The 60,948-nt window shown below is 39.2% G+C and overlaps 1 protein-coding gene across 3 annotated transcripts; it reads left to right on the top strand.

Moving 5' to 3' along the window:
• The first annotated feature begins 2,352 nt into the window (after nucleotides 1–2,352).
• znf644b (zinc finger protein 644b) lies at nucleotides 2,353–34,591 on the top strand. Of its 3 annotated transcripts, none has more exons than XM_069150926.1 (8): nucleotides 2,353–2,602; nucleotides 7,932–7,981; nucleotides 20,483–20,518; nucleotides 23,587–26,298; nucleotides 26,894–27,472; nucleotides 29,673–29,795; nucleotides 29,948–30,044; nucleotides 31,890–34,591. In XM_069150926.1, the coding sequence occupies exons 4-8, from the start codon at nucleotides 23,601–23,603 to the stop codon at nucleotides 32,065–32,067; spliced, it is 3,675 nt and encodes a 1,224-aa protein (XP_069007027.1). In that variant the 5' UTR covers nucleotides 2,353–2,602; nucleotides 7,932–7,981; nucleotides 20,483–20,518; nucleotides 23,587–23,600; the 3' UTR covers nucleotides 32,068–34,591. The 3 variants fall into 3 exon arrangements, with proteins under 3 accessions (XP_069007027.1, XP_069007028.1, XP_069007026.1); XM_069150927.1 differs by having other exon boundaries at nucleotides 20,483–20,554; XM_069150925.1 differs by lacking the exon at nucleotides 20,483–20,518.
• The last annotated feature ends 26,357 nt before the right edge of the window (nucleotides 34,592–60,948 follow it).

The following is a 60,948-nucleotide window of genomic DNA, read 5'->3' as shown; positions in this document are numbered from 1 at the left end:
AATTAACATTGTGGTAGTATACTTCTTCCAGAGTGCTATACTGAGGACATTGAATTTGCTTTATAGGATTGTCTGTCTTTGAAATTAAAATTCTTGTCATCACTTTAAACCCGTTTTTACAGAAAATAATAGACCTTTTTTCTGGAAAGACATCAGGACATGTAACAGTAAGAAGGGCAGATGTAAATAATGTATGAATAAATGTCTTGAAAAAAGGTCATCACTTGTACTCGGCTGAGGCAGACGGACTCACTTCAACTAAAGCTTAATTTATAATAGAAAAAAATAGAATTGTAAATACGGTGGAATGGTCAGGTGCTGACCTTGAATTCAGACTGAGGTCTGGAAGAGCCTTCATTAGTGAGCCAGTTCACCTGTGCCACTGCAGAGAGAGTATAGGACTTGCTGCGTCTGAGTTAGTGAACTCGATAATTCACACACTGTCTTGTGGCCTGTGATTTAAACTGGTTCTCTGCCTCTCTTTGTTAACCAGCTTCAGCATAATGATGTAGTTTTCTGTGATGTTCCAACACCATGGCTGGAGGCAGGAGTTTAGTCAGCAGCGTGCAGGATTGAGAAAAAAAAGTGAGCCACTGAAAATGGGAGAAAAATGGCTTGCAGTACCCCAAGGTAGGAAATAAATTGCAGACGATAACTAGTGAAGCAAGGCACAAACAGCATAATAAATTGTTCAAGATTTTGCTCTCATTTTGCAGAGCAAAATCAAACTTTGGAGTGCGCAGTTGGCAGGCCATTAAAAGAATTACTTCATGCTCTGAAAACAGAGGGATTGTGTCAATCCCTATATCTCACACAAAAAGACAAGGCACTCTTTGGGATTGCTTTGTGTTTTCTGCCATCTAGGTGGGTACAATGATGAGCTCAGATCACAGCGAGGCAAGCACAAATACAGTAAGTGACTTGGAACTAGCTTTGAAAGAAACATATCTCTGTTGAATAAGGAGCTAAACCAAGAGTTAATACACAATGGCATGGAGTAAATAAATATTTATGCACAAATATTTATGTCTTACATTTTCTCAATGTATCAATATCAATGATTAATGATCTGCATTCCACACTTTTAATAATTTAGCAAAAATAAATAAGTCATATTTTGCCCACTCTATAAATATTCAAGAGTTTTGGAGACATTTTTGTTGTCTGCAGACTATTTATTGTAGATAATAGCAATCACTGGAGCGATGTGCACTGAGAGATTTGTTAGTTGTTTGCTTAATCTAATAAATATTTCATATGTTTTTGAATATGAGAATTAGCACTCCAATGCAGACCCCACATGCAGAATAACTCTTCCTCAATGCACCGGTCAAACGCAAATTATTTCACACAATAAAAGCAGAGGAAGGTTTGAAATTCTGCTTTTAATTCTTTCTGTTTACTGTAGAGTCAGAAATAATAATATTCTGACAGAAAGTCTAATTGTTATGCTGTACTTTTCTAGGCTCTAAGTCACATTTAAATGAAGTTGAAGTGTGGAGCTGTTGCAATATAATCCAATGCACTAGTCTTCTGTCTAAGTAGCCTCTGATAATAATCATCTAAACATGATCCAGACAGTTTCATGGATAAGGCTTAAACATTAGTTCCTTGTAGCTGTAATGAGATATGGCTAAAACCACGCTACCAGCCTGTGATCTTGCATTGTTTGATGGGAATCATGTTAAATGAGGCAACGTGGAAAGAAATTATAATTAATAACACCAAAACACATCGATGATGACATGACTTTTCTCTGAGAGTAATGAAGTTTGATGATTTTCCAGTAGAAACAGAAATAACACTTGGGCAAGAGAAACCACGAGACAGTATTAATAATGCATTTTCAGCACACATTCAGCAACATTATTCTGCAATTTAAATGAGGGTTAAAGCTCGCTGCTTTACTTGAACAAGAGCAATTGGACATTAAATATAGAAAAGTAGCATATTTTCACCAGTGAAATTTCATTCATTCATTCATCTGAGCCATTTTAAAATTCAGTTCGAGGCCAGGAGAAATGTAACCCTTTCTGTCCTGCTTGAAGGACATGTTCTTCTACATGGTGAGTGACACAGTTGTGGTTTGTTAAACCCAAAAGGGAGCAACAAAGGAAATGTACACTCAGACCAATAGTGGGCAGGCTACCATACCCTGCCTCACAGTAATATTGGGCACCCTAGAATAAGTTAGAATACTGAATTGAAATATGATCTTGTAAGATGAGACTCTTATTAGTGCACGTGTCCCTGTGCCAGAACAAGTATGCAAGGTCACGTCAGGTGAAGGTCACGTGCCTCATTAACAAACTTAAAACTCTTACGTTGTAACGTTCAGTTATTTCCTTTATCGGAGGGACATTGTACCATTTTGGTATGTTGCTCTAAAATGCGTCGTTTCTTCAGACTGGCAGCGCAGTAAAATGGACATAAGGGGTCGGCGTGCAGTCTGGGTGACGCTCATTTTTCTACCTCCTGCCGTGAACATCCCTCTCCTCCAGACCAGAGTGTAACCTGCGGGATTTTACAGCAAAATGGCGACAGTGGGAAAGACGGAGTGAGATGGAATGACAAACTGGAGGACAGGATCGGTCGTCCTGAGGTAGGTGTCGCAGCCTGCTGTTCACTGTGATGTGCGCAGGGATGCGTCGGAGCCAGGTGCGGTCAGTCGAAGGTAAAACACCGCAGCGACGGAGGGCTGTTCAAGCTGCAGCTTTGTCGTCTCACATTTAACTTAAATGGGTTCACGGTTGCGACATTGAGCATTTGTCGCTGACACCGTTTTCTCTGTGCGTCTCAGCCTCGTCGGCAGAGCAGCTGGCGCACTGTCGCATAGCCTGTCAGAATAAAGTCACCGCTTACACACAGCTCTTTGCTATCTGAGTTCATCTCAACTTGCACTGAGCTCAGAAGACATGTTCACTCTGAGTTATTAAGTGATATGACGTTTATTGTTACATTGATCATATTTGCAGGACATGGAAACCATTTTATGCTGAAAAACATGATCGTATAAACTTGGTTGCTCAAGTTTTATATCTCTGACTTCCTTATCTGTCCTTAAATTGGCTATTAGCAACACAGTGATTAAGGTGGTACTGTTAACATTGAATGGAAGTTCAAAAAGCAGAGGTGCATTGTAATTCCAAGTGCAATCAAAGCTGTAAAGTCCTGCAGGAGCCAGCCTGCGTCCCTGCCCTTCATCCTCTCATTTGGGTCACAGAGCTAAATATTAATTTTTATTTTTTTTTTCTCCCTCAAACTGAATTAACCAGTGACTAGTTTGAAAGAATCTGTTCAAAGGGTATTTCTAGAATCCTTAAGGAAATAATATTCTGTCCACTAATTGATGAAAACATATTTTTAAACAGTCACCCAAGTTATGTCTGTTTCCAAATCAAAACAAAGATGGCAGCCTCTCCAGCTGCCTGATCGAAAACAAAGTTGCAACTATGTTGTGTTGTTTTAAAATATCTAAACTGTAAAACGATTTTCAAAATATTTGTTAGCATGACAACAACGGAAGTGTTTTAATAAGTTACTGGTAATTAAATGTATTTACTGGAATTACATTTATTATCAAGTTTATCCTTAAATTCTTAAAACTGAAATTGAATGGGTTTTTTTTTGAATAACTATGACAATACGGTAACACAGACTGATGAGCAAGTTGAAGAGTAGCTGAGTTTTGGTATAGGCTACTGGAAGAAGTGATGCGTTCAGATGTTAATGGCTGAGCTGGCAATACACATCTTGGAATAAAAATGGCTAAAGAAGCATTTATGGATTGATTTATGCATTTATGGATAGAAAGTCACAAACACATTGATTTATAAGGAGGTTGTTTTCATTGGGGTTGATTGGACTGGATCTGACTCGTAGCAGTGATCCTGAACCGAATGCATGTGTTGTATTGTGTAATATACTGTGGAGGGTCATATTCAATGAAATGTTATACATAGTTTGATTTGACTGTTTTTCCTGTGGAAGTATTCTCGACATTGATCAAAAAAATAAGATTTGATCAAAAAGTTTCAAGACTGTTCCTGTTGCGCTTGAATGGTGCACAGAACAGTAATGCATGTGAAGCAGGAAGGAGCAATAACTTTCATCAGTAAGTATTCCAAGTAGCGTTGGCTGATCAACATCAGCACCTGGTTGGCATATGTTTTTGTGACCAGTGGTACGGGGTGGGATGTTTGTGATTTCACCGTGGGACTTTAGCGAAAAGCACTCATTGAATATTTTTTTTTAACTCGAGACATCAGCAAGGGAGACTGTTTGGAAAACTTTTGAAAGTCTAAGGCAGTGCAGCAATGAGCCTGGTGAGGTGTTTTGAGTGGCATTTAAATTTCAAAAAGGGGAAAACATCACTGTACGCATCCAGGTGGCCTATTGTTGATATTCTTGGGGGTTGTGCAACGCAATTTTATCCCCCCGGGGTCAGACTGTCAACACCGAGTTCTTCTGTCAAGTTCTGAGGCATCAGAGGGAAAACATTTGGCGCAAATGATCTGAACTATGCTGTGATAGCAATTGGGTTCTGACACGCAACAACATAATCATCGTTCCCAACACCTCGGACTCACCAGATTTAGATCCCGATGTCCTCTCCCTGTTTGTTGCCCATAAATTTGACATAGAATTTTAAGTGCGCTCTCTGTTCAAGTTTCAGGTCCAAGGCGAAATTTGTGTTATGCATGTACAACTCTTAACGAAAACGTGTAACACAGATGCTCATGTTGATTAAGTGGCGTAACTTGGAAAACGTGCCCAACGAAGTTGTTGCTTCTCCCTGCTCCATGAGCGTCGCTAGGCTGCGCTCCGTTGTCAGCAAGAACAGTCTCTGAACTTTTTGATCACACCTCGTATGAGGTGTTTTAGACATTATTTTTCTGTAGTTGTGTTGTGAAAGAACTTCCAAAAGATTAGATCTTCTTACTTTGCAGTTTGATTGTCTTAGACTTTCAAATTAATAATATACATATTTGTTATAAGTGTGGAGAAAAATCAATAGCACACACAAAATAAATTCTCCAACCTACTCAATCAAAAGCATTAATACAATAAAAAGACTACTGTAATAACTCTAATCTATTAATAAGTGTGGGCTAGCCTTGTATGGAAATAATGAATACAATTCAATTTTGTTACATCATTTTATTAAATCACAACATAAGTCATTTCATTTAGTAAGGTCCTTACAACAGAAACATACAATGTTATATCCAGGAACTTAATAATTCAAGAATTCCCACATGAACGACATTTGGAAGAAAAAAAATGGTCTTTTAAGAGGAAGAAAGCTCTGACAGAACAAGACAGAGGTGGGCGGCCTTCTGCATCGACCGGTTGGTTGTGAGGAGAGAGCGGAGACAGAAAAGAGCTGCATAGAGACACTGAACAATAAACCCTGGGCAGGTTGGTAGGGCCAGTAACTGCAGATCAGAGACATGATGCTCTGCAGCCAGGGACACCTGCAGAGAGCAACAGAGAGAGAGACAACAGAGAGGAATAAGCACAAACTACAGGAGAGAGAAGACAATGAAGCGATCGAAAGGGAGCCTTTTACCGTGGAGCTGGTAGTAAATGACAGCGAACTGGTGGTAAACAATCACAATTCACTGAGATGAATCATGGGTTATCATGATTTTGGTCAGTGGTGAACACTTACATTTAATTACGATAATAATAGTCAGTGACAAACAAGGTTGTCTGTTCTGTGATGTTCTGAGACACTTGATTGATAGGACAGGCGGGCAAAATCTGGCCACTGCACTGCACTTCACACAGTGAGTGTGCATCACACCCCTGTTATCAGCTCTATCAAAACAAAGTAGACCTACATAAGTGAGTCCATCACTCCCTGCAGGTGTCTAAGGATGAGCTTACACAGCTATGGAAAAAAGTCAGCGGCAGCTTAACAGCCTTGTGTAGGTTTTACTGCATTAGTATACCGCAGAGAGTAAAGGAGTCAATTGCTCGACTAAATAAATCAGATGGTTGAGGCATGTTATCCACAAATTGATTATATGTCACTTGACAAGGTCAAATATTTTAACCAAGATGCCTGAAGTCCCCGAATGCTCAGCATAGCAAACAGTTATGTGTTCTCCGTTGGCCTGGCTGGCTGCTTACGCAGCTATAAATGAAGACACCTGGGACTACTTATATTGAGCACACTGGACTGAATTAGCAACTCAGCTGAGGAACAGCTGCAGACATGAGATATTTTAGTAATCAGATGCACCTACCAAGCACATTGCAGATGTGAAGAAATGAGACCGGCAAGTTTTCATAGCATTATATTGACTGAATCACTGTTCACACCATTAAACCATCACCATGATATTAAAACCAATCACAGTTGTTTCTCTTCGCAGCAAACATATTAAACTCAGTTCTGCCGGTTTCCGCTGCGGCTGCAACCTCAGAGTATTTTCATTCTTGTTTTGCCCATAAAATGTTGGAAATCGGTAAAAATGTCCATCACAGTTGTTGTGAGCCCGAGATACTGTCATTAAATGCTCTTTGCCCAACCAGCAATCCAAAGGCACTTGTATAAAACAGAAAAGCAGCTAATTATCACATTTGAGTATCTGAAATCAGGGAGTTTTTAGCAATTTAACAGAAAATAGTGAACTAGTAACTCTTAAATTGAAAACAATGTTCAGCTTTGGTTTAAAGGCACCACTTACACTTTCAGGTTTTCATGTCCAGTTCATAAATATTAAGGACATTAATGATTATTGGCTGTCCCTATGTTATGCTGTTTACTTGCCATTTAGGCTAACTAATTATGGCATTGCTGTAACAAGCAATATACCAGAACTGCAATTCATGATTTCCCTTATTGATAAGTATATTCATTTTGTTAAAATTTTGTCTATAGATTGTCAGAAACTAGTTCAAAATTAACGGCCATATTCTTATATTTTGTCTTGATATAGGAAATAAGAACTGACTATCAAATTATTAATATGTTTTGCTTTCAGAAAGTGTTTCAGAAGTCACAGGAAAGGACACACTTCTTCTTCAGGGTCTCGGAGACATCATCTGTCTGTGGTTAAATATGAGGAATTTTCATTTGCCCTGAATGATTCGTGTTTAGAGTGCTTTTTATGCTGTACTAACCTCACAAATCTCACTTTTAGCCTGTTAACTTGTTTGTTAATGCTGAGTATATAGCATAAAACACAGACTATTTGGTTGTTTGACATAATAGCAATGTTCAAGGTAATTTCTCCCTCTTCAAATGTATTCGCTCAGATTTTGAGGGTTTAGAACGCTTCACTACTCTGACACATTTGCCTCATTTACACCTGCTATTAACATGTGATCTGTATCTGGATACACAGATCTGAGCCAGGGGTCTACTCATTACTGTGCCTGCTATTGGATCCCATTGCAATATGCAAATTGGTTTGGTTGTTGTGGCTGGTGCATCCCAGGTCAAGGAAACTGCTGCTTACTCTGTTTTTTTTGTCCATTGCTAAGCTAATATTATACTACCTATAGCTTTTGTCCAGCTTGCTTGAGTTAGCAGGAAGAGGTGGAGTGAGGCGACCTTTCAACTAGCTGCTCGGACTTTTATTTTTTTAAGAATGTGTTCGAACGGTATGCATCACATTTACACCTGGTTTGAGTCCATTTTTTTGAAATTATTATTGGATGAATATTGTTTTTACACTAACAAATAATACGGTTTGTTAATTAACTTATCATTTCAGGATGTAATCCCACCCTACTAAAGTTTCTTTGTGTCTATAGATGTATTTTTCATGAAAAAAAATCTCCTTGCAGCTGCGTGTGTCAGATGGATTCACTAAATGTGACCGAAATCCTCCCCATTTGATCAAAGTTTGTGTGGTTTGTAAGGCTTATTAACAAAGTTTCAAAACATTTACTTGTTATTTTCCCCTCTGTTGCAGATGTGTTTCCTAAGAACAATGAGGCGGAATCAGCATCTCAACACAGACTTGTAAGTAAGCACACGTTAACAGTTTTTTTTTTTTTCATTTTTTTTTTTTTTCATTGTTTTATCTTGTTAAACATGATGCATAACTATTCAGTTCAAGTTTCTCAAGTATGACAGAAGCAGGTGGCATTAATGGAATATTGTCTCTTGTTAGAAGTGATATTTTCCACTCATAGTTTATGATGCAGAATCACAACAAGCTGACATGCAGTGAAGCATACGCGTTTATAATTCGATTCGTATAACCACTGGACTGAAATGAATACATTTGAGCAGAGTAAGATGAGCTTTAACTTTCTTCTGCTATCATTATTATAATCGTAATAGTGGAGCATAAACCTAAAATGTGACCGTGTCTGAAGAGGTATTATCATTCAGAGGCACAGATGCATGTCTCCCTACCAGCTTAACACCTGAAACTGTAGCTCAGATGTGTGAAATGCTCTGAAACTATAGCTAGGTGTGATTACCAGTCAAATTAAATCTGAGATGTCAGTTACATGTGTCACTGCTTCCACTTCTACACTTGGCAGGTTGTAAGGAGTGACAAGCTGGCTGTTGATTATTTTCCAGTGTGAAACAGAATCACTGATGCACAGATTGTGTTTACAATACCCCACTTTTTGTTGAGTTATCTTAAAACCGAAGTGACTTTTGTGAATTCTGATGTTCAAATTGCCACCATATTGACATTGCACTATCAGCAAATACTCAGTCATAGTTGATCAGCGGTCATGTGTGTCTTCTTTATTTATTTAAGCAAAAAAGCTAGTAAGTTGTCTGATAAAATGAGATAAAGCTTAGACATTACATACAAGAAGCTTTGTTTGTCAAGTAATTTCCCATTAGAATACTGGTGAAAATAAATATGATGTTGTCCCTTTAGATGACAATCTTTGATACATATTTTTGTCGGCACTACTAACATCACTTTAATTGTGAACAATTTTGACATTTTATTAATAGTTGTGTCATTTTTAAGCAGCAGTGTCTTTAGATTTTGGACTTCTGATTAAATCAAACAAGCAATTTAAAGGTGTGGACCGGTCTCATTCAAGTAATTTTTGGACCAAACAATTATTAGAAATAATGTAAACAATATTAATAGTTTTCTGATGACTCATTAATGAAGACAGCAGTTATATTTATTTCAGCCACTCAGTGTACATTAAAATATCGGAATAATTTGAGTCTCATCCACTTTTCAGGTATTTCAATGAACATTTATATTCAAAGACAGATTTAGGCACAAAGCAATGCAGAATAAATCTATTACAAATAGTTTTTTTCATTTTTGCATTGGTTTTGCATTTATTTGGTAATTTCAGTTCCCAGTTTTGTTTGTCTTTCTCTAGCTTTCGTTTCAATGAACATCCACTGTTGCCACTGTAGCAAACAGAATAAAGATACAAGAAGGCTTTGGTTAATTTGCAACAGCAACTGTACTGTGAAGGATTTACAGGAAACTTACTTTCGTTGAATTCCTACCGTTAAAGGTTAAAGGTTCATTCTTGTATTCTGATTCTTTAACATGATGCAGCCTGATTATAAAAAAGGCCTCAAACAAGGAGCTTTTGAGGACAATTTGCATTTTATTGACAACACCTAAACTACAGAATTCTATTTCTTTTTAAGATTGAAGTTTAGGATTTGTTTTATGTTCACAAATCGGAATTTATGTTTAAATTGAGTGTCACTCCCCTTTTAAAGAGACATCTGAGTGACTTTTTCTCGGAGAGGAATTTCTTTTAAAGAAGAGACAAACTTCAGCTACTTGAATCTTAATTCACAGGCAAGGGAGATTTCTGTGGTCCATCAGAGGCTGAATGGAGAACTGAGCTGCACACAACTGCTGCTCAGCCTCTGCAGATCAAGCCCTCGGCTTCACTTGGGCTGTGGACCATTTCCTCCACTAAGGGGCAGAATATGATCACTGATACTCTCAGCCCTCACTTTAAGGGATGATACTATCAAAAGCAGCATCAGTTAATGTGGACTGTAGTCACTGAATAATCTGACTGTGCAATCTAAATTAGATGATAAAAGATGGGATGATTTATGTATCTGGGGATATTTATTATATGAAACCTAAAAGTAAATAATGAACAAAGGCCAAAAAAAAAAATCCTTATGAAATCATAATTACCTGCAGTTGCAATTAAATAATATTTTTATGGATATTAATGAAATGACAGTAGAGATCATTTAGTGTGTGTTTTTGAGGAATAATTTAGTGTGCCTCCATTGTATTTGAGTTAATCATGGTTTTAGTATATTGGCATAGCTACAGTCAAATCCTAAGGCTACCGAATACATTCCTGCAGTTTATGTTATATTTTAAGTTTGATCCAATGCACACAAGTCTGCAAGAATGTCAAATCAGTATGGTCTTGTATTTATCCCTCTGAACATTTCACAAGTCCAAACAACCTCTATTTTTGAGGGTTGGGATTAGCAAGCTTCCATTGTACATGAGCTGGGAGGCGGCTAACCCTTTCTGTGATACCTATCTGAGGTTGAGCTCAGCACTTTCCTCATTAATTTCCCATTTATTCTTAGAGTTGGATGTGATATTTTAGAGATTTGAGCATGCGGGGCACAGGTTAGGTGCAATTATGCTGACGGAGGGCTTTTACAGACATGCTCAATGAAATCTGGAGTACAGGATTATACATGTAGAAAGTTATATAATGATTAACCTTCATTTCAGTCTCCTCCGTAATCTCTAGCAGGAAAATCCTCTTCCAATCAGCTGCAGTCAGGTATATTTCTCCATCCTGATAAATGACCTTCAAAATCATAGACAGAGGCAGTCCTTTTTCTTGTGCTTTTGAAGCATTTCTTTGCCCTTTCAGGTAGTTCAAATGCTTGCTTAAACTACATTCCACTTCAAATTCTTCAGCTGTGAGGCTATACATATTTTTTCTTCCAGACACCCTGCAGAGTAGTTGACCACTAGTAGCGCTGTGGAGGAGTGTTTTGGTTAGTGGGCCCTCGATTTGTTTGTCATACACACTGAACGTTAGTAGAACTTTGTTTACAAGACAACTCCACAGGGCACCTGTAAGGTATCATGGTGGTTTGTTTTATTACCTTTAAATGAAGATATTAGCTTTCTAGCATCACGTAATACGGTTAATGTGACTGAAGTTAAGGTATGAACTTGTGCCACAGGTGTCTTTTGGCACTTCAAAGACTCAAAAAATGAATAAGCAATTTCTAAAAGTAATCTTTAAAAATATTTTTTTAAGTTTCAACAACAAATCAACTTATTTCATAAATTAGCCTGAGTTTGAAATGAGACACCAAAAATTATTTCTGATTTCTGAGTACTGCACCAGATTTTTTTTTTTTTACATTTTTTGTAACTGGATATTTTTAGTGTGACTTTGAACTTGTGGACATATGAGATAGTTTTATGTGTTCAGCTTTTTAACTTGCTGTTAGCAAATGCAGTGAAAGACTGCTTTTTTAACTAGATGGAAAAGAAAAATCTTGTTAATCCGCTAATTAAATAGAAAAAATTGTGAAAGCCTAAATGTCACAGTTGTTAAGCACCATTTAATTGATTACATGTATTGATGTCATAATTTTTGAGTTATTATAGAAAAATGTGTAACACTATTAAGGCTGTAATTTATATTATTTAATGTCACGGGATCATAAACTTCTGAAATCCTTTTTTTTTTTCCACAAATGCAGTATGATTGATAAAGCGACACCTAGCTGCTGCTATATTTTCTCTTTTTTTTACATCGATGCTGCAGAAAGCAGGCTTTCAGAACAATGGCGCTTCCCTCCCTCACCCCTCAAAGAAAGGACATTTTCTAGCCCCTTTGATTTGGTCCGATTTGTTTTGATGTGAGGAGTGAGTGGTTTTTAAAATCTCCTTAACTCCCCAGGCCTAGCACAGCCTCCCACAGGGCTAATGACCGTAGCCTGGCCCATGTTGAATAATACAGACGTTCATGAGGAGCAAGTGGGGAGGTGGGCAAGGGGTTAGACACGGGCCCTCCGACTACAGTACACCTCCATTGATAAGATTGTATTAATTGGTATGAATAGAGAGAGTTTTCTCTCTCCTTGTATACATTTACCATTATACTCATTAGCTTCCCGTTGCCTCCCAGCGAGTTTCTCCTTCACATCCCCCGGGGTCTCCTGGGAGGCAATTTGCATCTCTCCATGGCGTCTCTCTGGGGTTATTGAGGAAATATTAGCCCCTTTTCTTCTGTGGCCGACCCTTTGATTTATTTAGAGCTGGGTCTGATAGAGTGGCACTCACATGTTAATGACTGGCGCTGATACAGGCCCCTGGTGCAAGACGACTCATTGATCTGGGTTGAAAAGGTACAATTGACAAGCAGTACTGAATAATTGTCTTACACGCGTCTGTGAGTGTGTGTGTGTGTGTGTGTGTGTGTGTGTGTGTGTGTGTGTGTGTGTGTGTGTGTGTGTGTGAACCTTGAGAAATGACAAGGGAATCCCACTGCTGTCAAGGCTGCTGTGCTCCAGCTGTCCACTCTTCCTGATAGAGTTAGATAAATAGGCTTTTGTTGGCCTCTGAATTCCTTGTGACTTTTTGACAGCCACAGTTTTGGCTTCTTCTCTTCAGAGTCTCTCTTCTTTTTTATTTGCTGCTCCTGTCATCTCTTTGACCCCATGTGATCACAGTGTTGCTTATTTTATCCTCTTCCAGGGCTCTACACCCAATCAGAGGCCAGGGACAACACACTTGATCCAGTTTCTTTTTAGAGTTGTTCGTCCTGGTCTAATAATAGAATTCAAGGTGACTACTGAGGGATCACTTTGGTTGCCATTAGTGAGAACTGAACCCGTGCTACCTGGTCCCCCACCGTCCCATCCCTGCCATGGTGCACTCATATTATGTTTTAAAGAAATATAATGAGAGATTTCATCCTAATACCTGCGATGCTTGACATGCCTCCAAATTTAAGCTCACTGATGTCTGCTCGGCAATGTAGAGCCTGTCCTCAATTTGGAGAGCAGTTTGACACACTCCCTTTCATCTGAATGGTCACATGTCTACGGCAAAGCGGCAGCAACAAAGTTTGATATATATTCCTTTTTTTCCCCCCATCTTTCCCAACTAGAGAGAGAAGCATCTGAGCATGCCTAATCATAGCAACAGCTTCTGTCTTGCTTAGTATTTATATATTTTCAGTTATATGGTAATAATAACATTTAATAAAAGTCAACATCCTAACTGCCACTAAACAAAAATACCCACCACCGCAATCGCAGCATCTTCTCTGCATACTTATAACAGATTAGAGGTTATGTATATCAATTGCGCAGCTCATGCATATTGTTATGAAGGAGAAATGCAGGAAATGGAAATGTGCCATTTCAACGAGCCGGCACAGCTTGCCAAAAGCAGGCAAGTGGGTAGTGCTTGCGGTGATGGTCGGGTTTGTTTTCCTCTCAGTGTTGGGAGATGAGAAGTCATGTATCTAAACAGAGCAGATATGATGTTTATGAGGGCCATCTGCTTTGGCAGCCCTCCTGTGCCCACTGCCCTCCTCAACGTGAGAGCAGCCTCATTAAAACGGTCACATGCCTGAGAAATTTCTGACTGCTGTGTTTTTTTTCCCCTTCTTCCCCCCTTTAAAAGGAGTAGAGTTTAAAACTAACAAAGCCTTGGGAAATCCCCATCAGACATCCCTCCCTTAATCCATTTAATTTTGAAAGGTATTGTTTAAAGCTTTAAAGTTTATATCGTTTAATCCCCCTCCAACACTACGGGCAGCAAATGAGGCCGTGTCAGCAGCTTGAACAGATATAATCTACTCCACACAACAGAAAATCCTCCTTCAAGACAAGGTTGCATGAGTTTCCTGTGAACTCACTGTTTGATGTTTCTACCTGCTATTGAACATGACTTCTGTCTTAACCCAACTGTCACTCGCTCCCTGTCCCCTTTTATCACTCCGAATGTTCTCGCTTCACCTTTTTTCATCAGTAAATCTACCATCACAGCCATTTCACTCATTCCCTTTTTTCGGAGGGGGGAGCGGGGAGAAGTTTGTTGTGGACAGGTTCCATTTTTTTTATTTAGGATTTTTTTTTTTCCGCCAGTGTCAAACCTTGGCCAATGGGATTTTGTTTTGAGAGATTCAGACAATCTCACCTGTGGTTCACGGCTCTTGCCAGTTTGGCTCTTGTCTTAGTGTGTCTTTTTGTAGTTTTCTTTTCCACTGAATGTGCAAGTCGTGAATTATTTCTTATGTGTCAGCCCTCCACAGATTTCTTGCCATATTGTTTTCTATACTATTACTTAGCTTTAGAGTCGTTCAACATTTTGTAAAATATTTGTATCTGCTTTCTTGACATGAGATTAAGTTTGATAGACTACTATTCAATCTGTGCTCAATATAGAGCTCCAGTTTAGCTCAGCACAAATACAAGAAACAATAGGGGAAACCGCTAGCTTAGCTCTGTCTAAAATAAACTAAATGTGCCAACAATAACCTTTACACTTAATGTTTTATTTTCATTAAACAAATACAATGTGACATGTTAATTAGTAAGCTTTAATATTGCTGGTAGGTGGATTCTGTTACCTTTGGACAGTTAGTTTCCCCCGGCTGTGAGTCTTTGTGCTAAGTTACTGTACACTAGCCAGCTGACGAGCTACCAGCTATTTTTAGCGTACAGCATCTCAGGCCTGTTGAAAAGTAAATTTATACTACTGTACTTACAAAAATGAAATCAGCAAAAATGTAACTGACTCTAACTCAGACATGATCTATGAATATAATTTGCTAGCTGCTATTAGTACACGAGTATGCATTTTATTGTAAACTATTGTAGAGACTGTGTACTTTGTGATTGCAATAATTAACGCAAATTCCAGAAAGCTGAGGGCGTACGGTTTTACAAAGTTCCCAGAGTTTTCAGCAAAAAGGGTTTTCAATAGAAGCTGTTAGCGATATTACAGCACTAAGTATGCATTTTCAAACCAAGCATGCTTTATTAACAACAACAACAACAACAACAACAACAACAACAAAATAGCATTTTCAGTTAGCAACCTCCAACCGCTCCTCTCGTCATCAAAACAGGCTGCATGCTGGCTGACTGGAAAAAAACAGAACAGGAAAAAATGGAAGAGACTGGGTTTATGGCAAATGCGGGTTTATGGGAATGAGGAATAAATTAAATTAGGTTTATACACACGTCAACTATGTGTTGAATTAATATTATTTATAAAGCATTTAAAGCCTTTATTTTTGCAGCAGATGTAGCCTATATTACAGTCACAGACTGTCTGTTTTGTAAAGCTACGCCACTATGAATGTTTTGGTAAACTTGGGCCCACGGCTCTTTAAGTTAAAAAATATCAGAATACAATTTTTCTTCATTTTTGCCAATGTCTGCAATTTTACCACCAAAATCTCATAAATCTAGTTTTTGAGAAAAGCCACTGCAAAATCAATCATTTTTCATATCAACAATCAGTTCAGAGGCAACAACCACACCAAAGCTAGTGACCCTGTTGCTGGCTGTAGCTTCATATGAGTTAGGGAGTCATAGTCCCGACATGATGTCTTGGCTATCCTCAGTTTCTGTCACTTAATTCAAATTCAATCTGTCAGACCTCTTCTTTCCTCCTCCTTGTTTGTGAACAAATACATTGAAAATATAAACTTTATTGGCTTTAATAACAAAAATAAAAACAACATTTGGGATTTGTCCACTTTTTTAAATATCTCATATTACAATTTTATTATTTTTTTTTTTCAGTTTTAGCTGTACTCTCTAACATCTAAAAACTTCAACAATATAAATCCTCCTCAGACATGTTCATGCACTCGAGCTTTTGACTTTTACTTGGAATGATCACTGTCTCATAGAAAACAATGTCCCTTCAAGCCTGCTAAAATCCTTAGCCTACTGCAACATACAGCTTATGTATCAAAGCAGGATTTGTCGTTTCCCACCGGTTCCGTCTGCATCACGGTCACTGGAGCTGATCGTCGGCATTCACGTCGATACCTCATATCTCCACCGGTCGCACCGCGTGTCACGACCAAAACACACAAGCACTGCATGGCACACGTCTAAACAGCTGCTTTTATTGTAGTCAATGTAAACTTCCACTAGGTGCTATTTTTACAGCATCACCGCTCCTAAAATATATTTTTTTGTACTCTGTGACTCCCCATAGCAGTTGATATTCTCCTCTGCTCCTGGGGAAGCTCAACTTGCTCACCTTTTTCTGGTGCAGTCTCACAATGGATGAGGAGAGACTATTGGACGAAGTCAAGAAATATCCTGAGCTATTCGACCCACAATTCTGTTATTACAAGGACAATGGGCAACTTATCATTTAGTTTTTTCCATGCCATGTAGAGTCTTCACGCATTGCGGTGCGTCCAATCGGTAGCAGCTGACGCATGACCCGCCGCGATGCTGTGGCACCTTGTTGTTGTTTTTTCAGCTTCCGGAAGCGAGTCCGCTCCCCTAAAGATAGGTGCTAAATGTATTTTTGATGGAGATCACAAAAGCTGAACAATGCAAATTGACCGAGCATTGTCTGCAAAATAGTTAAAAAATAATTAGGAGGATTCATGTTTTTTTAACAACTAAAACACAGCAAGCTGTTTAAATCGTGTCTGTATGCTCGCACAAAGTAGGAAATAACAACAACGACAAAACGGACAAAAAATAAATCATTTAACAATGTTTACCCACTAGAAGCACAAAAACCAAGGGACAATGATCAAATCAGGAAGTTAAAGAAACAAAAACAACAAAACAAAAGAAACAGGTAGGCAATACGCTTTGCTTCTGAAGTACTTCTGGTATGAAGCTGGGCAACGAACAGAACCAAGCAGCATGCGCCGTGACAGACCCTTGCCTGGTGGAAAACAGTTTTAAGGGCACTTCCCCAAAAAAGTCAATTTCTTCCATTAATCTGCCATTTTCTTCCATTAATAATTACCTGGGAGTCTTTTCTTTAATAACTTGAATGTACACAGATATTCTTGTTGCCAAAACCCTAGGTTAGCATTTACTTTGTTCTTATTATAAAGAATACAATTTTCATACAACATACCACCTATGGTACTCATATATTTCCTTGAGCATAATTTAAGTCATATAACTCATATAAGTCATATATATTTTCACTCAAGCAGTAAATTACATTGTTTAGGTATCAAAGGCTTTGTGTAATTACATTTGTGCAATTCAGGATGACAGGGCTGATAGTGTCTGCACAAGATGCTGGCATACATAATCACAGGCAAAATCCCATTAGGGAGAATGGAGGCCATTATTATGGAAATGACCTTTGGGTGACAAGAATTCAGTGGGATAAAAGAGTAGATAATGTAATCCTGACAAAGAAGTCATGCGAACGTACTCTATTTCCTCCCTGCTAATTTAAGAAATTTAGGGTTTTATAATTGTATAATTGTCTTTTAAAGTTTTACGTTTTTCTGTGAAACAAACCACTTGATTACACTGAGGAGTGAGATTTGTATTTCCATTGCCAATCCCATCGTGCTTTTCTGCAGTTTGATACAACTGCAGGGCTAAAATAGCAGAAGAGGAACTTAACTGTTTTTTTTCTTCTCTTTTTTTCACTGTGGCACCTTCACTGAGAGATTATATTCACCGTGGGATTACTGGAGTGTCAAACTGAATCTCTGTTTGTTTTGAGCCACGCTTTGATACTCTCACACTAAAGAGGCAGCTTCATAAATTCACATTGTGTCAAATAAATCAATAGATCCCATTAACTGAGGAAGTTGTGTAGTGCAGTACTTGAGGGGCCGTGGCCCCCCTCGTTCAGGCGTTTCTCCAGCAAAGGCGATGGCAGAGGAATGTGAGGTTGGCTGTTGATCCATACAGACAGCTCCAGCAGTTGAAATGGTTTGGCTGACTGGTCTCAGTTGGTCTTTAGCGCTGTCTCCACTGTGCTGCCATCCTGGGTCTTCAGCTGAACAGGAAAGAAGAATTTGCTTGGACAATCACAGCCGTACAAGCCTACAGCACCGACCTCCTGCTCAATGAGTTTGTTCATCAGTTTGTTTTCTAAAAATGTTGTATTGTCGGTTTTTTTCATTTGATAACTGTTTAAGACAGAAAAAGCTGTTTATTTCCTTTGACTGTCCTTTTTAGACAATACAACAATGATTTTGTCTTATTTGTCCAATCAAAGAATTTATTGATTATTCTCTCACTTTGTTTTCCCCATAAAATGTTGCAATGTTTTGGAGCCCAGATATCTTTTTTTTTGTCAGACAAACAATCCAAAACCCAAGGGGATTGGATTTTGAAATGATATGGATCAAAATTCACAAATACTCCAATTTAAGAAGCTGGTACCATTCAAGTGTTTGGCATTATGTCTTAATTAAGCAATATTATACGAGAGGGTGTGCTGCCGTATATGTCATTATTGGCACAACAGTGATGCGGTCAGGACCGAGGTGCTTGCGCCAAGGTCTGTAAGCAGACCCTGTGATATACAACAAGTTACCAACTACATACAATATGTAATCAAAACGTATTGTGGGGCAATTCACTCTCTAAATAAAAACAACGTTATGTTAGTGTGATTACCTTTTCTATGGCAATACATGGAGTGTGACTAAGAACTGGGAAACAATCAGTCACGTCAGTAGACTCTTATGTAATGTATGCACTGTCTACCAGGAAGTAAACCGACCCTTAGCAACGACCTAGCAACAGAGGCGATTTCTAGACCGTTTTAATGCTTTCTAGAGATCGTTTGTCAAACTGAACAAATACAGCACATAGAAAGACAAAACTGCTTAGCTCGCTCAATCTTGTTGTAAGATATTCACTGAAAAAAGATATCGATGGACTCATGTATTTTTACGATTTTAGCTAGCCTCTGCTAGGTTTGTAAGTGCGTGACTGTCCGTGGTGTTACGGTACAGGTGTTCGGAGCGACAAAAAAGGACCAAAATAGACCCGATTTAGCCAAATGGGTCACGTTTAATAGGCCTATAACAAGTAAAAACAACATTATATTGCACATTATATGAAATTCAACTCTAATTACAGTATATATTGCCATTGAGAAGGTGGGGTGATATTTATAGTGATGAGCAGGGTGTTATTCTGATTTAGCAAGTTCCAAAGGTACAGTTGACCAATCAGATCACTACTTGTTGTATAATAAATGATAAAATTAACATTTTATAGCGGCTGGTTTCTATCAAAAAACTATACAAATGTAGTAATTCAATTTACTGATCTTTTAAGCTGGTTATATTACTCTGTCTTTGCTATTGTTCAGAGTACGCAGTACATTTGCAAAATAAATCTCCGTGTTGAGTTACCAAAGTAATCTAGGAAGTGTGTGTTAAAATAACATAAAAAACGGCTTCAGGTGTAAAACTGAATAAAACACATTTTGTCTGGGTTACATTTTCAATCAGTGTCCATTATCACAGTATTTTTTGATTGGTCAGAACTTTGAGTGTGGTTAATTATACGTCCTGATATGTCATGAATTGAATAGATGACATGTTACTTTTGACCCGTTCTTTATTTATTATTTATTTAAAGCTTGTTTGGATGGATTGTTTCCAGTCGTTGCATCCTAATGGGCGTAGATGTCAGGTTAGTTTTGAAACTGTTGAAAAAGGCTTTAACATATTGGCATCGACCACCATATCCCATATGTTGTGTGCCAAAATGTTACCACTGCTGCCATTTTTGGAAACTACTTCAACAACACCGTACTTCGTCACCCACAGTGGTTGCTGAGTTGTCCGCCCCTCAGGCTTAGCAAACCTTGATGCGAACAGAGTTTTCAGAATAAAATCACAGCAAAGACTGTAGCGGTGAGTAATAAGTGGAAAACCCATTTTACGTTTTCTATAATGTACCTGAATCTCACACAACAGTGCTTACTATGCATCTGTAATGGTAATTTCAATTGCAACACAAACAAACAGTTCAATCAGAAATGTGTTCTCTTTAAATGTAACATAAATGTTTTCCATATGACTGCATAATTTCTCCCTTTTTAATAGCATGTCATCTATGATCTTGTTTTATAAATCTAAGCAGTCTTTAAATGATGACGACCCAGAAAGGAGGTTCTGGGTTCGAACCTCGGCTGGGGCTTGGTCCGAACCTTTTTGAGGCGGGGGCCTTTCTCTCTATTCCTGCGGCGGTTCTCTCCGAATCTGAAATACAGTTCTACTTCCATTTATTCCAGTATTTATTTCCATGCAGGTTTTATCACAGCACAATTCCACAAAGTGTGGACAACAGGTCTCTGACACTTCAAACACCTACTGTCATCAGACCCGTTCTTTTTGATTTCACTATTTTAAAATAAGCGCTGTGCAAAACCTCATGTCACAATGTATTTACCATTCCTAAAAATTATATGAGCCCAAGTTTCTTTAAGTTTTTCCTTTGCTTCAAGTTCTTCTGCCATATTAGCCTTAGATTTTCACTCTTCGCTTACCTTCTTTTCTTGTTTTTCAGGGATACCCAACACATAAGAAATGACTGGAAACTAAGGTGTCATCTTCACACTGCTACAGAAATAATAGGGAGGTAACAGGGATAATAATGACAAAATTACATTAGCGGGTCTGACTACAATGCATGACCTTCGCACTATGTTATTGGAAAAAAGACAGGGTGTTTACTCTTTAGCAATTTGTGCCTGCTCGCATAGGAATATTGATTTGAAGAGCACATGCAAAATTTCTGCACCTTGCTTAATGAAACGAGTAATTTGGGAAAAAAAAAAATTCTACAGCCGAATGTTATGGCATTTTCATGGAATGAGTGGAATGAGATTGTTCAGAGTAGAGGATGACAGGAAGATGAAAGAGAATAGGGCATGACGTGCGCTGTGGTTGTGAGCCAGACTCAAAGCTATACTGATGTGAGTACATGGCATGCTTCCCAGCCCACCAACTATCAGAGCATGCTGCAGGAGATTGTATTAACTGGAGTTGAACTGAGTTCATTTTTGCAGTTGCTAAAGTGCAAATCAGAGCTTTTACTGTTATAAATGTGGTCTTTCAAGTTAATTTGGAACACTTTGTTAACACTGTGCTACATTACAGAGAAATACAAAATCATAAAAATAAGAGCTTTTAAAGAATAACTTTTACAAGCACACGTATGAAAAAAGCTGCCTGTTATGTGAATGGCAGAAGTAGCACTGACTCTGATTGTGTCTGAACAAACAGTGAAGAGACTGAAGATTTAGTACATTTATTACAATGCAGTCTTAGCCTATAATAGTCTAGGCTACTAACAGATTATTGACAGCCAGAGGGTAAGAGGACATGTACCCTTCGCCCTGTGTGTGTGTGTGTGTGTGTGTGTGTGTGTGTGTGTGTGTGTGTGTGTGTGTGTGTGTGTGTGTGTGTGTGTGTGTGTGTGTGTGTGTGTGTGTGTGTGAGATGAGAAGAGGCGTAGCCACTGTCGTAATGTTGCATGAACCAGGGCCTTTATTTCCTTTTCTGGGGCAGTGAACAGGGGTGCACAACATTTGGATAGCTGTACTACTCAAACTTGGCCTTATCTGGACACGTAATGGATGATTACAGTAACTAAATCGCTGCTTTAATATGCTCTTCACAGTGGCTGTGGCTATGTGCTATTTGACTTTCAACACGTAATAGTCGCTCAATTACCTCAACTAACACCTATTGGACAAGCAGTACATCACCCATTACCCACAAGGCAACTTCCTAAACAAAAAAACCTCAAATGATTCTGTAAGATATTTATGACATCTCAGTAGAAAAAGTCTAAAAAGACTAATGAAAACTCACTCGATAAGACTTTTCTTGTCGACACTTAGTCCATTATTTGGGGGTAGCTCCAGTACATATATTTAGTAAGTGTTCCTAATATTTTGTCCACCCAATGTCAATGATTAAAAACATCTCTTTTTATTAGCTGAAAAACACCACAAAGTTGGGATCTGTTGTAGGGCTGTAGCATTGGATTGCATGGTTGTACAGACTTACTGAATAAAGTAGAGGTTTGCAGCTACAAAACTACATTCTGCAAAGATCATTTTGTTCACAAGGTGATAAAACAATAGAAACATCAGGTGCTGAAAGAAAAAACAAAACTGAGACAACAAAGTTTAAAAAAAAAAGAAAAAAAGCAAGTCAGAAAGCTTCACAATACACAACTGAGAGTTGTTTGAGTTTGTTTTCTATTGTCGAAGTGAACACAATGATGATGATGCTCCTCCTAAATCTCAACACAAACCAAAAATTGAGGTGGGTGTCTTGGGGAAAATACCAGACAGGGTTAGTAAAAGCTCATATCAGATTGATTTGTGCATACAGCTTAACTGTATTAATGCTCATAATCCCTGTAAATATCTTCAGGCAAGGCAAAGTCAGCCTTTTAACATTGACTAAATGAAGTAAATAGAAGCAAATACATTTAAGAAAAATTCTTGCTGTTGAAACCCTGTTTGCTTAATATAGAAACGAGTTGTGTGAGTTGGCTGCTAATGAGGTTTGCACATTTTCAACCAAGATATTTTGATGGTTTTGCCACCCTGCCGTTTGGGGGTAACAGTGCAGTTCGCTTTAAATGTAGAGCGTCTGTTCCCCTTTCGAACCTTAACACCACAACAGATGGGGAGAATATGGAGCTCGGAAGGTTTTACCTCTGAGGTGGTAACAGTGAAGCCACTCATTAACACTGAATTTACCACTTCGTTAGCAATGCAGCTTCCTGTAGAGAGCGACCAGCCCTGGATGTCAAATCCACTGAGCATACATTAGACACTACATCCTCAATCAGCTCTGGACAAAATAGTATTATCTCATCTAACATACAAATTGTGAAGAGTAATCCAATTTAATAACTCATAACCATTTGTTAAATAGGTTTGTCCAAATAAATATATTTATAACCACTCTTAAATAAATTTGTATTCCTGTCCATGTGTATGTGGAAAAGTATATGTTTGTGTGTGTGTGTGTGTGTGTGGGTCTGTGTTTGTGTTTTAGACAGATTGTGTGACTGCCAATTTGTCAGGATTCAAGTAACAACAGTCTCCTGCTGGGATCTGTGTTGGCACCATCACAGAGTGATAAGACGCAATATGATCTCATTGGAGGTGTACTTTGTTCCCATGGAAATTGGTCAATTTTAGCAGACGACTGAGAACTTTAGGTGGAGAAGCAGGAAGGTTGTATCCCAGAGGTACACTCACATAATTAAGCATCCTCGCCAGGGTATTCAAGGCTAACAGCAGGGTTTGTTGTGAATAGAGGTGGCGAAAGAGGGTGTTGGAAAATCATAATGCAGCACAGAATAATACCACTCTCATTTTACGGGGTGGTGGGAATAGCCGGAATTTTTTATTTTATTTTTTTTAAAACGGTACCACATTCTCAGTGTGAATGAGAAAAAATAAAAATTAAATTTTATTATACCTGCTGTGCACCAGTGTTCCATTTTGTAATTTGCATCTGTAGTATGGATGTTGCATATTGCACTAAAATAATGGAACTATTATGCCTGTAAGACATTGCATACTCTAATCGGCCTGCTTGAAGTACACTTAATCATATTATTGTTATTCTTTTATATTTCAGAAAGTATCGCTACGATGTCTGATTTGAAGCCAAATGCACAGGAGGACAAAGACGCGGAATCTGTGTCTGACAGCCCAGGTCGTACTCAGGAGCCATTACAGAGTCACACATTCTCCCTGAAGAACAATGCTGCAGGTCTGTCCTCAGATGAACACGAAAACCCTTTAAATGGAACCCAGCCGAATCCATTTGTATACAGCAGTGTCCCTGCTGTTCCCCATGCAGGCAATTCATTGCCTTCAGGAGCACTTGTTAATGGACCTGGTTCACACCCCACCTCAGAGGTACACTGTGTCCTGAACAAAGGCACTGTTTTATCCAACAGTGTCCTGGATGCTGCGTGGCAAGTGGAGAAGGACACGAGCCCTGAGGTGTTACCACCACCTAGTGAGCTTCAATCAGACGCTTGGAAGAACACAGCGGGGCCCGTCGTGAAAACACTGGCCACACAGTCAGGTGTCAACACGCCACTGTCTCACTCGGAGGAGAATGAGTCTAAACTGGCCTATTCCACACTGTCGGGTGACAGTGCAGAGCAAATGCACATTAGCCAACCTTTGACAAAACAGACAATAAAAACAAGATCTCCACGGGATGTGGAATGGTCAGAAAGCTCCTCTGATGATTATGATAATGCTGAAGTAATCAGATGGGATTCAGCAAGCGAGTGCTTTTTGCACAATGACAGAAGGCTGGAGACCAAAGTGTTGCACCACAGAAAAAGGAAGCACAATACACATACAGAAAGCATGTCAGGCTGTCTGGAAAAGGTTAACAACAGCTACAGACATTTCTGCAGTGGTAATGATGTTGAAAATGTTGACACTGGCAACAAAGATGATTTTTTGGGCGCACAATCTGATATTAAATATTCAGTTATGCCATTCAAAGACCTTTCTAGGAACATAGCTTTAGACTCCGAGCCCCGTATTTATAGCTCAGCACGAGAAGGCTGTAATGAGGAAAATGACCCTGAAGATGAAAACAGAGTTGGTCCAAAAGTGGAACAGTTGAAGACAGAGCAACTTGAACAAGATCCACTCTTCTTTTCATGCACGGTATGCAAAGTTAATTTCAAGGAAAAAAGACATTTCCATAGACATATGATGTATCATTTAGGCAAGCATAATCAGCTGAACAGTGAGAATGTTTCACAGCCCTTTATATGCAGGGAGTGTGGGCGTTTGTTCTGTGATAGCAACTCCCTCATGAGGCACATTATTATTCACCAAGACAGGCTGGAAAAACTTATAGAGGAAATCAAAGGTCTCAAAACCACAGAATTTAAAGACAGGGCCACCATCATGCACTGCCCTCAGGGTGTGTTTGGTTGTAACTGCCCGAAAATCTTTGTCCAGCACGCCAAAACACACGATAATCTGAAGCACTATTACTTCTGCGAGGAGTGTAACTACATTACTCTCACACAGCAGGCACTTGAAGCACACTTACATGTCACACACCTCAACACACACCAGTCTCAGTACCGGAGAATGACTCATACTGATAATGCAGAGGCATCAGACCATGTTCAGTTTCAATGTGGTGAATGTATTTTCACCGGTACAGACAAAGTAGTCTTGGACAAACATACTGAACTAGAGCATCAGCCCCCACACAATGGTGATTATAAAAGGTTTTCTGATCAGACCAAAAGTGCCAGATTTAAACCAAATCTTTTTAAGTGTACTTTTGAAGAGAGAAATTTCCCCCATCGTTCCAGTAAAAAACGGGATATTGATGTTCAAAAGTCCAATGACGAAATCACAGATTTTCCTTATTTTAAGTGCAATGCTGACTGTACCAAAACCACGCTGTCACCATCTTTATGGAGGATTGACAAGCATGGAAAATTACTCCGACAACCGGTAGAAAAGTTAGATGTAGCAACTGATCTCACCTGTGTCGAGGAAGATGCTGAAAACAGTGACTGCGAGGCTTTTGGCAGCTCAATGCAGGCAAACTGTCCTGCAAACGCTGATTTTTCACTATCAGCCAGGAAGCTTAAATTAGACCAGATGTTCTGTCAGGGAAGCAAGAATGACCCAGCAGGCGGGAGTTTACAAGTGCCAGCAAACCAAAATGCTCCATCAATGAGAAAAATGTCAACACCTTTGCATAACACTATTGAAAATATGAATGGTAATTTATTGCCAAGGCTTAGCCAGAGGCTTATGAAACCGTGTGCAGTTAGGGAGTTAGATAAAGGCTGCCAGGGCAGCAATAACTTCAGTGATGACACCAGCGAAGCTACAGGCAGCTTCTTGGAAAGCAGCACGAATGAAAGGAACCCGTATGCTCGGAGGTATTTCAGTAAGAGGCAGAGCTTTTCAGCCAAACACCAAAGCCCCCACACACTCAAGGATGAAGATGATGGAGATGAAGACTGTAGCGACATAGAGCAACTCGTAATCAAGGAGGAGTATATCGAAAAGACAGCGTGTGATGATTCCCCAGCCTCGCCTGGTACATCTCCGGGTGACAGCTTTGATATTTTCCCCTCACCCCGGGTAGAACACAAACCCTGTCCTTACTGCCCTGCCATGTTTGAGTCTGGAGTGGGTCTGTCCAATCATGTGCGAGGGCATCTTCACCGAGCTGGCTTGAGCTATAATGCTCGGCACATGGTTTCACCAGAGCAAGTGGCGCTGCGGGACCATCAGCCACGAATCCGCAGAAGGATCCCTAGTGGCAAAAGAAAATTGAGAAAAGGTGAGAGTGCTAGTATAACTATTGAAATAAGCAGAAGACTAACAGCTCTATACAACCAAGCAGATCTGAATTGACTGTTCGCCACACCCTATTTCCAAACAACAATCGGCCCATTATTGCTTAGAATATAAGATTGAATGGTTTTCTTGTCCAGTTATGTTCAAGCTAAATGGGGTTATGTTCTGATTTTATAGTTTTCTTATACATAATTGTACAGCTAACTAGCTCCTCATTGCCACATGAGAACATGTCTGTTTCATTCTTTCCTTTGGATTTTACAAGGATCCTTGACTGATAGAAATTCTGATGTTTTGTAAGGGACCACTTCAGTTTTTAAACACAATATAATTTATGCTGCCATCTCGTATTATTAGTATTACTCGAGTATTAATAACTTGACAATACATTGTTTTCAAGAAAATCGTGGAACTTACTTTACTTTAACTACAACTGACATTGAAATTTACAACAACATAATGTAATACCAATAAGTGTAGTTTGTGCAATGTAACACAAACCAAAGCAGTATAAACACCAGATTGGTATCCAATTCATTTCAATTGATTATTGTGACAAATTGTATTTTATATTACAGCTATTAAGCCAGAAAATCAAGGAACGCACACGTGTCCCCTGTGCTGGGGTTGGTTTGATACGAAGACTGGCCTCTCCAACCATGTGAGGGGGCACCTGAAACAAATAGGTAAAAGCATTACCAGCGGCAGTAAGTCCCCGCTGTGCATCCTGAATGAACTGCTACAGAACAAAAAGGAACATTGGAAAATCCTCAAGATCCTCAACAAGAGCCATTTCCCCTCACGACCTTCAGCCTCCCAGAAGTTCATCAGCAGCGATGGCCTGTTCTTGATGCGCACAGGCATCCCAGTAAAAATCCAGCCTGTGATAAGGACAACAACTCCCATGTTGGACAGCTTTGTACCAAAGCAGCCGGTTGCCGCCTTCTCAGAGAGGAAGACGTCACAGGTAGAAGCACAAATAGGCACTAAGGCCTCGTCAAGCACTTTAGTCGAGCTGCTCAAAACAAAACAGGAAAGTATGGCGCTTGCAGTGAGAAACAACCAGAAAGCCTATGCAACCAGGATGATCTGTGACATGACCAAAGATTACATGGAGGAGACACAGATGACCAGTGTGGAACCGAACTGGACTCATGGTATGGAGTCTAATGCTCATCTTACTTTAATGTAGTTTCATGTTTGAACAGTCTCATGGTGACATGGGTGGTTTTGCACGCTTTAGCTAGGTAGGAATACTGTATATAATAGTACACACTCAGTTACATTACATCCAGAGTATCTTAAGATTTTAGTTTCTTAGTCTGTATGTTAATTTTGACACTTTATGATGTACATGATTCTCAAAAACCTGATCAGCATTTCAAATCACCTCAGCCATTATCAGTAAAGTACAACGTAGTTGGATCAATCGTGTTATTCCTTTTCAAGTATATATTTTGTACTAGCTGCTTTATTGTTATTAATGGCTAATGTTCGTGGAAGGGTTCACAAAATATTGGTATAAGCTCTTTTATTACAAGATATCATTAATTGTTGCACTTTTATAAGTTCTTTCCTGCAAATTTCCCTCACATAATCGGGGGTCTGGTTATGGTCATCTGATCTTTGTTTATTTTTTAATAAATGATCAACAGAGCAGCAGCCACCGATGACACTTGGCATCAGACACTTGTACGTTGCACCAGTTGCACTGAATGTGTGTATGAAACAGCCCTGACTTTACTCCTATTTCTCTAAATTATACTTAATTCAAAAATGTGCTTGTTAAGGGTGTTTCAGCTGAAGCAAAGTATGACATGATGACACGTTATATTGAAGTTATTGTAAATAAAGGAAGCATTGATGTGAATTCTTAAAATATGATTGCAATGCTTAAAAAGCTCATCTCTGCATTGCTTGATGTGATAGCATATTTTTAATACACTAATTATATTAATCATATATCACAGACCTCTGATGTCGAATTTTAATAGGATTGTGATGTGGTTTAGGTCCACATCTTGCAGCAGGAGTTTGTGTCATAATCCAATCATAAAGATTTGGCAATGGCAAAGATTGGTAATGTAAAACAACTCTGCTTCATACAGTATGTTTTGTGCCCTTATCAGCAGTGTGTGTGTGGGGATGGGGGTGGGGAGGGGGAAGAAGGGGGGGGGCAGTTTTTAGCTTTGTTTACTTGAGAATTCCACTCTTCATTGAACAGAGACTCAGTCCCCAGATTTGAATCAATATTTTATTAGAAATTTACTGTACCTCTACACAGATGACATCAACAGTATAGTGTTGTTAGACACACGTTAAACAATGTGAAAAGAGTTCACAGTCATTTGATTTGTGGAAAAAACACATGCAGTAGATAGAATATCTCCAAAGTGCTTTTGAAGTTCCTATTAAAAAGTCATGAGATCTTCCTCATGTTCAGCTGGAAGCCCATCATCTGTGTTTCCACTATTTTGTTTAATGTCTATCCAAATCAGACTTTCAGTCAGATACAAACAAAGATGTTTCTAAAGATTTCAAATCAAATTGCTATTTGTTGAGCTCTAGTCTGAACTGAATGTTGTTGTTTCAGTGATACTGTAGCAGCTTCACTGTATTCCCAAAGATGTCTAGATTAAAATATGTACAATGCCTTTAGGTGTTTATTGGCAATATATTTGCATAAAGGAGTTGCAGTTCGTAGACCAATTCAAAGTGACTCAGTAGTGATTTAATGTAAATTAATTATGACAGATATTTCTATTCCTTCGACATTTTTATATCAATGGGGCATGGTTCTTAGATTTTCTTTTACTTTGAAAAGTTAAATTAGGTTCATTCATTTTTTAACCCATTTCGCAATATTTGCTAACAAGCAGTGGTGCACAGCCAGTTTTCTGTCAGAAAGAACAGATCTGTGATTTTGTGTGTGTGTGTGTGTGCGTGTGCGTGCGTGCATGCGTGTGTGTAGTTTGTCAATCTTCAGTGATTCTCATGAGGTGATGTATTGTACGTGAAAATAGCCCCCCTGAAGACACAAGATTGTGTTAAACTTTACCAGTAACACTTTCCAAACAGGAGAGTGCAAATCAGATGCTTAGAATGAGAGCAGATGGAAGAAGAATGGAGCTCACACTGGGATTAACAGTTTTGCTTGATAATAAAATTACTGCATGAACTCAAACACTATTCTACAATGTTTATCCTTAGATATTTAACTTCAGATGATTCTAAACCTTGATTTGAGACATATTTGTAAACTAAACTATATAAATAAAAATATCACTAAAATATATATTTCATTATAGCTCAAAGCAAAGTGAAAATAAAATCATTTTTCACTGTTTTATCTTTCAGGGGAATGTGATTCAAAAAAGGTTTGTGTTCAGTGTAACAGCACCTTCCCCACTGCTGCCCAGATTCCTGGTCATCTTCGAGCATATACACACAGGAAGAGGATGGCCATTTTTAAAGAACTAGGTAAGTTCTGTGAAACCAGGTCAACATATTCTGCATTCAGAGGCTAGTAAGGGGTTTTGGATTTTGGATTTTTTTTTTTTTAAGTTATGCTTCCTGACAATGATAAGTTGATATTCCCCCAGATAAAGCAGTGTGGTGTTTTGTTTTTGTAGGCTATGATTATAAGCTGAAGAAACCAAGACCAAGGCCTGGACTTAAAGAGAAGAATTTATCCTCCTTGAATACTGAAATATGCACACTCACCTGCAGGTACATTGAATGGAAGGTTGCACACGGCATTTCCTTATTTGACTTTTTCAAGTTGTTCATTCAAATGCAATAAACAAAGCAGCTTGCCTTACTGTCAGGTGCTCAACGTCACGTTTTCTAATATGTTTATTTGAGTTGTGTCCAATCTCTGATTGTAGTATAGAAGCATGCCAGTCCTCAGCTATCTCGCAAATGCATATTATCAAGGCTTACATCTGCCCAACATCCGTCCATCTATCCATCCATCCATCCATCCATCCATCCGACCATCCATCCATTTGTCCATCCGTCCATCCGTCCATCTATCCATCCGTCCATCCATCCGTCCATCCATGGTGTGGTATAGCAACAGATGGACAGTAGCAAATACTATCCCAAAATTCCCCAGAGGAAATGCTTACAACTGCTTGTTTTCCACTGTTGGTTGGGACAGACTTAAATGGCAGCAGCACAATTTGAAACAATACACATGCTGCTAGTCCATGCATAGAATATCACACAATCATCCACAACGATCTACTTCTAGAACTTAAATTCTAAATCCAAAAGGAAAGTCAGACCTTCAACGAGGGTAGTCCCACAAACAAGTGGTCTCTAAAATAGAGGAAGATTCAATCAGTTGGCCCACCTGAATGTCAGGAATGATCTTTTGGGAGAAATTTGTTACAGGACTCCTTCACACACCTTCAGACAGATGTGCAGTTTTTCTGATTGATCTTGTAGCTTCCAGACCCTTTTAATAAAAGCCAGTGCCAGCAGGAAGGCAGTCTTAACTGGCGACCTCTTCAGGTGCACCAGCCAAGGCCTAAATGGAGCTTTCTTCAGCCTCCTGGGCACCAGATCCAGGGTGGACCTAGTAATTAATTTCTAGACTTTCTTTAAAGAACTGGTAAACCAGTTTGCAGTGCCCAAAAGAAAACTTGTGTTTCCATATTTGTTGCTCTTTAAACACAGCCACTCTATAGAGCTCTAATGTTATAGTGTCTTGGGGTGTTTGGTTTATGGTGACTGGGTGCTGACTGGGACTTTCCCTGTAACACATGTAAACAAGCCTCCAATGTTATGTACATGCACACCAGATGAAGGCTACTCCCAATCTCAATCTTTACAATTCTGCTCCCTTTATCCTCCAAATGTCACAAAACCAACAACTTCCCTCAGAATGCAAACATGGAAGCATTGGCTTTCCCTTTGTTTGTTAATTTCAGTTCCCTTTGGAGATACCACTGGGGTGGATGGTCCAAAGCTGCATGGGACATCACGGAACAGGTGTATCAGAGAGTAGAGAGGGACACTGTGTGGTCAGTGGACAACAGCTTTCCTTCTTCAGGGGAAATTGAGGCAACCATCCCAGTTGATTATGAACCCCTTGTCAGGGTGATGCACTAGGTCTGCAATGCAATTGTTGGGCTTTACTTGCACAACAATTTTTAGAGAAGTTTCAGTAGCCAAAACAAAACTAATAAGAAGGTGTGACCTTAGCTAACAACACCAAAATGCAGAATGGCAATAATGTATTGACTTTGTATTTCGTGAGTCAAGTTAAATTGGAGTCTTTCGAGCCAGAGGCTTTTTGGAGCCAAACTCGAGCAGCCCTTGTGGTACTGGAGGTTAAGGCACTTCCGCATCGGCCTCATTTTTCAGACCCGGAAGCTACATCCACTTTTATTAACGTCTATGCCTCTCAAAAAGGAACACCTCTCACTAGACGCTTACTATACTTTTCAACCTGTTTTGGTACAATAGGTGGCTTGATAAATTTGAGAAAAACTTACATCTCACACTAGAATAAAGCTGTTGTGTTTTTGGTCTGGAAAACTGTCTTTTTCTCCTTTTTTTCTGCAGGTTTTGTGACCTCGTCTTCCAGGGTCCTTTGTCCATCCAGGAGGATTGGATCAAACATTTACAGAGGCACCTTCTGCACACCAGCATGCCCCACTCAGGGACAGGGATGGTAGAGGTTTTGGGTCTTCATCACAAAATACAAATAAGCATGACTCATCAACACTCAGAAACTGAGTAAAGTTTTGTCCATTTAGAACTTCCTTTTGCCCCCTGAATTTGCACATTATATATCTATAGTTTATTGCTGCAACTGTTTATAGAAATAAACAACAATTTACCCAGACTACTTTATAAATAGTAAAAACTTTATTATAGAATATTGTAATGCTATGCTTTGCCTTATCAACTTAGCTAATAAACGTTAGGATTTATTTTTTATTAACTGCTGTTTAAGTTATGGACAACAGTAGCCAAACCACGGAGCTGCAAAATGACAAAAATATAGTATATATATATATATATATATATATATATAGTATTTATATAAACATGGATAAGCTCATCTGGCAGTGCTGCTTTGCCAAAATTGTTTCTCATATTTTGTGATGATATAAAGTGCCTTGTTATTATAACAAAGCAGCTTCTAATAACCAGAAAACTTAACATAAAATGGAAAACAAATCCCACTATCTGACTTTTGGAACTAGAAGCTTTTCATCAAAACAAAATCCAATGAAATTGTTCCCATGTTAAGCAGTATACACAGGAGTGTCATTAGTTTGTGAAAGCTTTGTAAAGTTTCACCTCTCTGTTTCTGCATCAGAGAGAGAGACTCCCTTAATCAAATTGACATTCAAGATGCTGTGTTACTTTGGGACAGCATCTTTGGGACAAACATTGTTTGTTCTTTGGTTTAACCTCCAACAGTCAACCTAATTTCTGAAATCTGGCTTTGATTATAGGCATAATAACTTTTTATACAGTGAAAACTCTCTTGTTGTAAAAGGGTCTAACAACATTGTCTATAATTAGCTCTTTCTGTAAAGGTTTTGTTTTTGGTTCTCATGTCAGAGTGTGTTGTAATAAGTGATGTCATGCTTCAAATTCACTGGTACTCAATATATACTTTACATGTCCAAACTTATCACAGCTCTTGAACTCTGGTGCTTCTTAGTTAACAGAGACAGTTCAATACTTTCAGACAGGACAACAAGCTATGCACTGTGCCAAGATGGCACATCATTTTGATTTGATGATGCAATTTTTTTTTCTTTTCTGTTTTTCATATCTCCCTTGTTCAACTAAAGAAGTAAGGATGTCTTGTACCCATTTCCAAAACAGTCAGCTTACACTGAACAACTTTTTAAGTAACACTTAATTAAAAGCCAATAAGTATGAAATTAAAAAAGCATATACACATATATTTAGCTAAATCAAAGAAATATTTAATCTAGTTCTGCATTCAAATGTCATAAGGTTAGCTATTTTAGGCATTTATTTATCTGTGTATAGTGAAATATTTAACTTGTTACACTAGAGAGTTTAAAATAGTACCCATAGCACCCTCTAACATACAATATATATGATGTAGAGTTTTATCATTACATGTGGATACATTATTAAATACCTTCCACATGATATATAGTATATATATTACTTCTCTACTCAAGTATTTGTTATTCTAACACAACTTTTGTTGTTAAATGTTTGTTTAGATACCAGCTACATTAATAAACAACTTGCATGGTATGAAATATCACTATAAACACTCAAACAGCTATTTGTGCTTTTATGTTATGTGAAGAATGGGATGCAAATATTGGAAATAGGATCGGGGCACTTTGACCCTATTATCACACAGACTTGATACACAGCACAGTATTGACAACAGCAGTTTTAAAGGGCTGAACAAAGTTTTTTATGGGTGTGTGGATAATATAGCAAGGTGAAGTCTGGCTGAGAGCCTTCACTTCCAACAGAATTGTGTTTATCACACAAAGAAGATGCTGTTGAAAGGATAATTAGCATAACTCATCATTTAAAATTTAAAGTCTGCCATAGGGCAGTGGAAGTGATAAAATGCACAACCTTCTTTCCATGCAAAAATGTTTTTCCAAAATATCTGGTTTTCTACTAGCCGGTCAGGTCAGTCCAGGTCAATTGAATAGTCCAATGCAGACCCCTAAAAACTCATATCGCTTACTTTTAAATACATTTTTGCACATAAGGGCGGTGGATTTTGTCCCCCATTGCATACACTGGAAAATTATGAAGGCCAATATTTATTTAATACAGACTTAAAAAAAAATTGAATCGAACCATTAAATAAAACATGTCTTAGCATGTCCAGAGCTGATGTTTGTGGGGGTGTGATAAGGATTACACATTTGGTGCCGTGACGATTTTGTCAAAAGTTTTTCATCGAAAATTCTAAAAATCTACAATTGTCCCACATGTCATGTCAATAAATGATCATTAATGTAACAACAGGGACTCCAATTTAAGTTTAAGCAGGAGTGACTTTACCTTTGCTGCTCCAAAGTTTAGTGGAAATAATGTATGCTGCACAGTAAGTGATTTATTTTTTGGATTCTACCAGCTTGTACAGGATGACCATTAAAGAACTTCAACAAGATTCAGATTCAGACACAAGACAATGTGAACATTGAACGTACTATTTAAGTGACTTGGTATCTACTGGGGGAATAATGCAGCAATGATATGGTACCAAATATTTCAGCAAAATAAAAGCATATGATGACTTTCTGGTGGATTTTATGGAAGACACTTTAAGGCTGATTGGTGTTTATCATGTACTGCAATCTGTTAATCTGCCCGTAAATGGTATAATTAACAACTTTGAGCATCACAATCATTTTTGGGAATTTCTTATTTTCAAGAGAAAGTGTCTTTGATTACAGAGCACAGATGCAACTTTTAGCAGCAGCTGGAGTTGCCGTTTTCAGTTGTCTGAAGGTGTCTTATGTGATAATGAATCATTCCCTGCCCCACAACACACAACCCTTTTTTTTCTGAACAACATTTTTTATAAATCTGTTGGGTGAAACATGGACATTTTGGTTTCACTTAGCACCATTATTACCAACAGAAAACATTTTTAGGCTGTTTTAAACTGCAGGCTTTTTTAGCAGTACAGGCTGAGTATTTGATGTATTTAATGCTTGATAGCCACTTCTGGGTTTTCTACTAACCAGTGGCAAAGAGGGCTAACCCTGCAGTTTATCTTGGGCAGTATTTAAAGCAGCGATCAAAGCTGTACAAACCAATTGTCATCATACTTCTCCGGAGGGAATTTTCAAGTACATTAATGCTCCTTCTTTGGGAAATAATTGTGCCACTCTGTGACTTCATTAGGTCTCCTGGCTGTTTCAAAAGATGTTCTCTCTGGAGGTTGAAAGCCACATTGCTGGCAGACAGCATCCCAAGGGGTCGAATGAATACAAAAAAAAAAAAGGAGAAAGGAGAGATTATAATGAGATTGAGTTAGCCATGACCAGAATTGGGATTTTCATTATATCACTGGCTAGTGGAGGGAGGAGGGAGGAGGGGTGGACAAGGCTGACAGAAAGAAATGTGTTGTTGCAGGACCTGCACTCGCCATCTGCCATGGGGGTCCAATGTTAGGCAGCCAATGCATGCTTATCATTGCCATGGGTATCAAGAGGGCCTCCTCTCTGGAGAGTTCTCCATTAAAACTGCAAGCACTAACCCCTGTACACACACACAAAAAGAAACCTGCATTTAATTTAGAGGTATCAATTTAGCAAATTAACATGAGGGGCAACATGATAAAAAACTCAAATTACTTCACGTCTCTTGTGCTTGTTTATTAGCATATGTTCACCTCAATAGTTTTTCTATTTTTAGGATGTGCTGCAGTATCCTGAGAAAGTGTGCATCAACTAACAGGACTTTTTTTGTCAGCTAGTTTTTTTCTCATTCTGTGTCTCCAGCAGCAGCGATCCAAAGGTCAGGACCATTGATCATGACCTGCTCTTTGGCCAGTTATTCAGAGGTGCCACAGACTGTCTGTGTGAAAAGAAAAAAAAAAGAGAAGAAAAATCAATAGGTTTCCATTATCTGGTTGGGCAGTGTCACTGGCCTGTCAATGATCCTGTTACAGCGGCGGTACAAGGGTGACACGGGCCCACACTCAATCGCTGCTGACAAGAGGAAAACATGCTGACAGGCACCGGGAACAAGTTGGAACACAGATTTGCACTTCAAGCAGCCGTCCGAGGAGGTATCGTGCAAGGCCACCACACGGCACAGGGGGTGAGCTTGGCTGGGGTGGGGTGGAGGGGTTGAGAGGTGGTGGTGGGGGATTCCCAGCCAGTCTCCTTCTACTGTCTGACTGTCTAGCTCTCAACCACAAATGCTTTTATCCTCCCATAAATTATTCACCTCTGGATACACCAAAGGAAACTCGCTTGCACTGATTGTGGCTGAGGGGAGATTCATAAAACCTACGGCCAAGTCCACTGCTGCTGCCCGGCCATCCCTGCAAACTTCTGAAAACCTCACCTGCAGCCTCTATACACAGCATATTGTATGTGCAGCTTGTGCATTGGAGTATACAGAAAACATTTTGATTTGCAAATTACCATGAAAGGCAATTTCAATCCAAACCATATTATTTTATAAGAAATAATCATTTTGATATTACTGACTTTCTGACATATTAGCTCTTCACCTACAAAGAAAAGAGGAGTCTGCTTTCATCAGTCAGTCCAGATGGCCAGTCAGAAATTAAGGAAGACATCAACTGTCTCTTGAAAGAACATGAATCAATATATTTTGACAAGGATCAAATGTGCTTCAGATGAACCTTTCGGCCCTCCCAAAACAGTCTTTCTCCTCTTGTCAAACCTCTTTATTTTTGTTTGTCTCCATGTAATGATCAGATGTCCCATGACGCTTGGTTTTTCAGATCACTTTAAGCAGCATAATTGAACCTTTCCTATCTTTAAATGGCTGCATCTTTTATTGATTTGAGGTGTAGAATTTCACTTTAAAAAGAAAAGCAGATATTTTTTTCAACCAGTGTGCCAACAACACAAGCTAATTTTCATTCAAGCTTTTATTGTCTAAGCAAGGCCTTGGGACATGTGTGACGTCAAGCCCCTGGTAAATGTCCTTGAGAAAAATACTAGTCTACATTTTTTTTTTTTTTTTTTTTTCAATTACACATACATATGTGTACAATTTCCCTTCCTATCTAGGCAATTCATAGTCCATAATGACTGGGGAATTCAGGTTAATATGCTGACATGGTTTAACAACAGCGGGTCATGTTGCACAACACGCATGGCTGGCTCCGTTCACTCCAGCAGCTGACAGGTCCTAATCATGCGCTGCCCTAAAGGCACTGGGGCAAAAGAAGGTTTTAATCACTAAATTATAGACCAGCAGCGAGGCTTCAAATTGAGACGTAATTAAAGTCAAAGTTGCAATAATTGTTTCAACTAATTGGGCAGACAAGTACATTATGGCACGATTACAATATCTGCTGTTATTCCCAGAGTCGGAGGATTTTTGTTTTCTAGAAGGAATCATTTATTGTGTTTTTGAAATAAAACAAGCGTTGAGAGTGCATACGAATTTTGTATTTATTTTGTTGTGCCTTTTGAGTCAATCAAAAATAAAATAATAGAAATCTTCCAAACGCGCTAATTTTTTTTTTAGGTTTTAATTAATCAAGTTGTCGAATTGTTTCAAGGGCATTGCTTGTTAGTTTAGCTGTGACACCTCCATGCTCCACATGCATTGGAATAAGCATCAGCATCAATGTGTCATTTACAGTAAGGAGATTAATAATGCAGCCAACACGTCGTCCTCGGTAGCGATGCCGCACCTTCGGCTACATCATTATTTCCTATTAATTACTCCGCCAGCGAAATGCCTTTGGAACTGGAGCTGCAGTAGGTGTGGCGGGGGAACTGGTCTGGGAGCAGCTGCCCTGCATCCCGCCGGGCTCAGGCTGACCTCCTTTTTTTTTTCTTTCTTCTTTTACATCACTAAACTGGAGGCTTGACAAGCCGTATGCGCACGGAGGTTTTGATTTGGATGAGGGCAGAAATGTAGAATATGAGCCAGAAATGACGAATCAGACAGGATTCCGGGTGCAGCCAAAGAATAAATTGTAGTGGGGGAAAAAAAAAAATCAGATTTTAAACGTGTCTGTTTTTGCGCGGAAATGTCTGAAGCGATTCATCATATTACACCCGAACTGCTGGAACAGCTTTACCTATAAATTGGGACTCTTCATCTACAATGATTCAGAAGTGTTTTTGGTCATGTTTTACCAAATCCACCAATTTAAAAAAAAAAAAAAAAAGTGCTTTAAATTCCACAATCGCTCACGCAGGAAGTGAGTATTTACGGTTGTGAGTGTATCTCTGTAATCACATCGGGAGGTGTGAAACGGCTCTATGGGATTAAAAACTGTTTACTAACCACTGGGCCCATGAGCTTTATGTGCTGATGCCACTGTGCAGTTTGCCCTTCGGACGGTAGGGGGCGCTGCTCATTTCGTTCTGAAAGGCAGGAGGAGAGGCACATCGACTGGGTTAACGCCAAGTAGCTCCACTGAAATTGAGAACAAATAACAATAACCAATAATATACAAAATAAAAGTAACGGATTGAATATAAATAGCCTACAGAAGAATAATGCCTTTTATTTTTCATTTTGAGCATTTTATATCGATTTAAGATGTTAAAGTCATTCCTGTACAGAGCATTATGATGTCTTAGGTGTACATTGCAGGTATTAGTCAAGGTAGGTTCGCAGGCCTTTTACAGCCTGATAGGTGGTTTATTAAACATCCTATTGCAGGTAAAGGACAGTAGCAGCAATAAAGCTGACTTCCAGACCTCATTTAAGGCCCTTTTTGTGTGCAATTCCTCTCCATTAAAAAACAAAAATCAATCTGCTGTGGCGACTGAAAGCTCACATCCCTGCCTTGTTCTCAGGACGCACACGTCTCCAAGAGCTCCACAGATTGTCTGAACATCACATCAGTAATCAAACACATCTCAGAAAAAAACAAAACAAAACAAAAAACACCTCTTTGCCTATGTCGCATTTGAGGGAGAAATTTAATTACAACTGCGGGTATGTGCAGGCATTGGAAAAAAAATACCAGGCGACAAATGAATATACAGAGCAAATGACAAAACATGAGGGGGAATAACTGACAGATGAAAAGACAGAGGATGTGCCGCTAACAGGCAAAACGCGCCGGTACAAAGCCGCGCACACCTTTGAGAGCAAGAGTTTGTTTTATTGCACTTCTCCCGGGTTGCATCTCCTGTCGATTTGCAGAAAAAGAAGGGGGGATAAGCGAACATGCCCTGTTTAAGAAACAAACATGCAGATTAGATGGGATTCTGACAACACACAGCTCAGACTTCATGTCCCACAGCTCATCTCTCAAGAATAAGAAAAAAGACAGAGGGTTGAAAAATCCAGTCAGCGCGCGGTTGACAACACTTACCGTCATTCTGCAAACAATAAATGTAAATAATGAGGTGGCATCTGGAAATAAATACTGGAAGTTAAGACAGACTGATAACAACTCTGATCCGCTTAAGACCCTATGGGTGGCACTCAAAGCTTTAAATAGATGTTTCTGAAAAATAACAAAAACAAAATCTATAATATGATAAATGTGAATTTGATGGATTTGGCAAGAACATAATATTATTTTTCTTTTTTAAAATAGAATCCAAATCAAACACTAAGGTACAAGTAGATTTGGGCGTAGTCAGCTGGAAGCCTGTCTTACAAATAAAAAGGAACAAAAAAAATCTGATCTCTCGTGTAACATTTAGGCTACCTCAAATACAGGAGGTTGTCACCTGTTATGTGGTACCAGGCTGCATGTCAGCGGCAGCACTCACTCACCTTCCAGGATGCTGCTCCACTGTGGACTGACACACAGGCCAGCAGCAGCACTGACTGAACACAGCCACACTCACCTCCTCCGCTGCTTCGGTACGATGAATATCTCCTATTAAAATGTGGGTAGGCCTGTTTCAGCAGCAATGAAGAGACACGAATCACATTTGCTCAAGTACTGTGCTTCATATGTCATGGCTACAAGTAGGCTACATTTCGGAGAGAAAAGTTCTGCTTTTAACTCCACTTTCTGACACCTGAGAATAACCTAATTAAACAACAAACAGTACATAAAAAAACTGAAATAAACCGCATCTCGACCATTATAGCAACAATTAAATGCGTTTAAGTGTATTAATATATGCAGCATCACAACTGTCTGACATGCTTTTTAAATTGCTGTCATTGAGTATTTTCCAGTGTGGAATTGCTCCTTACAACTAGTATTAATTTCAAAGAAAGGTAATTAGCAACAGTGTTTTTTGGAAATCTGAATGTCATTTATAGACTGTGTGTGCATATGTGTGTGTGTGTGTGTGTGTGTGTGTGTGTGTGTGTGTGTGTGTGTGTGTGTGTGCGTGTGCGTGTGTGTGATCGCACAACAGAAATTAGCTTTAGAAATGTAGCCTACGTCAATATTAAGACATAGCAGCTGCAGCATGTATGCATTGATTTTAAGGACACACATATTTCTTTAACATCCTCCTGACCTTGGCACAGCTTCTACCTGCAGCGTCCTCGCTGGTGTCCGGACTTTTAAAAGGTCACGTGATGCCTCATTTGGTCAGGAGGTCTTTGAAATCCGGAAAATACAGGTGAGTGTTAGGGATAGGCCACACAAGCGTGGCGTTAAACACACGTTTTAAAAGGTTTCAGCCCCTTTATTGCAGGTATACAAGGCTGATTATCTAGTTTGAGGAAACTTTTCGTAAACAATCAATAGGCAATCAATTTGCACGTTTTTTTTTCTCCCGGATTTATTCATGAGAAAGTTGATGGAGCTTCGGACAAAATATTATCAGCAAAAGGTAGGCTACATAAACTTTATTAGCATCTGACATGCAACTCCTCTCTGACTGCTATTAGTTCATTTTAACACTTAATGGAAACAAGTATAGCACTATATCAACAGTGATATATCAACACTGACACAATGCATTGCATGACCTATCATATCCAGTAGTTCCCAACCTGCACATGGAGATCCCCTGATGAGTCTGAAGTATCACCAGATTATAAAGAGACGATTAAAAAAAAAAAGCTGCTTTTTGTGCTACACAAAATGACATTTGTAATTATTTTGAGTGTGTTTTTTTTTTTTCCCCAACAAAGCGACCAGCAAAATTACAAATGCACTGCCCTCCCTCCTAAAGACATTTTTTTTTTTTTTACCTGTCGGACGTTTGACTTTGCAGAATGATGCATGTGCATGGTTTGACTCTAGAAGGTTGTTTTTGCATTCAACCAGTGAAAACAAGGGAAAGTTTCTGTGCACTCACCATTAATCTCATTTGAACACCTTGTTTGTACCAACTGGGTTTAGTGACATCACAAATAGCTTGGCCAATTGCAGTCCTGTTGCAATTCAGGAGGGAGATAAAATATGAATTTGTGATTAATTAATTTACCTTTTGTTTGTGAAATAATCACAACAGATCAAATATATATATACATGTATATATATAATAATATAATAATTTCAAATTCCTGTCTTAGCAAGTGTTGGTATCTTTAAGTTGTCACAAACCATAAAAAGGTAAACCAATAATTTACAATTATTTTATAATAAACAGTCAGCTAGTGTGAAGTAATCTTTATAGTTAGCATTAAATTACCTTTTTTTAATGCCCACTTTCCACACTGTGAACTGTAGTGATGTCGTCCCTACAGGTCTGAACATTATGGATGGCTGGGGATCGAATCTCCCCGGCAGCCTCCCTTTTTTATTCTCCTCCAATATCCTTGGTTGATCTAATCACCAGATCAACAACGAGATGTGCAAGAGAACAAATAATGGAGACAAAATGAACAAATGATTAGTATGCTGTGAAAAGTACAATACGTTACTTATTTAGCATTTAGATAACTATCTATCCTGAGGAGCAAGCTTCAAAGTTGAACTCAGTTTAGGCGAGGGGGATTAATTCTCTCTACTGCATGCTTCATTGAATCTCTCATTACCAAACTTTGTCTGTATTGATGTTAGATTTGATTGAAGATTAGAGCATTTAGCAAATCTTGCTTTTCCGCATGTATCAGGCTTTTTCAAGCACGGCACACCGCTCGCTGGTCAATACCCTCACTTTTATCCAGTGTCTGCTTCATTTAAACTTAATCAACTCCATCAATGAACTGGAACAGCGAAACGTCCCCTGGAACAATGGCTTTTGTTGGATAATGCTTTGGTCTTATTCCCAACCGGGTGGCGATAAACCTAAAATTACACTATGATGAACTATTTCAATCAATATGATAATGGAAATTGGCTTGGGTGACTCTTTGCAGGGCTTAAGGAGGCAGGCTAAAGCCTATGTGACATTAATACATCTCCATGCTCTCTCCCTGCTGTTGCAACCCCCCTACCTCACTTTATTGTCCCATCTTTTCAGTGACATTGACTACACCATATTGCAAAGCGCATGGTTGTTTAATGATCTATCTGCACCAGGGAATGCTTGTGCTGAAAAGGATGCACAGCCCGACCGTCTCACGCATTGTTTTCCAACTAAATTATAGGCTCTATACTTTGTTTCCTGTAGTGTCTCAGCGGGTTGTAGATCAATCATTGATGGCACCGTTGTTAAGCAGCTACAACACGACTTTTTGCTGCTCATTTGGACGTTTTGTCCTTGTGTGGCATCCAGTGCTTGTTATAGGCTACAGTTCATCATATTTATACTGCCACCAAAAGACCAATTTCGCAAGCCTTAGCAAGGAAATGGCATGCTCCCCATCTGTTGCATACTAGTAAATATGCCACCTTCTGGGACAATCCAGCAGTGATCATGATGATCGACTGCCAAGTGACATGACTTACCATAAACCTGTTTATTTGCAAAGTTTCCCCTCAGCCAATAATTGTCAAATTTATTTCACTGTCTATTACTATTTTTGAACAATGATTTATAAAACACACAGCTGTTTTTCTTCCACAAATTTCAGAGTTATTTTGTTATCATCTATTCTGAGCCCAGTGTAGACACATGGTATGAGATGGATATCGTTGTTGTTTTACACAGAACTGCGCCGTTATTACTGTAGCTTAAAGTCAAAGCCATCCTCTGGCAGTGAGTCACTGGTCTGCTCTTTTTTCAAATGAATTATATGCACTGATCAGGTCGTGGCCATTTTTGCCATCATGGGCATGCACTTGTATTTTCATTTAAAGAGAAGGAATGTTATCACTGGTGGATAAATCAGATAACTCCCCACAAATGAGGCCAAAATATCTAGATCACCCCCTGGTGGCTGGTTGCAGTATAGACCATAAATCCCCAGAGTTAAATCCCCATGTTAAAATGATTTTACAGCAGAAATAAACCTGTTTACAGCCTGTTTTTTTTTTTTTTTCCATCAATGCAAACATGTTGGTTGGGGAATTATTTATTAACTCATCTTTTTTAATTGTATTTAACATTACATGTAATTAAGAGGCTGCTTTAAGTGACAAGTGGTTGCCATCACAGTTGGCTAGCTGCATGCAGATTTTAGCAACCAAGCTTCATCTGGCTCCACCCACACACCACCTATTTGCCTATTTTTGGATCAGGTGGCAGTCAGGCTGCAAGACTGCTCTTCAGGAAACCTGCAGGTTCCCCTGATCCACTGAAAGAAACTAAATATTATGTTATTTAATTAATTTTCTGAGCACCCCTGTCATTTCAGCTCAGTCTGATAGTCTCTCTTGTGTTTAATTGACACTGACGGTCGCACTCTCTCCTCTCTGTGTGTTTCACGAAGGACAGGGCTCCGTCCCTGCAACACGCATAGGAGGAGAGCGTAGACATGCAGCGTAGACATGTAGCGTAGACATGTAGCGTAGACATGTATCGTAGACATGCGAAGTCAACAACAATGTGTTCCGTTATTATGAAATAAAACAGCAATTAACCCCAAAATGAATTTATTAGTGAACAAATTTCGACCTCAAACTAAAGAAAATCTGGCCAGATGTCACCCAATCTGCTGACAGTTTAACCAGGAGAATGATATGTTTACAGTGAGTGTCCCAAACAGTCCAAAACAGTTAAAGAGGCAAGATTTCAGTGGCTGGGCTACATGAAATTCAAGGGGTGTGTTCTCTAATGTAGGCAGGGCAGGAGCGGGATCTCGATATTGCATCTCACATATGAATAAGAAATGACTTCACCAGATCAATATAGCAGTGGCTGTTTCTGGGATATTTTGGCTAGTGGGAGGAAGTTGTGTTGTGCCGCCCATCTTTATATACAATGTCTTTGGGTAGGACCGAGAAAACATACAGAATTCTAAAAATACATTCTCATCAAAAAACAGGAAATACTTCCAATCAACACAATTTAACAACAAAAACCTGATTTATTCTGACAGAATATTTTTTTTTTTTTTTTTTTTTTTTTTTTTAACAAAGTCTGGTAAAGTCAGTAGAAGCATGAACATTTGAAGTTGTCTTGTTTGCCCGTTGCTGCAGGGCTGCTCAGTCAATGCTGTGCTGCCGGTGGTAAGCGAAAGGTATAATACAGGAAAACCAGATATTTTTATCGATAGATATTATCCCATTTACTTCTATTCACGCACACTTTACATCTCTGCTGACAGTTTTCCAAAATTTGTGATGGTATTTTTCATTACTTCATTTCATATAATGTGAGTTACACTCTTAATATGTAGCATTGCAGGCTTTACTTTCATCTGTTAGGTATATATGATGATAGTTAATGAAACACTGTTACTGCCCTTTAATGTATTCACCATGGTAGACACTACCTTCAGATTAAATGCTAATTATAAATGTCATCACCATTGCATCATCGCAAAGATTGAGGTACTCTGTATGAAAAAATATAATCGCTAAATCATTGTATAAAAATGTTGCTGTAGTTTTAGCAACCCCTGCTGAACCACTTAAACCAAAAGACAATAATAGTATTTTTAGATTTATCAGCAAGAGTCCAATAGATAATAGTGTTGGAGACGGATAAGGATATAGTTATTTGAAAATTGTATATCATAATGACATACTGGCTTTACCAAAATATATAGAGAAATAAGACATATTACTGTCAATGCCCCCTAGTGGCTGCGCTATATAATGACACAACTGTTTTCAAACTAGCGTCAAACAAAACAACCCAGTGGAGAGTCTTTACTGTAATTTGTTGTTGTTGTTGTTGTTTTGAACAATCTACTTGCCAATACCTTGAAAGAGTGTTAATTCTTGGCAAATTAAATTCTTGTTTATTGCACTTTACTCGACGTTAACTGTTACATAAAAATTATTCATGTAATTACGTTTGAAATCATCCTCACTGTACTTAAAGCACCTAAGACCTTTCAACAGTGCCATAACATTCTGTATTTGTGATGAGCTAAGCTAGACCGGTTACATTGTTCACACATCACTATAGTGCACATGCAAAATATCTTCCTACAAAGGAAGCTTTTGTTGGCTGAAAATTTCCCTTTAAAGCTGCATTCATCAATATTTTGAATCAACAATAGGAAAAAAATGACATAGTGACAAAACCAAAAGAAATAATCATCAAACTCTCTTCATCTTTAAAATAGAAGAATGATAGATATCACTGCTCTGTGCGGTCAGGTTATCCTCCTTTTTTAAATGTAAATTTGAAGACTAACTATCCATCGACAATCTAATTAGAGTCGGTTTTGCTGCAGGACAGTCCTTGACAGAGATGGCTACTCCCTCCGCCTCTCTAACCTCTCACCTTCTGCAGCAGCCAGTGTCAATTTGCCTGTCCTGCATCTTAACTGACTGAAGTTGCCTCCATGTCACCATCATCCAGCGAACATGAAACACCAGATGTGTCGTTTGACACTTTTGAATATGTTGTTTGCCTTTGTTTCCATGTTTTACTCCCGGTGCTGGAAATGATTTGAGAGGACAGAAATGCACAACAGATACAGCACCTTGAACATCAAAGACCCGCGCTGCTGTATTAGTAACCGTGTGCCTGCTTTTCTGCTGTTACTCTGCGCACACACACACACACACACACACACACACACACACACACACACACACACACACACACACACACACACACACACACACACACACACATGCGTATAGCCTGTGTGAGTCTGCGTGCATGACAGCATGCCTGCCAAAGAAAAGCATCCGAGACAGCCCAGAATATAAAAATTTACAGGCCTTTTTTCTGCTTTGTCTGTCTTCTTTCCCATTCTCTTAGGTGAATGGGGGCCTGAGTGATAGAGCCAGAATCTTTCATCTCACCCAGTCAGTGTAAATAGCTGTCATGTTTGATTGGCGTTCTGACGTGCACATGTGATACTCTGGAAGAGGGGAAGAAATTCAGTAAGGACGTAGTGCATGATGGCTCTGCTGTCTTCAAACTAAGGAGGTAATAAATGAGTAATTATACAAAAATCTGCGTTCTGCATTTCCTCAAATTAGATTTCTCACATTTCATGCAGAGGAATTTCAATTCCATAACAGCTTACACCGTACAAGATTGGATCCATATTATTGGCTCTAAATATAATCATATTTGATATAACTAAACAGTTATGTTTTACCCTCATGGTTGAAATGCACTTATTGTAAGTCACTTTGGATAAAAGCGTCAGCTAAATGAAATGTAATGTAACGTATATGTTTTACTCTCAGTTTGCATCTGCTAAGCTTGTAGATTCTTAGGGTGGAAAAAGGTTGTTGTTTTTTTAAATCAATATGCTGATTCCCAAATCGATTTTTAATTTATTATTCACTCTGAGCTCGAGTAATAACAGCTAGCAGCTAACTGTTTGCCTAGGAGCTAGCTGGTTCGCCTGCTAGCGTCGGTGTGTGTGCAAAGTGAACCAGAGGGCTGTTAGGTTGTTCACCAGTTTCCTGCTTACAGAGAATAAATCCTCTTATTTAATGGCGCCACTGACCAGTAACAGTTTAACTTTTGGCTAACAGCTAACTGTTTTTGTCTGAATGTTTGTTAATCGGAAACAGAAACTGCATCGACATTTATTGGCTGGTTGTTTCACAGTAAAGAGACCAGTGACTTCGTGATAACAGCACTTTATTTAACTTTGTTCTAACGGTAGTTCAAATGACTTTATTGCAACAGCACTCTATTTACCTGCTGTAGAAGACTTTTAGATCAGTCTTTGGCCTACTGACCTCTTCCGATTTACAGATATTTTGATGGCATGGTTTTGACAGTCAAAGGTTCACAGCAATGTTTCAGCACTGTTGAAACAAAGCTCAGAAAGACTGACTGACATGTAATGTGCTTGAAATATGTCTCATGATATACATAGTCTGGTAAAGTCTATGATTGGACCTTTTCCACGTATGTGCTAGTGGGTTGCACAATCCAATGTATTGCTTTAATCATGGAAAATGTTGTCATTTGGTGACTGAGTTTATTTTAAAATACACATTCCTGCATTAAACATCATAGAAACAGAGTTGTTTCTTGACGTTTAACAAATAACAGAAACTACAGAGGCTCGAAGCTGCCACCATGACCGAGGGGAGTGAGTGAACAAGGCTCTTCACTCTTGTTGTCCTTGGTCAGAGACGGTGACCCCTCTGTCCGATGGGGTCAATGCCTTTCAGAACCATCTATGTGCACATCTGTCTGTGGAGGGGGGGGGAGTTATTGCATGAGCTTATTATCAGTAATGTGAATACTATAGATTGGGTGTAAATCATACGCTTCTGTAGGTCATGCCTCTGTCTTTTAAAACTATAACTGCATCCATCCCAAGACTTCATTCTGCATTGCTGATGCTGCAAATCTACTGAGGTTAATACTAACTGCAACTAGACGTATACCAGCATCATTCAGGAGTGCACAATTCAACAAGTATTACTAGTATGGTAGGATGGGTTTCAATTGGGTTTAATGCTTGTTTATTGTAGCAGCCAAATTCCTAATTTCAGAATTTGATCAAATTATATCTTTATTGCCCCATTAGATATTCAATTTATTAACCATTTTGTGCTTTGGGTTTTAAATCGACATTTTATTATATTCCAATATGGGTCTGGTCATTAAATCGCTGTGCATTTGAATTGTCATAAACAAAATGCACCTATTTGTTGTCCATGGCTTATGCCTGCCCATATCATAACTCTACCACCACCATTGGTCACTTAGTTCACAACATTCACTTCAGCAAATGTTTTGCCCCCACGATGCCATACCCTTTGTCTGCCACTGTCTGGTAAAGTGTAAACCAGGATTACGCTGAGAATACTTTGAGCGTGACCATTTGCCAACTCCCTGCTTGGTGTTGGCGGTCCCACACCGGCGTGGTTGCACATGGTCTGCGGTTGTGGGGCCGGTTGGATGTACTGCCAAATTCTCTTAAATGATGTTGGAGATGGCTCATGGTGGTAAAATGAATATTCAATTCATGGGGTACAGCTCTGGTGGACATTCCTGTAGTCAGCATGGCAATTGCACACTCTCTCAAAACTTGTGACATTCTGTTGCGTGACAAACTGCACATTTTAGAGTGGCTTTGTTGTCACCAGTCCAAGGCACACCTGTGCAAAATTCATGCTATCATTGTAAAATGCCACATTGATCAGGTAAATGGGTAATCTTAGCAAAGTGCTCACTAACACAGATTTTAATGAATTTGTGAACAAAGTCTGAGACCTAAACATTTTGTGTGTATAAGAAATCTCAGATCTTTTACTTCAACTCGTGATAAATGTGAGGGAAAACAAAAGTGTTGCGTTTATATTTTTTTGGAGGGTATGTTCCATAATATGATCAGGTAAAATAGCTGTTAGAAAGGGACAACGCACACATCTAATTATTTGTTGTAAGAGTATTATTTTAGCATTTTGTGTTTATTGTATAGTTGAATTGATTTCAAATAATTAATGAGAGGAAAAAGAACCCTCAACTATTATGACCCTCAACAAAAGTCCCCCATGTTGCTTCTCATTTTTATTCACCACTGGCTTTTCCATCCAATTGATGCAGCTCATTTTGTCAGCATATTGTTGAACCATGCTACTACAAAACTTAAGATCAACATCTGATTACAAATCCTTGAAAGTGATGTTTTTGTAACATGAAAAAAAAGTAATCATTGCATTTCATGGACATTTTTGTTATAGTGCCCCTGCTTTTGAACATCTTATTGCAATAAAACCTCAAATATACAGTTAAAGATTATTACCCCGATGTCTGCAAGATTTTATAACAAGTTTCTATTCCTAAAACTGAAGGAAATAAGAGTTGGCTATACGAATGCTATGTGGTACTTTGGTGGTTTGCCATAAATGTTTATAACATCTCCGACACTTTCGATGGGAAACAACTTAGAAACTTAACTCCATTGTTGTTTACCCCATTCTCTGACGTAACATAGCAGCTGACATTAGCTTAGGTCTACTTGATAATAGGTTACCATCATAGAATGCCAGTGACAATCCTCCTTCAGGGTTAGTTAACATTAGCTTTGGACAAACAATAGGTAGCTTAAGGAAGAGTTAGCCAAATCATTGTTAAACTAGAGCAGCTCGAAAACTATTGCTCCGTCTCAGTTGCCGTACTTCTGTTCTTTCACTTGCTGTTTTGAGTATGGCAACATGCAGTGCACTAAGAGTACCAGCATGATGTACAGCTGAGCTGCATACTGTTGTTGGATAGAAGCCAACACTATTATTTTGTGTGTGAAACAGGGGGCTCGAAAACAGGTCAATTAATTTTTTTTTGGTAAAATTAGCCAAGAAGTTGCAAATTCCAGTAAAGAATCTCCACGGGGTTGTTTGTGGCTTGTTTGGAAACAGTTGTGTCATTACATAGTGCAGCCACTAGGAGGCATTGACAGTACTTGTGCTTTAAAACGTAAATAAGCATTATATTTTACTAGAAATGTAAGTAAAAACAATATTGCGAATCCTTTAGCAAGAGTCATTTGTCTTTTTGTATTAATCAAGTCCTCCAAAATTACATAGTAAAAGATTAGTGTTACTAGCAAACACATAATAAAGCACTTTGGCACGAAAACCATATTTTTGATTTAACCAAGAATTCTGTATCAATGCTAAACATTATGATAATTCAGCAATTTGTGATTATTTTTTTTTTATATAGTGGATTGACTTCCTTTTTCCCAATAGACATAGATGTGTTAGGAGTCCTGGCTTCACTGGAGGAATAGGGTGGACCTCGTTGATGCTTGCTGTAATGAATGACTGTGACCAATGTACATACAACTTTGTCATAAGGTAAATTGATTTTACGTAAGTAGCTGAATACTAACATTGCCATTTAGCTAGTATATTGCATTCACTGAGCTGCTGGAGTGTGTAAGTCTTCTCTTTTCTTGCTGTGATATGCAGTTCCCCAAATTTAGATGAAACAGAAACTTGTGGTGATACTTATGCCAGACCTGCACTGTAGTCACTTATTCAGTGAAAGAACATGCGTTTGGTTGAGGTTAGGATATCAGTACTCTTTGGTACTTAAAACTGCCTTCTCTGTATGATTGTCACTGCCCTGCTGCTCTGCTCTAAAATTGTATAAATTTGGATGAAAAGGGCACTGATTCTACTCACCCAGTATGAGTGGGAACGTTTCCCAGCATGCTTAAACCTTGAAGTGAAAACTTGAACTCCATAGGAATTGTTTAATTTCAAATCCAGTGTACTGCAATGTTCATATATCTATGGACAGCACTCTATATTGTATGGACCCTTGTTTTGATTTTAAAGAGTTAATGTATTGATTTAGTATACATTATGGACTGAGCATTGTGATAGATGTGTGGCTTGACACAAATTTCTTTGTTTGGCCTCGAAATGGTAATGTTGATGTATTTTACAATGGGCTTTTGCTTTGATTTAATACACCATATCACTCTCATCTGCACTCCAATGTGCTGGAACTGGTGAGAAGGAAACAATTTAATTAAAGAGAATATATGCATCAAATGAAAAGCAGATGAAAAAATATGCAATTATGTTCCTGATTGGGTTAAGTATTTCTTTGCCAGCACATGCCAGCTACCACTAGAACCTGTCCCAAATGGGTGGCTTCCAGGCCTGGGCGAGGCCCAGAAAACGTCACATCAGAACGTTGCCATCTCCCGCTACATCTCCGTTTCCTCAGATCCACGGCCAGTGCATCCCCCTTGTTCCTCTCTCCTCTTTGCTACGCACAGGCCCTCTCTGCGTCCCAGATAATGGAGCTCAGCTTCTGTCTGCCAAAGGGTTCGTAGCTGACCGGGAGTAATGACCTGAGGGGGTACTTTGTGACAACCAGGGTATAATAATGCCTCCAGCCACGGACAAAGCAGACCCTTGGGGTCAATTTTTAAATACTTTTATGGTTTTCACCAAGGATAAGAGTCATTTATTTTTTCATTGTAGGCTGTATGCGACATATACACTGCAGAAACAATACAAACCAATATTCTGTATTTATAAAATGTGGTTGAGTTATCACTTTTGATGAAACATCTTCCACTTTTCAAGAAAGTCTATCCAGCAAATGTCTGTAGGCCACAGTGCCTCAGACCAAAATAGTATTAGTGAGGTACGCAAGGGACGATGGAGTCACCTATGAATGAAAGGCTTCTCCTAATGGGTTAATTGTAACAAAAGCACAGGGTCTTGCCCCATTGAACAGAAGAGGCCTGTGGAACACAGGCCTGTAAAAATGATGTCAAGTAATATGTTGCCTGCTCTGCCCTGAAGGGCCAGAGTTTGTCTGTCAGCAGTTAAATGCTTACCACCTACTCCTCCTCTAACACTCAACAATCAATTTACCTCCTCGGGGTCTATGAACCCAAAGATTTGATCTTGCGGACTTGAGCTTTGTTTCGCCCCTACATCTTACAACACCTCAAAGAGTTCTTGTTAGAACGAGAAGCAATTGTAGCTTGAAGTCGGGTTTCATAAGCACACTGCACGATTGCCAGTCAAACCTGTGTTTGGATTTGACTTGAGTTATAGTCTGGCCCTCCCAATGTGAGCAAACTGCCACCTACTGCTGCTGTAAAACTCAAAAACTATTATATTTAGTTTGTTTGATATGAAGCCACAGCTTTGAGCATTATTTTGTATACATTTTTGTCTGGAATAAGCAAACAAGCTACAATGCATTAATACATGAAGTTGGAGATGCTGCCTGCTCAATTGTTTTTTCTTTTTTTACATGTGTAGAAAGCACATGTTAGGTGCTTTCCCCAGTTTATAGTCTTTATGCTAAGCTAACTGGCTGCTGACTGCAGATTCATATTTAGCAAACATGACAACTTTTTTCCTGTGTGCAAAGTGAGGAGCTGGATGAAGAAGTGATTAGCTTATCTTAACTGACTGGAAGAGAGGTGGGACATCTAGCATGGTAGTAGTGTTGTTCAAAAAGTCTCCTAAACCGATTTGCCATTAAAACATTTATCTTTGTGTGCAGATAAAAGAAATTGGTCAAGGCAGCTTTAAAGGAGCCGGCCGGAGTACTTTTGAAATTTGGAGTGATCAGCAAGCTATTTCCCCACCTCTTCCAGTCTATGATAAGCTAAGCTAATCATTTCTTGGGCCTATAGCCCCAGGTTGAGAACCATCAATCTTCCTTTCGTGCTCTTGGCAACAAAGCAAAACCAATTTCTCAACATGTCAAAGTATTTCTTTACCACTTTTGTTTTTGCAGGTTGTGTTGGCCAATGGAAACCATTCATAAAAGATTACTAAGGCTGACTGAGCTGAACTCCATCAACTGCTAAGTAGGTAGGTACTGTGTATTTTATAGAATAACAAAGCCAATTCCTGAAGAATGAATGTTTTAATGATCTTGTAACTAGAAATGAATGTTTTACAGACAAAAAATGTTTCAAAACTGAATATCAGTTTTTGGTGTTTTATATGTGCTACAGCTGATTTACTTTTATGTTGACGGGTACACAGCCCGGGGGATGCCTCTGTGTCAATCAAAGACTTCAAATCCCAAGATTTATTCAGTCCCCCTCCCATTTGGTACAGTAACCAATGGAGAGAGTGCACACCCAGCAAGGTGCTGGCTAATTGGGAATACTGAGAATAGAAAAAAAGAGAAAAAGCAGCACCTCTTTCTCTTATGTGACATTTATTGAAACTGCTGATGGTTCAGCACAAAGTTTTCTTCAGGGTGCACAGGCACAGCTTTGTAGTGAAGCATCATTTGTTTTAAAAGATAATTTTTAGGGCATTTTTTTACTTTACTGTTTATGATATTTTAGTTTACAGCAGAGAGGTACACAGGAGTGAATGAGGTGGAATGATATGCAATGAAAACACAAGGGACCATTGGTACAAAACCTTGCTCCACATACAACTCCCATATAGCTCCCATAAATGTTACTTTAAAAAAAAAAAAAAGATGGAAGTTTGGTTCAGTTTCACTTATACTTGCATATCAAATTATGTTCCAACTGAGTTTGAAATTCAATGAGAGATTGTAAAAAAGACAGATGCAAAACGTCTGTTACAAATGGCAGCAGTGCAATCCAGGAAAACAGTAGTGGATACATGAATTTCTCAAAGAAGTAGTTAGAAAGTTCACTTCTATTTTTTCCTATCGAGGGTAAAGATAAGAAGAGTGGCATGTCATGCCAGTTGCTGGAAACAGGGGCGGCTGGCTAACCTGTGTCCAAAAAGTAACCAAATTATTGGCTATGGTTTTAGCACTGGCGGCATAGCTGCAAACCCAGCACAGGCAGGCAGTTGCACATACATAAATGCCAATATGAACACCAATGAACTCACTTTAGTTAATGCACAGTTTATTTTCTAGTTTCAAATAATACAATAAAGGTAGTTAATTTTGGCTTTGACTACGAGGTCAGTAAATCTACTTTAAATCCAAGATGGTTAATCTTGAAATAATGCATCAACACTTTAACTGTGTGTGAATGCAGCCTTTGAGGTATGGGTATGTGGATTTTAGTATCTCTGGACAAGTCTTAATGCTAAGTTAAACAAATGGTATCCATCTTCTCACCTAACTCTTGGCGAGAAAATTTGTCTATTGGTCAAAATGTTGAACGTATAACTATCCCTTTAATATCACTTATTTTATCATTGTATGTTGATTTAGGTTATTGGTTAGAGTATGTCTCAACAACTTTTTGTTACCTGATCCTGCGTTTTTACAGTCAGTAGTTAAAAGTGAAAACAGATTAAATTCATCTTACTTTTCTTTGACTAATTCTATAATATTAAGCAACAACTTCACACACTATTCTGGTCTAAAACTCAGTTGTTTAAAGATCATTCTCTGGCATTCTTGTTGAAGCTCGGCTTGTTTTTAGTTTTTAGGGTTTTTTTACCACTCCGTTAACCATTAACACTAAAACTCTGTACAGTTTGTGTGAGTGGAGTTTTGTTTTGCTGAGGGGAAGACAGAACGGTTGAGGATGTATACACGTGGGGAAAGAGCTGCAGTAATAGAACTCAGCTGGAGTAGGTTACTTGAGGGAATGCTTCAGGAGCAGGAACGGCGCCAAAAGAGCGAGGAAACATACTTCACTTTATTGATTTTGTCGATCGTCTTAAATGAGGGGCACTCCAGGCCAAGGGCTCACCTCTGTATTTTCTCTGTGTGTGCCTGTTCTGTTCGGTGGACAACATGCAGTGGTTACAGTAACTGGGAGACAGAGATTATGTATGTTTTTTTTTTTGTTTCTGTATGGGAAAGGTGTGTGTGGGTGTGTGCGTGAGCTCCAACTCAAATTTATGATTTCCGCCTTTTTCGTTATCCTACAATTTCCATGTCGCCTGTGTGTTGGGTGTGCTGCCTGGTGTAAATTAACCTTTTGTTTGCAGCGCATGCATCATCTGGAAGTCTTAACATGAGCCAGCGTGTCCGTGAAGAACCCTCCCTTCCACCACCGCACCACAGATCATGACCTTTTTCTTTACACTAGAGATACATGCTACTGTTGTGACTTATTCATCAACTGTGACTTGGTTATGAATGGCTTTTTAAGGCAAATATTGATTAAGTCAAGTGTAACATTACTTGACTTGAAGCAAATGTCCATAAGCAATTACGGCTTGTAGTCTCTTTTCCATTTTTGCTTTGGTTGACATCCTCATTTGTTTTATATTCCCATATGTCCTGTCAGGGGGGACAGGATTCCTTTTCTGTACAGTCGGTGTCAATAGTTATTCAATAACCAGCACCCTCAAGTTTTTACCTCTGACCTGCAACACATGGACACAATACTGGAGACATTGTAGTTTTTCATAGACCATAGTTTCCAAGAGTTTGTTGAGAAACAATAATATTATGAGAAAAAAACAACAGCAACAACAACAATATATATATATTTATATATATAAATCAGTTTATGACATGACATCACAACTAATCTAGAAACCAATCATGGTTCAGTATGCAAATAAGAAGGCACACACACACACACACACACACACACACACACACACACACACACACACACACACACACACACACACACACACACACACAAGTTCAACCATGATAATGAAAAATGTTTGCATAGTAATACATTCTGATAAGAGAGAGCGAGCACATGCAATTTTATGAGTTTTTAACAAGGTAATTGAACTGTGTGACGGAAAAACCATATCAGACACAAATTATTATTCAAAGCAGAATATTTTTAATGTCTTAAAGCATGTCTGGAGGGGATCTTTGAATAAGAGACATCTTAATATACTTTAACGCGTTACTCCAAAATCCTGTAAATCCAATACTTCCATGAAACAATCCTGGAAAAGGTTAAGATAACTCTCTTAACAGCTAAAAACGATGTGCCTTCTGCATTGCAGCAGTTTATCATTATATTTCCTGATTCGGTTGAGGAATTAGTGAATTCACTGAAAAGTCATCAGCTATCTTCATCATTTAGGTCTTTTTTTTGGAGCAGAACCATTCTACTTCCAGCTTTTCAGTTGGTGAGGATTTTCAGTTTATATTTAATAAAGTAAATGTTTTTTATTGTTTGAAGTATTGGTTGATTGAAAATGCCAACAATTCTAATGGCCAATATTTTATTATTATATGGAATTTTATGCATTGTATTTTATGATGTATTAAGAAAATATGTCAGATTAATAAATAACGTATTTAATTTTGAGTTGCCATCTTAGAGCACATTACTCTCTTTTCCAACAGTTGGTGTAGTTTATCTCATTATAATACATTAATATCTCAACAGTATTGAACTGTTTAGGTGGAATCCCTTTCTTTTTGAGGTGCCTTTAAGTAGACTTGTGCTTTCTGTTGAATCTGACTGTGTTGTTATAGTTCTTCTGCACAGAGACACCTTTACACTTTAGTTTGTTGCCGTTGTTGTAGATGGTGACATCTTTAATAGGGATGATGTTTGGTATTTTCTTCCTAACAGCAGGCTCAGCCTGTCTGGAGTATCTTTGTGTGATCTGAATGTTATTTTTGAATCTCTTTGTTATCCAGTATGATTACTTTTTCTGTGACAGTAGCAGTTTAGCTGTATTGAGGGAATGGGTATGATTTTACAGGGTTCATCCCTTTGTTCTTGTCCTGCAAATCATCCTGATCTGCGTCTCTGTTATAAACTACCTAAGCTTGCTTATCTTTTGTCCCTCTCATTTCATCACACAAAATCCCAAAGAAACCACTGGGCAGGCTCAGTTATTCCCAGGCTGCTCTGTGGTTTTCCTGTTCTTTATTAAAGTGTAATCAAACATCGGTGTAAGTGGAAAATAAATATCCAGATCTAATAAGCTTCTCAGCCGGATCATGTAAATGCAAATTTTCAAGCTGGTTCACATCCGTCCCACTGAGGGGAGAACAAGCCGTAGCAATTGCATCTTCCACCCGCGATTGTAAATCAACGAAAATAATGACTGGATAATGACCAGTTTGTGGTCCCAAGCAGATTGAATGATAACAAACCTCGCATGCTCCACGCAGCTTTTCATTTAACATCCTATCATGGGGAAAGCTGGCGAACAGCTTGGTGTGCCTCATTAAAGGGGTTGTCGATGCCTTGTAAATTTTGTGGAGCAAGGGGCAGAAAATTCACAGGACAAACTTCCTGATAGAAGAAGACAGGGTCTATTCCCCACCCATAGGGGCCTCCTGTGCCGTAGCGGGGAGCCGAGATCTGAGAGGACCAGCGAGCCGCCAACTGCATTGCAGTCGTCTGTTTTCTAATGTGAAGAAGTGTGAATGAAAGGAGAAGAATACCCACTTAGACAAGTGCTAAATAATAGACATATAAATTGCCTCGTTTTCTTGTTTGGGGAGATGCTGATTTAGTTGCTAATTGGTGACAGAAACTGTCAAATGGATGGCAGATAGTGATTGTGGTGGCTTCTGTCAGGATTAGGTGAGAGGGAAGAAAAAAAAAACCCCGAGCTTTCTTCTGGTGAAGGCAAAGACAATATGACGGCAGTCCCCTCCCTTCTCTTGTCTGATATTTACCCAAAACACATTAAACAGATAAAGAAGAGAAAAGAAACAATAAACTCGGGATTATGGACCCTGTCTCTTGCCTTCGTCTCCTGCTCTCATGTCTTCCCTTTTTTCTTTCCTCTAAGCTGTCTCTATGATTGATTAACGTGTTTGTTTGAAGAAATTCTGAATGTTTGCTTGCACAATAAAACACACACACGCACAAACACATGCAGGATGTACACAGACACGAACACTTGCACGCACAAAAGACAATGAAGTGTATGTAAGCAGAGCGACAGCGAAGGAGACGGGTAAAGACTGACTGACTGATCTCTTGAGGGCATCTTCCGCTAACCCTGCCTTGACTCTCCTCCCTTTTCTCTGGAGCATTAAAATGAACAGTAATTAGGCTTTGATACTCTGGCAAATGAACAGTAATTAGAGTGTGCTACTGTGGATCCTCTGCCTGAGCTGCTCATTGAATATTCACACCATTATTGAACGTTAAGATTAGCTTGCCGCTGTCATGCACAAACAGTGTGGCATGGCAACGGCCCTTTGCAGATGGCGTTAGGGGGATGGTTGAGGCTCTGTGTGTGTGTGTGTGTGTGTGTGTGTGTGTGTGTGTGTGTGTGTGTGTGTGTGTGTGTGTGTGTGTGTGTGTGTGTGTGTGTGTGTGTGTGTGTGTGTGCGTGCGCGCGCGTGTGTATGTAGACAGGTCGCCAAGCCTGGCGGACCCTCAGAGGGGATTTTCTGGTTATTAGATCCTTGCCAGATCATGGGCCAATTATAAAGAAAACTGTCAGTCAAGGCAAAGTGGCGATGTGATTAGCGGAAAAGGACAAAATCAGGTGAGGAGTGTGAATCTTTCTGGAGGCAGCTTTGATTTGCTAATAAGAGGGAGAGGGAAAAGACCGGGGCAGGGTCCCCAGCTGTAGTCCTGCTTTGCTCTCTTCATTTTCACTGTGACCTTCTTAGCGCTGCTGGTCTAATCTGCGCTGCAGAGGAGACATAAAGAATGGCTCTCCAGGGAGTTTTCTGGGTCCAGGCTCTGAATGAGGCACAAGGGGGTTAGCCACCAAAAATGAGAGCAGTACCCCCTACTCCCAACCAGAGGGACATGAGTAATCAAATAGTTCCTTCAGCGCGACAGGGGCCAAATGCTGCTTAATTACCCTAATAGTTTTTAAAGTCTTTTTACTCTGGATAAAAAAAAAGAAAACGAAAACACTTAAAGCTATGTCACATAGAGGAGGAGTGAAAGGATAAGAGGAGGGAGGGAGAATCGCTTGTCTCCGGGACCATCCTTGGCAGACAGTAGCTCTGTCCGCTCCTCTTCCTAATTTCTAAAAGCGCGACAGTGTATTCTAATTTAGTGGCTGGTGACCAGGGCTGACATTGAGGGGTGTGGTGTGGCCTTTTTTTTTTTTTTTTTTTACTGTGGCTGTGGTTCCTGGCTGGGGAGAAGCGAGCGCAGAGGGGAGACAGGCAGCACACTGCCAGGGCTATAATGAAGCGCAGTAGACAGCAGGCCTGACAGCTCTGGCAGGTGATGCATGGGGCCCATGCTAATTCTTCAGCAAGCCAGTGATGGATCCTGAAATCTTGACCACACATCCCATTAGCCCCTGTCTGTGACAGGAGAATGAAGATATTAAAAAATCCGGGAGAAGTTGGGAGAAGTGGGTGCAGGGGGACACGGAGCGGGACGTGGACAGCCAGTCAAAGGACCTTACGCAAACCTCCGAGTCCTCTGCAATATTTTCAGCAGCAAAGTTATTGATGACTTAACCTCTGGGGTGCAGGTTATGGGTGATGGATACTGTGCATCCCCAGCATGGAACAGCAGAGGATAACAAGGTAGACAGTGAATCACCTGCCCACAGCTGATAAAAATAGAATATGACATGTTCTAGAGCATATACACTGCATTATTTCACTGTAAATTCTAAAGAGATGAGTGAACTGGGCTTCCCTGTAAATAGATTAGTTCATTGAATGGGTTTCTATGGTCTCAGCTGTTCTGCGCATCCCCACTGCCCTGGCTTTTGCATCTCAGCACTATGAATGCAAGGACTGTTTATTAGGCTGTCCCTGCCAACTCCTCTGCGACCTCCCTTCCTTTCAGGAATAAAAAAGACTGAGGAAACAAAAAGCAGAGGATGGCGTAGAACTCCTCAGCTATCAAGCACTCAGGTGTGTTTACCATATATCTTTTATCTTCCTGTGCAGGAGAGGGCTAATATTTTTGACAAGTTTTGTGTGAAATATAAATGACCCAGTCTCCATACAAATAGGAAAACTGGTAGCGAGGCGAGCCGAAACGCACCCAGGCCCCGAGAATCCTTCCTATTTCTCGGGGTTGACAAATAGCACCAAGTAAGTTCCAGGGGAAACTGAGAGGTTACTGTGACAGACAAGGAGCACAATTATCACACCATGATGAAAGAGGCATGGCGAGCGCGCGTCGCACCGTTAATTACCGTCCTTTTTCCACCAGCCTCTAATGTGAGGAAAAACACGCGATGACAAGTGTGTAAAAGAGCAAGCACTAAATTACTGTCAGGAAAAATAAACGGAGGATCGTGCGGCCCGTACAGTGATTTACGGGGGCAATTAGTCACCGCCCCACGGAGATGCTGAGGACAGCAGTGCAGCGGGAGTGTGTCAGGGAGAGAGAGTGTGAGAGACACCCCTACGCTCCACCCACACTTCTAAAGAAATGGGATGAGACGTAGGAGAATGTTCTCTGTGCTCTTGGCTGAGTGACCTTTGTCTGGCAGAGGGCCTTTATCCTCTTTTCCACTGGTTTTAAAGAAGTTTGCAAATAAATGATCAAGCAGGAACTGTGCAGCGAACATCCTACTTCAAATCAGTGACATGTTGTCATACGTATATGTATCATAATAGAATGAAAGAAGTAACATCAATGGGCGATATGGAGCCAGTTTAGGTCACCATTACTTGTTTTTATGCTGAAGTAGGTTGATTACGACAGAGGTGTAAGACAAGCTAAAGCAATGTCTGTCATTACACCATCAGTAGAATACAGCCTTTTGTCGAATATGTCAGCATACTTGAAATGCTAAACGTCTAAAATGAGAAGCCCCCCACTCTACCATCAAACATCAAATGGGCTCTAATTGTTTCTAAACGTGACACAAGATAAGATACTTCAGTTTAAAGCCCACCATCACATCTCAAAAGTGACATTTGATTCCTTGTCGCGTCTCCACAAGCAGCTTCTGAGACACGAGGTCGCATCCCAGTCGTCACATGTCCCTCATATTTCATGCTCGACTATGAAACGAAGCTTTCATCATGTATTAAAATACCTGCTGTACTTTTAAGGAAGTAAAACCACTGGGAATATGCCCGAGCGAGGGAGGAACCCATTGATTTGTAATGGCTGATGACAGATAGTGTCACATCATCTTTGTTAATTTCACTCATTCTGAGCCACTGAACAAACATGGCATGCTGGTTTTTTTTTTCTTCTTTTATTTTTCTCTGAAAGAAATTTTTCAGAAATGATAGGCTATTGTTGAATAAATCTGAAGCAGGTCTTGTTAAGAAATTGTCACACTGTG

This window comes from Embiotoca jacksoni, unplaced genomic scaffold (genome assembly GCF_022577435.1).
Source record: "Embiotoca jacksoni isolate LCO1_2020_lvr unplaced genomic scaffold, fEmbJac1.0.p SCAF_16, whole genome shotgun sequence".
In the NCBI taxonomy this organism is placed as follows: domain Eukaryota; kingdom Metazoa; phylum Chordata; class Actinopteri; family Embiotocidae; genus Embiotoca; species Embiotoca jacksoni.
This window is presented reverse-complemented; position numbering and strand designations above follow the sequence as displayed.

Coding starts and splice junctions, on each gene's coding strand:
- znf644b (XM_069150925.1), top strand. CDS start 23,601: ATGTCTGATTTGAAGCCAAATGCACAGGAGGACAAAGACGCGGAATCT. Junction 26,299..26,893: donor CAAAAGAAAATTGAGAAAAG/GTGAGAGTGCTA, acceptor TTTATATTACAG/CTATTAAGCCAGAAAATCAA. Junction 30,045..31,889: donor ATATGCACACTCACCTGCAG/GTACATTGAATG, acceptor TTTTTTCTGCAG/GTTTTGTGACCTCGTCTTCC.